This window comes from Coffea arabica, chromosome 10e (genome assembly GCF_036785885.1).
Source record: "Coffea arabica cultivar ET-39 chromosome 10e, Coffea Arabica ET-39 HiFi, whole genome shotgun sequence".
Classification (NCBI taxonomy): Eukaryota; Viridiplantae; Streptophyta; class Magnoliopsida; order Gentianales; family Rubiaceae; genus Coffea; species Coffea arabica.
The window spans coordinates 43,394,401-43,464,360 of record NC_092328.1 but is presented as its reverse complement, the minus strand read 5'-3'; the positions used below and the strand labels follow the sequence as shown (position 1 = coordinate 43,464,360).

At 33.7% G+C, this 69,960-nt stretch overlaps 3 protein-coding genes across 4 annotated transcripts; 2 read left to right on the top strand and 1 right to left on the bottom strand.

Annotated features, from left to right (window-relative positions):
- Positions 1-14,638: 14,638 nt before the first annotated feature.
- Positions 14,639-15,430, top strand: LOC140015253 (uncharacterized). Its single transcript, XM_072067178.1, has one exon. The coding sequence runs from the start codon at positions 14,639-14,641 to the stop codon at positions 15,428-15,430; it is 792 nt and encodes a 263-aa protein (XP_071923279.1).
- Positions 15,431-28,147: 12,717 nt separating this feature from the next.
- On the bottom strand, positions 28,148-31,632 carry LOC113710906 (amino acid permease 3). Of its 2 annotated transcripts, XM_027233978.2 has the most exons (7): positions 31,509-31,632; positions 30,358-30,484; positions 30,021-30,254; positions 29,805-29,898; positions 29,502-29,716; positions 29,237-29,376; positions 28,148-29,104 (listed from the first exon to the last, which is right to left on the bottom strand). In XM_027233978.2, exons 2-7 carry the CDS (start codon positions 30,482-30,484, stop codon positions 28,451-28,453), a joined length of 1,464 nt encoding a protein of 487 aa, XP_027089779.1. In that variant the 5' UTR covers positions 31,509-31,632; the 3' UTR covers positions 28,148-28,450. The 2 variants fall into 2 exon arrangements, with proteins under 2 accessions (XP_027089779.1, XP_027089778.1); XM_027233977.2 differs by lacking the exon at positions 31,509-31,632 and having other exon boundaries at positions 30,358-30,772.
- Positions 31,633-57,794: 26,162 nt separating this feature from the next.
- Positions 57,795-60,421, top strand: LOC113712594 (uncharacterized). Its single transcript, XM_027236077.2, has one exon. The coding sequence runs from the start codon at positions 58,078-58,080 to the stop codon at positions 60,265-60,267; it is 2,190 nt and encodes a 729-aa protein (XP_027091878.2). The 5' UTR covers positions 57,795-58,077; the 3' UTR covers positions 60,268-60,421.
- Positions 60,422-69,960: the final 9,539 nt, after the last annotated feature.

Genomic DNA, 69,960 nt, shown 5'->3' with positions numbered 1-69,960 from the left:
GACAGCAAACAAAGAGATTTGAGAAATCATCTTGTTTCTATCGGACGTCCGGTGGAGACATATTCAGCGTTCGATCGAGGTCAGTGATCATAGAATACTTGGCTTATTATCTTCGGACGTCCGAGTGTGAGTTCTTCATGCGTCCGAAGTTACTCAATGGTTGTCGGCCGTCCGATATGGTCCTTTTGTGCGTCCGACAGCTTCAGCGTACTTTGTCCCTTCCAAATGTGCTTAATCTCTGAACCTGATTTGTTTCATTTTTGAAAAAGCCTTTGAGAAGATATTAGTAACATCCATTTGTTTTGTAATCATAAAAAATTAGGGATCAAGGTCAACAGATATTAATTCTAAGATGATTTTAAGACCCAAAAGGATGATAGAATTTCCCTAAACTTTAATCGGAGGGAGAAGAATAGGAGTAATTAGTACTTGATGGACATATATAGAGTCGATTGATTGAGAATAATTTTGAGAGGAAAATTCACTCAAATATGAATATTATTCCTCTAGGAATATTGCCAATCATTGGCCAAACCCTAATTTTATACCTAGGTTAAGAAAGCTAATAAATGCAATAGATTGGTTTCGTTTGGATAAAAACTAGGAATCCCCAAAGTCGAACAAAACTTGTGCGTTAAGCAACCCCAAATCCAGTAACGGCCTTCAGAACATCGTTGAAGAAAGAATGGTAAACTACTTCTCTGTCAACTCACCCTGTTTTTCTTGTCTTCTCTTTGTTATTGAATTTTTCCTTCTGTTCTACTCTCTCTTTTTCTTGTTTTCCGGTTATTCTCCCAACTAAATTTGCTCGGATCTAAGGATTTTGAAGTTATTAAATTTGACCCTGGGTTTGGTGTAGGTCGAGGAGACGATGAGGCATAGGGATTGTGATTCAATTCCAAAATCCTAATCATTAAGCTAACCTGTATTTGGTTAATGTCAAGTATAGAATGTTAGGTCGATAATTATTGAACAGCTCCAATGTAATGCAGGTATATTGGCTACATGATCATCTAGTGAGACTTCTTTGGCATTAGTGCTAATTAGCCCTATAATGCTGATTCCAACTCAGATGATCCATTGCAAAGAACCCACCAAAAAACAAAAAAAAGAACGTCAGATATTGGGGATCGGATTGATGATAATATATAGAAGCCTAGGTCGTGAACAATTATTCTAGTAGCTTGATGATGAAGAAAGAGAGTTCATGGTTCAATTTTCCAACCTTAACTTGTTTTACCAAGTAAATGTCTACTGTGTCATGACATTGTTGTCGAAACTATATGTTGTGGATTATATTGTTGTCGAAAATGCATGTTGCACTCTAACGTTGCCAGAGCAAACGCATGAGATTACAAGGACATCTCACAGGGCATGGCCTCAGCTGGACCTTTATCAAAATTTGAATTAATTTACAGTTTGATCTGGGTCATGAATTGCCTTGTGCAATTGCAATTGCAAACTCCAAGGGCACTGGATTTTATAAATGACCTTGGGTGCACTGTAAAATTAGTTTAGTCCCCTCTTATTTTCTCATGTGTTGCTTATAACATATTCCTTTAGTTTAGTTACAGTATAAAGTATAAACATGCGTTTTATATCAAAGGTTTTGTTTTTTTTTGAGGGAAAGATCAATATAACAGGTGATTAAGAAAGCAAGATTTCAGTCAATTAACCCTTTGACCTTGCACTATAGTCAGGACAGACAAAATTGGCTAGAGACTGATGACTTTAGATTTTAATCTGGACTAATAGTTGGCTAGAATGTGATGACTTTTGCTGTTGTTTTTCAGGCTGAAGCTGTGGCAGAAAAGGATCATCCTGAGCTGTGGCAGCAGGAAAATTGCGAGCAGGTAATCAATCATGGGTGGTGTAAAAATTGCGAGCGCAGGAGACAATAAACATTGTTCCTTTATCTATTTTAACTCATAAATTATATTTTGCATATTATAAATCTTGCTAGCTTCCAAGAAAGTTCGCATTTTTTCACTATTAATATGAATTTCTTGAATTCAGTGGCTGGCTGATTCTCTAGATTGTCATATCAAGCGTTTGTCAGCAGGAAAAGAAGGCAACCTGTGCGCTTTGCTGTCATCATTGCAAGATGTATGCATTCAAATTCTTTCTCAACTTAACCTTGACTTTGATCTTACACTTTGAGCATGCAATTTTATAAGCATTCAAATTGTAATATCTAATTAAAGGCAGCAAATATTGTTGATGTCAGATTGCAGGATGGACTGAAGAGAATAAGTTAAATTGGACATGAGTTTAAACTATAAAAAGATGTCCAATATTGTAAAACAAGGTGGCCTTGTATGTGTTAAGTGTTCATCCCATACTTTTTAAAACTTTGCTAGTTCGAACTCAAGTAGTAACTGTGAAAACAAAAGAAAAAAAAGTAACAGTAGCATTTGATTTTGAGAGTTACAGACACATTAGTCTAGAAATTCACCTTGGGTGTCTATAAAATGGGGTTACATGTGATTAAATATAGGGATAAAGAAAGGAAATAAACGAGTAGTTTAGTTTTATTAAAGTACAATTAATGGGTATGAATGGTCCTCTGATTGTAATTTTGCAATTTATTTTTAAATTAAGCTAAACAGAATATTGGTGAATCTGCAAAACCAAATCCTCAAGTTAAAAGAACATTTGAATAGAATCTACATTTTGTGATCAATCACAACTTCAAGAAGAGCAGCATATCCCAGCTATGCTCCTCTCTCTTCATTCTTTCAATGCAATTCCATGGAAGTATGGTAGTATTATTTGAAAGATTATTTTTATTATTCTCTAAACCCATTTTCGAACCACCAATTTTTTTTTTTATTTCTAATGCATCATATTGAAAATGTGTTACAATGAATAGTATAAAGGAATTTGTTCAAATAATCTTCAATCCGAATGCACCAACTTGGATTTTATCCTCTTATTGTTTCTTTAGTTTCACTTAGTCTGGAGTCTTCTAGGTTTCAAGAAATCAGTGTTGAACTTATTTGTAGTTTTAGCTGATGTTCTGCAGGTGCTATGGCCTGAATGTAAGTGGGATCCTGTCTCCTTGGCTGGTTTAATCAGTCCTGCATCCGTTAAAAAGGTTTATGCAAGGGCAAGAATTCGTGTTCATGCGAACAGGATTCAAGCAATGGAAGCCACTCTGGAGCAGAAATATATTGCAGAGAGTGTTTGTGATATTCTAAAGGTACGTACTTGAAAGATAATCACTCACATTGAAGAATTAATATTGGTTATTCTGCACTCTCAACTCTCTCTGATGACTAATCAACCCAAGAGTTGGATATTTGTTGATTTCTTATAAGTAGAACTTAGTAGTCGTTCGGTAAAAATTCATCAATCACAATCACTATGACTATGATTTATTAGTTAATAGTAATAGAATTTTGTTAAAATCCATAGAGTGTTCGGTAACTGAAATTCAGGCAAGGATTTTTCATTTTTTTCCTTTTTTCTCCCCCTATTTCTTCTATTATTTCTCCACTCTCCCTTGTTCTTCTAATATTTTCTTAATGTTTAAATAAGTATTTAATTACAAAACTCATAGAATAGACTATCATACATATTAACTCATTCCAATTAACCTTAACTAAATTAAATGTATCACTATAATTAATTTTGAAACCCTATCCTTAGCATGAAATCCACTTACCAAACACCCCTTAGTTATGGAAGTTTGCTTGCTTAGGTTGTTGGAGCTATATATATATATTGCATTGGTGTTATTGTTGAATACCACAAAGAGATATGTAATCAGACTAATCCAAAAAATCACATTCAGGAGATAATTCATGCTGTAAAGATACGCCTACTAAAACAGGATCCATCTGAAATTAAAGGTTCTTGTTATGGTTAAAAGCCTAATATTGGTTCAACTAGATATTAAAGAAAATTGGTCTTGCTGTTTCACATGAATTCTCTCTACTATGGCATCATGCATTATTGTATGAGCTATACTTTTCTCTTCTTTTTTCTCTTTAATATATTTCAATTCTTTTCATTTTTAATCATTGTAATTTCTCGAGTCTGTAAATGATTCGACTGCTTATCCTCTCTTCATCTATTTCAAGAAAAATGTAAATCAATTCTTTACCCCTGGCTTAGCTGATTAAACTGCTTAATCAATCTTCATCTATGAATGGTTCTTCTATACATTACAAAACTCCAATATTATGATAGCATGCATTTTCTCATGGGACGTTGTATTGGGAAACAGGAAGCGTGGAAGAAGTATACTTCTGAGGAACTATACTAATCTTCCGTCCTCTTCAATGTGATACGGGATGAGCTCCTTCGTTTGCAGACAGATATCTCATAGTTCAATCTTCAATATTTGTTAGATAAGGATTCTTGTGTTCATTAATTCGATTTGATAATATTCTGTTTTACTATTGGATGACTACACAGTGAAGTTTCTTTAATCGAATTTGTTCATTCTCTCCTGGATTGTGTTAATTATCCAGTTTTACGAACCCCTTTTTTAAAGCTAAGAAGATATATTATATATAAAAAAAAAAAGCTAAGAAGATATTATTTTATGTCAAATTTTCGATTTCAGAGTTGATATTAACATCCCTTGGGAGCTCAATTCTCACCAGCAGACGTTATTTTGTTCTTTATGAGCAATTCCGAGTGTCTAATAGGTCCTCTTTTTGAACTTTATCTAGTTAACCTATACTCAAGTTGGAGCTTCTAGTCCAGTGATTAGGGTTGAAACTCCGAAATTTAAATTTGGATTCAGTTACCCTTGTTCTCCTTCTCATTTTTCAAATCTTACTCTTCTCTTTCTCTTGCTTAAAAAGAATTAAAAAATAAAAAGTATTATCTACGAGTTTTTATTCTCCAAAAACAATTATTTTAAAAGCTAGTGGCTATGAATTTTGATTTGTCGTAGAAAAATGTGATATTATAAAAAGAGATTTCTACACCACGTTAGTACTGCTAGTGGTCATAAGTTCCACCACTAATGGCTCTTGCATTGCCAGCTTCACCTGATTACTGGATGCATAACACTCAAAAGCAAATTGACTAATCAGGTAATCAGTCTTTTTCCTTTCTTTTCTATTGTGAGACCTTTATGCAAGGAATGAACATGATTCCTTAGATTTATTAAGGGTTAGTCTAACAATGCCCGTGTCGCAAAGCAACCTTCCATTCAAATAAAGGACTGGAAGGAAAAAAAAAAAAAAAAGCAAGAGCTCTAGAAAAAATAATGGGGAACTCGTTTTTTTAGGGTGCCGAGTCATTAGTATATTTAAATTACACTTAACTTACCAATATACATTTACATATACTACACTTTGTATTTAGATACTAACTTAAATTAACTTCATTTATGCAAAACAAATCACCACTCAAGTCCTCTCTTAACGTGTGTGTGTGTGTGTGTTCACCGGACACCCACTAACCAAAAGCCTTTATTGAAAACAACTAGGGATAATTTCAGAAACCTCCCTTGAGGTTTCTTACTATTGCATTTAGTTCCCTTGATGTTTTAAAAATTACACTTGTCTCTCTTGATTTGACACTTTGGTAACCAAACTTTAAAATAGAGTCAAAATTTAATGAATACCCTAAAATGTCCTTATCTTAGAAAGTTAAATTTGTTCTTCTAAACAAAAAGAGTGTCAAATTTTTCATGCCAATATTTGTTATTTGATAATCAACTATAACAATAAATCTTTTGCTGTAATATGGTATTTTTCATAGTGCTTTACTTGGAATATAAATTTTTTTTAAGATAGAGGAGAAAGTGCTATGTTAAAGTTTATAGACTATTTTTTCTCTTTATTTTGTTTCTTTTAAAGTTTATAGAATTCTTTTTAATAAAAATTTATGGACTAGTTTAGTGGTAAAACTATCATAATTTGGTAGTGATTTTGGGTCATTTGGTTTTAATCATTGTTTACTTATCCTTGATTTTGATACCAAATAAAAGAGCTACAAAAAAATTGGAGGATTTTAAAAGTTATCAAAAAAATATTACTAGTTTAACATTTAATTTGGATAGATATTAGGGACAACATTGACAACTCTTCTATACTTTTAATAAAATATAGGAGAAATCAATAAGAAGAAAAAAGGTAAAAAAAAATTATAAAATCCATCCTTTACATAAACATGGCAACAAAGAGTTTTATTAAAAATATTAAAGTTAGTGTTATCATTTTAAATGGGCAGGGGAGGTATGTGTAATTTTTGAAATCTTAGGAGAGCCAAGTAAAATTATTAGAAACCTCAGGAGAGGTTTCTAAAATTATCCCAAAAAATTAAGTGTGAATTAAAAGTACCAACTAGCGTGGAGCACCTGTTAGAAAAATCCATTTATTAAAACTTGGAAAAATTGCAGAAACCTCCCCTAAGGTTTCTAACACTTGCACTCACCTCTCTTGTGGTTTAAGAAATTGCACTGACCTCCCTTGAACTTAATGATTCTTTGCATATTCAATCCAGGAAATTAAAATATTGTTTTAGGGAGTGAAATGAGAAATTTGTGCCATATTTGCCCTTTGTGCAACATGCCAAGTAGTATTAGCAAAGGAATGACAAAATACTACAAATCAATTAATAATTAATAAACTTTAAGGGATGTAATTTATGGGTAAATAGGTATTACCTATTTAAAGTATCAGCTCTTTATGGGCATTTTACTCTCAAACATTTAATTTATGATAAATGCATCAATGTTTGTAAGTAAAATTCAAAAAGTGTTACAATAATTTCTTACAAAAGGGAAACTGGTAGGTTATATATTTAATATAAATTAAATATTTTTTAAAAAAGAAATGACCCACAAAATATTAATTCTTTATAGCTTTCCTCTATTACATGAACAGAGTATTGGCTCTTTATGGACATTTTATTTTGAATCATTTAATTTATGTTAAATACATAAATGTTTGTAACTAAATTGAAAAAGTGTTACACTAATAGTTTATGAAAAGGGAAACTGATAGGTTTTGTATTTAACATAAATTAAATATGTGAAAGTAAATACAAATTTAAATAGAGGTTTCAGATTTTGAGGCTATATCACGTGAATAGAGGTAAAATACAAATCTTTTTAAAATTTAAATTGCCTGATAGAGATTTTGAAGGCATATCACGTGAATAGAGGTAAAATACAAATCTTTTTTTTTTAAAATTTAAATTGCCTGATAAAGGTATCAAATTTAAATTTGTATTTACTTTCACATATTTAATTTTTATTAAATACAAAATGTACTAGTTTTTCTTTTGTAAAAATATTAGTGTAACACTTTTTCAACTTTAGTTACCAACATTTATGTATTTAATATAAATTAAATGATTCAGAATAAAATGCCCATAAAGAGCTGATACTTTGTTCATGTAATGGAGGAAAGCCATAAAGAATTAATACTTTATAGGCCATTTCTTTTTTTAAAAATATTTAATTTATCTTAGATAGATAACCTACCAATTTTCTTTTTATAAGAATATTACTATAATATTTTTTGAATTTTACTTACAAACATTGATGTATTTATCATAAATTAAATGTTTGAGAGTAAAATACCTATAAAGAGTTGGTACTTTGAATAGGTAATGCCTATTTGCCTATAAACGACACCCTTTAAAGTTTATTAATTATTAATTAATTTGTAGTACTTTGTCATTCCTTTACTACTACTACTTGGCATGTAGCACAAAGGGCAAATTTGGCGCAAATTTCTCATTTCATTCCCTAAAACAATATTTTAATCGCCTGGACTGAATATGCAAAGAATCAGTAAGTTCAAGGGAGATCTGTGCAATTTCTTAAACCACAGAAGAGGTGAGTGCAAGTGTCAGAAACTTCAAGGGAGGTTTCTGCAATTTCCCCTTAAAACTTTGAAGCTATTCTATTTTAATGGAGGAGCTTTTTTGAAGTTTACCTATTCCAGCAGTGCCTCCATAAAGAACAAGTTTTTTAATCCTCGAATGTTGGAGATTCTTTCATTCTCCATTAGCATGATTAACAAGTTTTTTTTTTATTTGCACACTTTTTGAGTAGTGGAGGGTTATCAAGATTTCTGCCATTTAAGGAACTTTCCTCGAAGTAATTTCCGGTTAACACCAACCCACTGCTGGTGATGGTGGTGGGCGACAAGTTAGGTTAAATGAATTTTTTTGGGTACATTGTATAAATCTAAATGGGCAAAAAGCTTCCTTCAAGGGATTGGGATGGCGGCTGCTGCCACTCTTTTTATGTCGAAAGTCCAACTGGGATCTTTTCTTGATCCTCTTTTGTGATCTTTTGTCCAGGACTATCTCGGAATGGTTTATGGGTAACGATATTTATACAATGTTTTTAAAAAATATTCTTAGTATACACTATTTTTACCCTTATGAAAAAAAAATTCTTAGCATACACTATTTTAAAAACAATATTCTTAGTTTATGGGTAATGAACGACGTGTATGTGTGGTAGGCAGTATAGAGTAAGGATATGGAAGAAGTTAAAAAGGGTGTGTGAATATCGACTAATAATTTATTCAGACCAGTATAGATTCATTTGTTAGCAATTGTTCATGCTAATTATAAGAGAGAAAAAAAAATTGTTCATGCTATTAATGCGGTGTTCATAAAATTAAGAGCAAATTATCTGGTTGGCCATTAAACTTTTGCCATCGTTCAGTTTTGGTCACTCAACTATTAAAAATCTGGTTTTGACCATTGAAATATATAAAGTTAAGATGTGAGGCCATTCTGTTATATTTGGCCGTTAAATTTACCAATATGTCTGTTTGCACGATTTTCAAGATAAAAGTTAGGGTCAATTTAGGAAGTTCAAAATCTTCTCGCGTATTGATGATCAGAACAGTGTCGTGTGGGACAGGGACGAAATTCGGATCTCTGAGTATTCTCAGCCAAGTGAAAGGTGTCCGCCACTGGCGGTGCTGCATACTGTTACTTCTTCTTCGTCAGACTCAGGCGGGCTTTGCTTCAAACTGGAGTTGAAAGACAAGTCTCAACAGAATTCGCCGCTTTCCATTTTGCACGCCACTTGTCTCAGGGAAAATAAGGTATTGAACAAAGAACCTGCCACCTGCCAGAAGCTGGCAATAATTACTCAATACTCAGGCAATAATTACTCAATACTCAGCTCAGCTTTCTGCTCTCTGCTCTCACCTCTGTCTCTCTCTTTAGTACACTGAGGACTAAAGGAACCATAAAATTTTAACATTTTTTTAGAAGACTAAATGAAAAGAAAAAAGAAGAAGAATCTGACTTGCTTTAAGTTGTTGGTAAAGAGGAGTGAATCTTAATTTGAAGGGTTAACGATGTTCCCTCAAGTTGAGAAATCGAAACCCTAATTTTCGGAGTAAAAAATGTGGAACCCTAATTTTGGATTTGAACCTGGACTTTGGACAGGATTGGACCTGGACCCTCAAATTTCTATCAGTGGTTTTGTTGAATAGGACTGAATGAACCCAGAACTGGCTTTCCATTTTACATGAATTGGAGTGTACCCTGAACTGATCTCTTTTGTTGTACTTCTGCAGACATGATTGGATGGATCGACTGAAATACATGTGCTCGGAAAATTCTGCATGAACAATTTCTTTTTCCTTAGAAATAAATTGGAACAAAAATGTACGGCTTGAAGCGGAGGTGCCGCTGGTGAAGGGACTGGAGGAAGGAAGTTTAGCGAATGGAGAATTTGGGGACGGGCAGCAGGGAGATTGGGTTGCTTGAGGGGAGGTTCTGGGTTTGGTCTTGATGCCTGCGGTGGATGAAAAGGGTCTGACGAAGATTTGAGGAGGGGAGGAGGAAGAGGAACAATTTTTGAGAGAAGATGTTGAACTTCCTAAATTGACCCTAACTTTTATCTTGAAAATCGTGCAAACAGACATATTGGTAAACTTAACGGCCAAATATAACAGAATGGCCTCGCGTCTTAACTTTATATATTTCAATGGTCAAAACCAGACTTTTAATAGTTGAGTGACCAAAATTGAACGATGGCAAAAGTTTAATGGCCAACCGGATAATTTGCCCTAAAATTAATTATATGAGTATCCAAAAAACAGAAGAAAAATATAGAACATTTCTGAAGCTTCGGGTGGGTAGAGATTTATATTCAACCTACCAATTTACAGTAAGGAGTTGAGTGGGGGTTATTAATGCAGTGTTCATAAGATTAATTATATGATATCCAAAAAAGAGAAGAAAAATATAGAACATTTCTGAAGCTTCGAGTGGGTAGAGATTCATATTCAACCTACCAATTTACAGTAAGGAGTTGAGTGGGGGTTGTTTTCAGTGTTCTGGAAGTGAGCAAGACTGTAGGCAAAAAGTGACGAAACAGGGAACTTCTCTACCCTTTTGGCTCTTGTATCAGTCTAAGTACTATGCATTTTTTTAATTACTACTTTATGGGGTAAGATATCAAGAATCTAAACTTAATGCACTAAGAATTAGTAATGGTTGGACAGAACAAAGAATTTGTGGAGCAAATTGCAAATTGTCTTATAACAATGTCACATCTTAGTTAGAAATGCCAATTTAATCTTGTTTTCCTTTTTGGCAAAATTATTGGTCATTTAAGTTAAAAGATTGGACCAGGTTTTACTCTTTTATTTTATTTTACTTTTTTGTCTTTGTTGGGGTTATTCTCATAAAGGTTCAAAACGAATAATTGCACTTATTAATAATTTAAGTCGCCCTGTGGGCATAGAATATGACCAGTTTTTGCAAAAGAGCATTATATTTGGTGCCCTTAGGGCACACCACAAGAAGTGGATCCGATACTGGTTCAAATTGGCTACATTTTTATTAGTATTGTTAATTGTTTATCACCCTAAGCATAGAGTTCCTTCTTTAGTGTGTTACATATTTGGTACACTATAACTTCTCAATTAGGCTTTCAAAAACAGTACCCATTGTCAATCCCATGAATCAGAGAAGACAGCGATTTGATATTAGGCAACAAACATAGCTGATCATGATGAAGGAGTTTCGCCGGATAATGATTATTTGAGGGAAGTTTTGAGGGTGAAATCTATAATTTTCAAAATCACTGTGTAATCATACTATACTCACATTAGTTGTTGTGAAATAGGACCATAAACAAATGTAGTTGAATCGAGTTTTAATCTAATCGAATTAAGTCTCAATTTAATTTTGTCAAGATCGAATTCTAACTCAAATTCGACGAATTCTCAGTGTAAAACTCGAACTCGACCTCAAATTCGAACCTAGTCGAACACAAGTTCAAGCATACTTGATCTTAAAAAAATAAAATACAAATTATTTTATTTTAAAAAATGATTAAAATAGTCATATTCCTTACTAAATAATAAAAAAATATTAGAATATATATGTAATTTTATTATTAAAATAATATATATACACACATATATTCTAGTCGACTCGTCAATTAACAAGTTAAGTTTCTCTATACTCAATTCGAGTTTGATAGCTCAACTTGGCAGGTTCGAACTCGATATTGATTTGTTTGCAATCCTAGTGCATTAACTTGGAGAAGCTATTGTTCCTGGGCTCTCTCCCATTTCTACAAAAATTGAGAAATAGTTTGATTTAGGTAGCACCATGCTCGAGCTCAAGTTGAATTCCTAATAAGTATATTTGAACTCATCGAGTTTTACACTTTCTTAACCTTCGCTTGAACTTGAGCCGAGCACTCCGAGTGTGGTTATAACCGTTCATGTATACATTATAAGATTTTGTGAGCAAACACATAAAATTGTTTTTTGTTGTCAAATAATGTATATAAACAAAAATGCATGTCATGCAGATTTTTCCCCTGAAATTGAACTAGGAATGGAAGTTACATGTACACTAAAGGCAACTGCTCTAAAATCTCCCTGGGCTGATTTTTCTAGGCATGGCGGGAAGTATTGATTCTATACAATTTCACAAAAGGGTTTAACTATATCTTGCTAAGTGATGACTGATAAGATAATAGAGGGAAAATAAAAAAGACAAGAGAAGTGGAACTTAGTTAAAAGAAGCGAAAAAAGAAATGAGCTTACTCTTTTGTGACCTCCTGATTATCACCTTGCTCCTTGGTCACTATGGAATTTTATAAGAAGGGTTTGAACTTTGAAACGATCATCAAAGTTCATTTTTTTTTCTTGTGATACCCCTCTTCTCTTTTTCCAATCATTTTTATTATTTATCTTCCATGCATACTTGGTTACTTTCTTTCTCAAACTTGCGTCATTGTAAGCAAATTGTTGAATTATAAAAAGTTGTTTTTCATGCGAATAAAAAGAAGTTCAGTAGTGCATTGCCAGCCCCAACTGTACGTTAGAACTATAATATGTAGGCTTGGGTACTGAATGATATTTAAACTGGTCTCATTTCGGCTTTTAAATATCAATTCTTTCATCACTTTAACTATTCCTTATAAGACTTATTTTAGCGCAGTTTGCTATAAAATATCTAACTCCGTTGAATCTCTGTGAAATTCTCCTCTTACATTTGTCAAAGCAATTCGCATTGAGAGATTTTTAGCAAAATTTAGCAATAAAATCTTCTTTATCATAAAAAAAAGATGTCTAATAGACACTGAATGGGATGAATAGTATTAATTACTTTTTGAAAAAAGTGAAGTTCAATTAGAAAAGTGTCTAATTAACTTCTTTGAACTATTTGTGTTTTAGAGAACATTGTAAACGTCTCTCTCTTTGAGAGTCCTTTCTCTCTCTAAAGAGAGCTCTCTCCCCCGTAATGGGTGGTTGTTACTTTCTAGTTCCTTTTACGAGAATTTCACTTGTCCCGATTTAGCTATTAGTCAATTTCATTCATGTTTCCATTTTCAGTAACCTTCTGGTTCAAGTATTTCCTATTATAGATTGGCGCCAGTTTAGATCTAATTTTGAAATTTCTATTTTGGGAGCCGGGGATGAACTCTGAGCTAGATCTAAAATTATGCAGGAATGAATGCTTTCTTAGCGTTCTTCAGTTTGAGCCAGGTTATTTCTTCAATTGTTGAGTCAGGTGTCTGTTTTCTTGTAGTTTTTCTGTTTGATTTGTGGTGTAGGTACTTGGTGGGGAAGCATAGAGTTGCAGCTCCTTCCTGCTCAATTGAGGTAAGTGCGGCTAGTTCGAAGTGGTAGGGGACTGTGTTTCTGCGCAGGATGGATACTCTGGAGGAGGTGATGAGGAGGTTCTCTCTCTCAAACTCAGAGAAAGAGGGGGTGTGGCTGGAAGAGGAGGAGTTTATAAAAGGTGTGGAGGAATGTAGTCTGAGTCTGATGGGGAAAGTTTGGGGGGAGAAGAAAGTGAATACGAATGCAGTTAGGAGCTTCGCGGAGAATATGTGGCTCCATCCAAAAAACCTGAAGGTAACGGAGATCCAGACAAACCTATTTCAATTTTCATTTGCTCAGAAATCAGATCTGGAACGAGCTTTGAATGGGAGACCGTGGATCTATGATGGACAGCCGTTAATACTTCTAAAATGGAGGGAGGGTATTGAGGATGATTTGGAAGCATTTGATAAGGGGAGGATATGGGTACAGGTATGGAACCTTCCCCTCCACTGGATGACTAAAGAGGTAGGCAGGAAGGTAGGGGGAATTTTTAGTGAACTTCTTGAGGTGATCATTCCTCCAGGAGGAGGTAAGGAGGGGAAACATATGAAAGTACTTATGGAATTTGATCTGACTAAGCCTCTCCCTAGAAGTACTACGGTTAAGTCTAATGGCAAGCTGAGATGGGTAGAGTTTCGTTATAAAAAATGTTCGAATTTTTGCTTTTGTTGTGGGATTATTATAGGTCACTCTGAGAAGAACTGTGGTTTGAAAGGCTTGGCTATGAAAGGGGAACAACAATATGGTAACTGGCTTAGGGCAAGTTTTCCTAGGAGCCCTAATAAGAAGGGTAGTAGTGAGAAAGACCGAAATCCAGGGAATAATACCTACAATGACTCCACTCCACGTCATAGTAATCATACTGGACGTCCAAATTTATTCCTGAAATATACTGAGGACTTCCATGAAGTGGAGGAGGTCACTGTAGGGACAATAGTAGGTACTATGGGATTGAGGAGGGGGAATAAGGGAAAGGAAAATGTGTAGGATACTGAGGATAGTGAAGGGAAGAAAGAGAAGGAGGTACAAGGAAGTGGTGATTTGGGGGTAAGGGAGCTAGTTAAGAGGGAAGTCATTACAGTAGAGAAGGTTCAGGGAATAGAGGAGGGGACGGCTGAAGAAAGAGGGTTAGAACAAAGTTCAGAGGGGGTGATGTATGACCAAGGGTGGATGGATAGTGAGACAGGGAAGGGGTTGGAACAACTTATAGCAGTTGAAGTGAAGGAAGTCAGTATGGAGGTAACAGACAAAGGGGAGATTAGGTGTGGGAGGCTGAGAGCAAATTATCAGGCAACAGAAAAGGGTAAGGAGAGGAACTGTAGGGGGTGGAAGAGGGTAGTGCAAGGTTCGGGGAGAAGGGAACCTCTGAGAGATGTGTCCAATAGGATATTAAGGGTGGAATCAGGAAAGAGGAAAGGTGATGAGAGTACTGGAGGCAGTGACAGTGTAAGTGAGGAGGGCAATGACTGGAAGAGGAACAGGAGGTCTGTTCAGGAGGAATGTTTTATGGAAATTTCTGAGATGGTGGAGCCCTCCCTAAATAGGGCTCCCAAGTTTCAATGAGAGCTCTGGTGTGGAACTGTCGAGGTGTGGGAAGCCCCTTGACAGTTCCCCTTCTCAAGGAGGCTGTATTACTCCACTTCCCTTCTTTAGTCTTTCTGTCAGAAATAAAAAACAAAAAAAGTGTCCTAAATTGTGTTAAGCAAAAAATTAAGTTTGATAACCTTTTTCTTGTGGATCCTGTGGGTATGGTTGGGGGTCTAGCAGTGACGTGGAAGGATGAGGTGACTGTTAGGAAGGTACTGTTCACCAGTTTCACTATAGAATTATTGATTGTTGATAGGGATACTAATTTGGAATGGTGGTGTGTGTGTATTTATGCTAGTCCAGATGATAGTGTTAGGAAGGCACAATGGGATGTGATCACAAGAAGGAGTCAGTTATGGGGTGGGGCTTGGGCCATTATGGGAGATATGAATGATATGGTTTCTAATGGTGAAAAGTGGGGTGGAAGAGAAAGAGCTGATATCAGTTTCAAAAGCTTCAGAGATTTCATTAATACTAATGAACTTGTGGACATTGGTTATGAGGGAAAACCTTGGACATGGAGTAACAGATGGGATAATGAAGGAGAGATCAGAGAACATTTAGATAAAGTACTAGGATCTGGGGGTTGGTGTAATAACTTTAGGAATGCAAGGTGTAGGCATCTAGAGACAGAAGCTTCTGACCATTCCATGTTGTTGGTAGACACAAAACCTGCAATGGGGAAGAGGTGGAAGAAGAGGTTTGTGTTTGATATGAATTGGCTTCAATATAAGGAGGTGGGGAATATAGTTAAGTCAGCTTGAAACAATAGCTGTATAGGATCCAGATTTTTTAGATTCCAATTTAAAATCAAGCAATGTAGAGTGGCCTTACTGAGATGGAACAAGTAGAAGGTGAGCAATTATGGGAAAATCATCTTGCAGATAAAAAAAAAGAGATGAATGAGATAAGGGAGAGTAATATGAGTGGAAAGGGGGTGAAATTGGCATTGCTGAAAAAGAAACTAGCTGCAGCTTATAAGGATGAAGAGGTCTATTGGAGTAAAAAAGTAAGACAGAAATGGTTAGTGGAAGGAGACAAGAATACCAAATTCTTTCATGCATGTGTGGCTGGAAGGAGGAAAAGGAATAGAATTGGTCTTCTCTAGAAAGGGATGGGAATTGGTGCAAGGATGAGGAGGAGACTGGCACAGAAATTGTCTAATACTTCAAAGGTATCCTCACTGCTGAGGATTCCCAGGGAATTGAAAACTTCTCAATGTAATCCCACAGTCCATAACCAGTATTCTGACGTGGCACTGTTCACTCGTTTTTCGATGAAATTTTCTAAAGACCTTTTAGTATGGTTTTGTGTTTGATTTGGGAAAATTCTTAGTTACTCATGTCTTTTAATCTAAATATACTCTTTTCATTCTAAAACTCATAGTTATATATTGCACTAGTACGTATTTGGATTCTCTTTGAATCACTTAGGTTTTTTATGGTTGAAAAATAATGTATTCTTTTGATTACTATTAGGGTTCATCGGTGATTGAGGGTTTTACCCGGAGGGTTACCTTGGACGTTATTTTGCGTAAATAGGTGAGTGTTCTTCGTACATTATGTTTTCCTATGTCTATGTGGGTTATTGTGACTTGTGACAATTTGTGAATATTTGATTAAATGTTGAATGTTTTTAATGATTGCCAAAATGAATTTTGCTAGGCGAGTGTGTACTTTATCGCACTCGACCTAAGTGAATATGAAGTTTTCAATGAATGAATGATTAAGTGCTACTTGCGCATGAATGTAAGACTTTTGGCTGAATTGGACCCTTGCCCTTCGTTGCCGGTCGACTCGAGCCAGAAGCGGATTCGGTCGGGCGATTTGGTGACCCTGGGTTAACGTTTGGTATACTCGAGTATGACCACGAAGTTTGGTGGAGACTGGCCAGTGTCCAGTAGAGGGTGAATAAAATGAATGAACGAATGAATGGCCGGAATAATAAAGGGATTTTCACTTACAAATGAAATTATTTTTAATGTTGAAAGAATAAGGGAATGATTGGTGAAATGAATGAATAAAGGGCTCCACGTGAACATGTATCCTTTTAATGAATGTGTTATCATTACTTTATATTGAGAATGTTTTCTGAATGACTTGTTATTATCTGATTAATGTCTTGTTTAATTACTTTGATTATGCGTACAAGACCTCACTGGGTTTTTAACTCATTTCATTAGTTTTGTTTTCCTTACAGGGGATGCGAGCAAGGGCGAGAGACTTGTATAGAATAGCATAGCCTAATCCTTTTGAAGTTATCTTTTGCAATTGTACTCGCTCTAGTGCTTGGTTAGGATTGGAAATATTGGGAACCTAAATCTTTTGTACATTTGGGATTGTATTACTTTTGAAATAGAAATGAATGTAAGTAAGCGTTTCAAGTTTGGGAATTGGTTTTGTTTTACTTTTCCTCGAGATTGTCTTATTTTATCTGAATAGAGTGATCGAGTCCTGGCGAGAGTTGGGCAGGCGGTCCGCCGAACCCTTTGGTTCGCCTTAGGGGAAGGTGGGACTGTCACATTTTGTACCTGGTAGACAAATTTTGGATAACATACTTGTGGCTCATGAATGTATTCATTTCCTGAATAACAAAAGATCTGGTAAGGAAAGATTTATGGTAATCAAATTAGATATGTCTAAAGCCTATGATAAGGTTGAGTGGATCTTTCTAGAAAAACTTATGTTGAGGATGGGGTTCTGTAAAAAGTGGGTGGGTTGGATTATGGAGTGTATTTCTAGTGTGTCCTATGCAGTCAATGTTAATGGAGAGAAGAAGGGGTTTATCAAGCCATCTAGGGGGCTAAGACAGGGAGATCCCTTGTCTCCTTTCTTGTTCCTTATTTGTGCTGAAGGTTTCTCAGCTTTGCTCAATCAAGCTGTCAAACAGGGACGGCTAACTGATCTCCAATTGTCTTCTGGTGGTCCTAGTCTTTGTCACCTCTTTTTTGCAGATGATTCATTAATATTCTGTAAGGCAAAGGAGGAGCAGGCAATGCAGTTGATGGAGGTTCTAAGGAAATATGGTGCTGCTTTAGGCCAACTCATTAATACTGAGAAATCATCAATTTTTTTCAGTAAGAATGTTCCAGTAGGGGAGAGGTTGAAGGTGCTTGAGAGAGTGAGAGGGATGAAGGAGGTCAGACAGAGCAGGTATTTGGGTCTACCTTTGGTTATTGGCAAATAAAAAACACAAGTGTTTAACTTTGTTAAGGAAAAGGTAGTTAGTAGAATATCAGGTTGGAAAGAGAAGTTGCTCAGTATGGCTGGCAAAGAAGTGCTACTGAAATCTGTGGTCATGGCTCTTCCAGCATATGTGATGTCATGTTGCAGGCTTCCAAAGCAACTTTGTAGGGGTATTGGGAGAGAGATGACAAAGTTTTTGTGGGGAAGTAGGGGTGAGGAGAGGAAGATGCATTGGTTAGGCTGGGACAAGCTATCTGAGGTTAAACAGAATGGGGGATTGGGTTTTAGAGATTTAGAAAATTTCAATCTGGCACTCCTGGCCAAGCAGTTATGGAGGATACTCACTCGTCCAAATTTTCTAGTCAGTAAGTTACTTAAAGCCAAATACTTCAAAGGCACCTCAATCTGGAAGAGAAAGGGAAGACATACTGATTCATGGTGTTGGAAAAGTATTTTGAGTGCAAGGTCACTGCTGGAAGAGGGGGTGTGGAAGAGAGTGGGAGATGGGAAGTCTATAGATATTTGGAAAGATAGATGGATCCCTGGGGTGGCTGGGGGGATGGTGAGTACACAGCGGGTTTTAGGTTTGGGATTGTGTAGAGTTAGTGAGTCGATAAAAAATAGGAGTTGGAATGAGGAGGTGCTGGAAAGGGTGTTTGTGAAGGAAGATAGGGAAAGGATCCAGCAGATTCCCTTGAGCCTGCAGGATACCAAGGATAGACTCTTCTGGGCATATTCTGCTAATGGGGAGTACACTGTCAAGTCTGGTTATAGGTTTGTCCAGGAGAGGAGGATAGAAAGAAAGGTGAGAAATAGTCATGAGGAATCTGGTAGTAGGAATGAGGTAAATGCAAGGGGTTGGAAGGTTTTATGGCAACTTAATATGAAGCATAAACTAAAACATTTTATCTGGAAATGCATGACGGGTATTCTGCCAGTCAATGCAAACATCAAGGCTAGGAGCATGCAAGGCGATCCATTATGTAAATGCTGTGAGGTCTCCTCAGAGTCGACTGAACATATGTTGTTCCTATGTAGTCATGCAGAAGCTATTTGGAAAATGGCTCCAATCCAGTGGAATGGTTTGGAAAGTTTGAGAGGGAAGTTTTGGTTGTGGTGGTCTGAGTTGGTGGAGGCAACAGTCAGGCAAAAGGGGGAGGAGCACATTACTTTCACAGTCAACCTGCTATGGCAAATCTGGAAGGATAGGAACGAGATAAATTTCAAAGGGAAGGGTAGAGGTCCAGGGGTAGTAGTACATAAAGCATTAACAGAATGGCTGGAGTATCAAGAGATCCAGGGCGTGGGAAGGGAGGATGAGAGGGAGCTAAGTGAAAAGGAAGGGAAGCAAGAAAGTTGGGCTACTCCTGGTGAAGGGTGGATCAAGCTGAATACTGATGCTGCCTTGAATCAGCAGAGAAGTAAAGCTGGTTGGGGTATTGTGGCTAGAGACTGGAAGGGGAAGCTGGTGGCTACATGGGCTTGTCCTTCCTTTACATGTTCAGTTCCAATACTCGAGGAGGCACTGGCAATCAGAACTGCAATGGTTAAAGCTGCTTTGGAAAGATGGGATAGAATCATTATAGAATCAGATTGTAAGGCTGTAATAGATAAAATACAGAAGGAGTCGAATGATGTGGTTATATCCACAATTCTGCAGGATATTAAGCTGCTAAAACATAACTTTGAGGAATGTTGTTTCTCCTTTGTTCGAAGGGAGTTCAACTTTGTTAGCCATAAGTTAGCAAAATTTACTCTAAATGTAGGGTCTGTTGTTGATTGGAAAGCTTGTTTTCCAGTTTGGTTGCTTGATAGTGCTCAAGCAGACGTTGAGGAGCAGTTGCTCCAGGATGTGTAACCTGGTTTGTTGAATGATATGTTGCCGTTTTTGACCAAAAAAAAAATTAGAGAAGTGTCTAAATTTGAGGAAGTGATTAATGTAAGTGTGTGAATTTAAACGGTACCTTAGGTCATTTGATTTAAGTATACTAATACCTCCCTCTTGGACACGAATTAGAAACATCCTTAGTTTTTTTTTTTTAAAGTTTGTCTAACAAGTGCCCATTAAGATGTGAAATGTTATTTGCACTCTTATTTTTGTTAATTACACTCCCATTATTATTTTAATTATGTACTTTTAATTTATTAGACCATATGATAAAATAAATGGTGGGAGTGCAAATAACAAAAAATGAAGTGCAAATAATATATCTCATTAGATTTTTGGAAAGGTAAGATTAATTAGGAAAAGTGTATATATACAAGAAATGATCTTAATTGTTAGTATATGTATATATATGATAAATTAGATGGAACTGATATGTATTAATGAGTGTCCAATTAATAGACACATTTAGAAAAACCCCTTTTTTTCAGAGCTAAACATCCTACCTCTTAAGTGCAATAAGATTGTAATCCAACACAGGTCTTCATCAAAGCTTACATGCATAATCTAGGAAAAGATTACACGCGATAGCCATAGAAATTCAATAATGATAGAACTTTTTGATTACAATGAGGATGGAACTTAAAAGCACAAGTTGATAATAAAATTAACGAAAGCTGCTATCCACTGAAATACTACAGTCAAAACTTTTGTAAAATTTAACTATTGCCATCATTCAAAACACTTAACTCAAAAATGTAATCTATTAGGCACTTTCGTTTTCCATTTCTCTGATTGGGTTATTTTCTTCTGTTACCAATCTTTCCTTCATCAGAAAATATTATTAAAACTTCAATTATATGTCCGATGTCGACTGAATTAGCGGAATTGTTTTCTAAATCGGACAGGACTAGAACTCAGAATCAACCAATTAGGGAGACAAATATATTATTTATAAATGAGTTTTGGGGAGTACTATTGGGATTTGGAAAAAGAGTTGTGGCTCCAAACTACCTTAATTTCTTGATTTTTTTTTTTAAAAATATATCTTACTTTCAGATCTCGATGAAAAAAGTCGTTGAATCTTTAAATCTTGGTGGAGCTTTTCTCCCCACTCTTCACTTTAGTTAATTTCGTAATAGCCATGAGGATAAATTATTACTTATCCCACTTAAACATCCACTTAACATCACAAATGTATCGTTTTATTCCTTCGGCTATGCCTCATTAATAATGATTACGAACAATGCAACTTATTCATCATGAAGTCAATATCACTATTGATTAAGACTCAGATATTACTTGTCACCCATAAAGGGTTGGTTTGTTAGGTGGTAGTTTATATTAACCTTTGGTGAAAACCATCACCTATTAAACTCAAAATCTTTATGACAATTATTAAGAAATAAATCAACAGCAAAATTGCAGAAGTGTACGTGAATTTATATTGACAAACTGGTACTTGAATCCCTAGAGATTTTGGAGTGACCTTCCAGGTCAACACGTATTTGTTATTCTCTTGAGAGAGCCCTCTAGGTCAACATGTATTTGCTATTCTCTCTGGTATGATGATGGGATATCAGAAAAGAGTTATTTTGTGGTACTAGAAAATACGATAATAAGAAAAAATACATGTGATCTGGGGACCATAACTCTATTTATAGATAATATTCCTGTTACCTTTTGGATTCCTATTTCAGTCCATCATAGAAGTAGAAATTACCCTTAAGTCTCTACACATTAAAGACTCACATCCTATTAGATACATTAAAACCCAAATCATAATTGATTACTTTAGTTGAACTTAACCTTATTTGACAGTTTGCAACACATAATTATTCACATATAAGTCCAAAGTTGGATTAAAGATCCAACATGATTAGCATTCAAGAAGGTTGGCTTGATGTCAAATGGATTTGTTGGTTAAGGTATGGCCATTCGAGATGAATGCTTATTTGTTAAAAAGAAAAAAGACTGAGTTGATTGAGCTAGTAATACATAAATTAATATTTCTTTTAGGTCCAAAAAAAAGTAAAAGTAAAAATGGCAGCCGAAGATGCGTACATAATGCTGCTTAACTAAAATCACGAAAGATAAACTAAGTTGATTGAGCTAGTAGTACATAAATTAATGGAATTAAGAAGTGTAATCAAACCTCAATTTTTTTGTTTTTGTTTTTGTGAACTTATTTTCGTTATAAATATTGATTTCAGTGAGATGCAGGATGCAAAGAGGGATATGAAATGGAACTAGAGAAGTCGATTTAGAAGACAAAGCTTAACGAATTTTATTTGGATTTAATCTTTCTTGACATTCTTATTGTCTTTCGACAATAAGTAATTCTAATGGGCGTTTATGTAGTTTTTTCAATTTCTTTTATGAGATTTTTTTCCAGATTTAATACTTAGATCTAAAATTCTTTAGGTCTACTCAATGGATCTCATTATAATGTCTCCAAACTTGAAGCAGTGAATGAGTATATCGAGCGATTAGAAGCATGCGCATATGTTCTTGAGGCCACAAGTATTTTATCTTTTCTAAAATATTTTTGGAATTCTACAGTGTAATCTTTATCTATTTTTCAAATCTGTAGTATCTATTCTTCATATTTTTGGTATCTATATATGTTTGATGATATAATCTCTGTCATTAGTGCAGGTTTTGAAGAAATTATAATGTTTTATCAAAAAAAAAGAGTAATTCTATATCGCATATGAGAGCTAATGATCAAGTACTATTTTCTTTTTCTTTTTTCTTCTGTTCTGTGCCATCCCTTTCCAAACGTTTCCTTCTTCTTCTTTTTTTTCCTTTTCGTTGTTTATGTTTTACGCTTTTTTACCTTAAATCATTTTAATAAAGCCCATTGGAAACAGGAACGTGGATTATATATTAAAGAAGAAGAGAGCAATATTTTTGCTTGCGCATATGATGGCCTACATATCTAATGGAACGACTTCTACCTCACCTTCAAACAGTTGCAAAAGTCACTTCGGCTATTGAATATACATTTTTCATCACAATTGCAGCTAAATATTTACCAACTTGTAACCAATAGGTCCAAATAAAGAAAAAGATCACACGTGATAAACATGCACCACTAAACTAGGATAACTGCTACAAATCTATCCAAACGACTAGTACAGCAATAACCTTTTCGTAAGCTTAACTGTTTGTGGATGCGAGATGAGATGGTCTCTTCGTATCATCACCTAACTGAAAAATGTGTAATCATTGGACACTTTCGTATTCCACTTAGCAAACGAGCTTCTTTTCTTGATAACAAATATTATCCAACCTTAACCAAAAAGAAAATTTTGTGTCACTCTCGATTTAGATAATGGACATTAGTTTCTTGTAACAATTTATAATCAAAGAAAGAAAGACATCATCTTTCGTGCAACACATGCACATTGTGCCAAACTTGGTGCTTAATCTTGTATATATATGGATTAAGTTGCAAGATTGAGATGTGGCCAAATGTATCCCAAATGGATCAATTTTGGTCCTAGATTTGACCCTTTTGAGTGTTGATAGGTCACGCAAAACGTGGGCTTGTTTGTAGAAAAAGGGGATCCGAATCCACTGCAATTGCACGCCATGTAGTTTATTTATTAATACAATTCAATGTAGAAATTAAGAGAATATATGATGTTAACCATAAAAACTTTATCGATTATTAAAAGTTTTGTCCTTCCATATATCTCGTCAATGCAATTCGAAATTCATTCCATATCGACTATTAATTGAATAGTATAGTTGCTCTGACAATTGAATAGAGTCATACCACAAAAATTACCATAATACAATGGATTAATCTTTTATGCACTTCTAGTGTAGAGATCTTATTACACAAATAGATTTACATGTATGTCATATATGTAAAAAGTAAATTTCAAATTTGAATAGTGATTATGGAGCATGCGTACGTCTACTTGTGCTTGTGTAATGAAATTCTTAAACTAACTGTGTATAAAAACATAAGCCTAACATGCTTATTGGATAAATATGAGATACATGGCTTTAAAGAGAATTACAAATATTGCTATCCTTAAAGTTTAATTCGTCCCCTACGATCAGTGTGCAAGAGGGTTATGAGAATTAACTTTTGGAATTAAATAAAGTCTTTATTTGACAATTTTTTGCACTAACAAAATCAAACCCTTGAACGCTCAATGTTTGTAGGACTCGTCAGACTACTAGTGTTTTGTGATATCTGAACTTTTTTGTTGTATTAATTTCAGAAACCTCCCCTAAGTTTTTTGACAATTTCACTCAGCTCCCTTAAGGTTTACATAATTACAGAGACCTCTCTTGGTATGATAAAAAGACAACAATGCCCTTCATTAATTGTCAACTCATTGAAAAACTCTATCAAATATTAAAACTCTCTCATCTATTATCAACCAATAATTCAAACTATAGTCTTTCTCATTTAACTATCTATCCTCTTCCTCTTATATTTATTTTCCTTTCAAACTCATTTATTTATTATTATCAACTAAATGTGTATTGTGTATTATTGCTACTAATAAAATCACCATACACACCAAACCACCAATTCTTACATATCTTGGTATCTTTTCCCAATTCTCGATTTTTTCATTATTATTAAATAGTTTCATTGCGCCCATTTTGTTTTCAATTTTTGATAGGCATTAGCAAATTGAAATTGTCAAATGACAAATTGAGTGCTAATTTCATTATCAAACTAGATGAAGATAAAGATAGTGACAGTGATAAAAAAAATAAAAATTAAGGATAGGAAGTGGAATAGGAACTAAATATAGGTTATATTATTATGATTGTCATAAAAAAAAAGTGGTCTTGGTATATATTTATAACTGCATTGTGTTTTTTTTTTATTTACAATTATTGATGTTATTCTTGTAGAGAGAATTTGATTGATTTCGCACTTTGTGTCAATAGAGCATATTGGATATTGATATTAGTAGTGATAGTTTAGATTATTTTGTATTGAAAAGGTGGCAGCCATGAAATTGAAATTTAGAGATATTGATGAATATTGTTGTGTATTAAGTAAAATCTGATATTGATATGAGATTGTAGGTAAGCTTTTGGGTATCTGATGTAGCATTTATAATTGATTCAATGGTCTGTATTAAAAATTTTTAAGTAAAAGCAGAACATTGGAACAAAGATAAGTGTTTGTTTAATGGTGATTTGGATGTTGATAGGTAGGTAATAGTGATAGCAAGTAAAGATAAATGAAATAAAACCGTAAACCATTTTTTTCCTTTACATTTTTGTTGTGAATTATAACTCAAGGACATTATGAAAATTTTGAGAAAAAGTATAACCTTTTACTTTTGGGTCTAGAATGTTACTTAAATAGTGAAAATAGGGGAGGTAAGTGTAATTTTTAGAACTTGAGGGGAGCTTTCTGCAATTGTCAAAAACCTCAGGCGAGCACGTGAAATTAACCCTTATGTCTTTGTAAGTTTGTTCGGACAATAAAGAACACATCATTGTCAAATTCAATTATCAAATCAAAAGTTACAAGAGTCGCACCTATTTAGATATCCGATAACCGTATATAACGTTACATAGGACAAAAGTCCTATTATTTTGAAACCTTCCCACAAAAGTAATGTTCTCCAACCTTAATTTTACCTGTTTAGAAGTCTAAGGATTGTTTGAATGTTTTACGACTCTTGTTTCAAGATGGTATATGTGAAGCCTAAAGTAAAGAGACTTTTACCATAATGTTTTCTTTTCCTGGAAGTGGCCAATAGGTAACTTTCTGGTACAATAATCCCTTCCATGAATAGAAAGCAAGTTTAAAGTTGAACCGCACGTGATGGGCACATCATTTGCAAGATACAACTATTTTCCAGGAGATTCTTCTCAACGAAATCCAACCCCTTCCATGCAAAATGATGCCTAACATGTTAGGGTTGGTCATGAATCTCCAACCTTAAGGTTGTACTTCTCCTCCTCCAACCCTTGGAATGGTGGTGGGACAACCAGTACTATTATACATGTTATGCAGGTGAATGCTGGCCGTTGCATGCCTTAGTGTCCTTCAAGACTTTGCTATTCAAATGTTGGACAATTTGTAGCATCCTTACAAAAAGATCTCCACAATTGTACCTAATTGTTCAACACTGCCCACACTCAAATGCCAAGATTCCAAAAAATCAATTTTGATGGGCTGGATAGTTCTTGTTGTCTGTCTTTTTCTTTTCCACCTGTGGCTTTCAAAAAAGAGCACTTTCGATGGTGCGTGTGGAGATACCAAGTCGCAATTTTTTAATTTCATCACAAAGCATCAAAGATTTGCTATTCATGTTGTTGACTCCTTTCTTGCTCAGTCCCATCTAGCTTTATGCTGCTGGAGCCAGAGCATAATGTGAAAGAATGGGGGAAAAGTTAGACAGATATATTGAGTACATCTTAATCAATCAAGTATGATAAGAAATGAGAGATGATTCAAGGAGTTTTGCTAGAGGTGAGGGAAACTTTCACCATTTTATTTTCCTTTGTTTTCTAGTGCCCATGAGTTGAAAACCGCATCCCACCCCCACAGAGACAGCAAATCTGATATGTCTAAATTGAAAATGAGGCAGGTGCAGTTGTTGTCATTCGATCCGATTGTGCTCAAACTGTTGCACTTCTTACAACTTTTAATGTATCTAAGTAAAATTTACACTTTCAACCAATTAAAAAAAATTCACACACACAACTAGAAAATGGAAGTGTGTACAAAAGCATAGATCAGACACGATAACTGTACACAGCCATACCTATTGCAATTTTATTTGCCTCGATTCCATCTAAAACAACCTTTGATTACCAGAAAAAAGAGGGAGAAAAGAAAAAGGAAAAAGTTCCATATGATGTAGGATAATGATAATCACATACTGTTTTTAGCTTCTTGAACATCCTTTGATATAGTAGCGAGGCACCAGGCAGAGTATATATGTAATACAACCGTGTAAGTAACCCTATAGGGTATAAATATCATTACCTTAAAAATACTAAAAGGAGTTGGAAGGAATTTTATCCAATATTTTATTTGTTTGGTTGGACAAAATTTCTTTCTAGTGTTAGCCTTTTAGAGCGCCCAATTAGTTGAAAATTGAGCACTACTTTACAAGATACACAAGTTTGGCACGTCTCAACAAAATGCTAAGGCCTTGTTTAGATTATAGATTTTTATGAAAAAATTTTTACGTTTTCCATAAATATAGGTGATGTGGTGCGTATAGAAGGAAGAAGAATTCACCGGGCAAAAAGTTTGGAATTTCTTTAGATCGCGTAGGCTGATTGTCACTTAGTACAGCACTGTTTGGTATCCAAAACCTATTCCCCGCCATTCCTTCATCCTTTTTTCCTCTTGTCCATTCACTTACAGATTACGGCGGTATTTATTGCAGAAATCCAATATCATATGGTTTGAAGGTAGTAGGTGGCAAGAGACTATTAGTTGGGCTACCATGACTGTGAAGGTCAAAAAGTTTCCAGAATTTGGTCCTTAAACTGGTGCTAGCTGCTGCAGTTTATTGTGTTTGGAATGAAAGAAATCAAAGGATATTCACAAACTCTTACATTGAAGCTATTAGACTACAAAACAAGTGTAATCCTTAGTGAAAAGTAGGTTGATGTGCTTGACACGGGTCACTAAGTCTCAACCCAATATGTGCGAATGGAATTTGTCTCAATCCATATTTCGGCCTTAACCACTGTTTGATTGTAATTTTGGTTGGATTTTGGTTGTTCACGTCTCATTGTTTATTTTACTGATTCCACCTTGTGGATCAGCTTTATTGTACTGATCGTAACGTACATTTTACTGCTTGGGAACAAATTCTAACTTACCCAAAAAAAAAATCACTTTATTTTTTTATCCTCGCATATATCACATTATTACAATACTTATTTCCACAAAATTTTCAAAAAATAGCAAATCAGATGGGACCTAAACTCATACTTTTTTATACCTAAACCCTGAGCTTGCTGGCTGGAAGATTAAATACCTAGAAACTGAATTTCTTAGTGGCAATATATGCCGCTGCCTCTGGCTGGAATTGTGTTTTGGTTTTGTACAAGTGGAGCAAGTTGTTAAGTGGCTGTGTCTTCTTTAATGGGTACGCACCAATAATGGACTGATCACAGGAGAAATGCAATAGCATTATCTCTTGATTTCAGTATCTAATTCCTTTTACAAGAACATGGAGAATTTGACAAGATTTCATTAATTTTATCAAAACATGGATTTTGGTGGTCAAGACAATGGTCAGACTAAAGAAGTGCGCTACTAGTAAAGAATTACTATCTGCTTCATTTCATTGCATCAAAATTATCTCAAGAGTTTGAACATATTTTGCATGTCTCTTACATTTAGATACTTTCTCGATAAGGTTGTGAAATTGCTATTAAAGGAGAAAAAATGGCTTTGAAGGCTTTGATTGAATTTGTATTCAAATGGAAACAGGTAAAGTTACATAGAGGGGACATGAAAGATGACTCATATTTTGACTTCCAAATACATACATACATTGGATCCACCATTTTGGGGAACCGTAAGAACAAAGTAAACTACAGAGGGTAATAATATTAGAGGTGTGTATTATCCATACCCCTTTATGATTGTTGTTATGGACATCAATGAGAATTGAAATCCTAATCTTCACTTCTGCCTCGTCAATTTCAGAAATCTGAACTATTTTTGATGTTGACGAAGCTGAACCGAATCAATAACTAGTCTTGAAGGCCTTGTAAACTTTGAGATCATTAACAACTCCAGCAAATGAACCAGCTGCAGCAGCCACAGAAATGATCAAGCAAGCCAAGCTCAGGATTTGTAGGCAGAGCCATCTGGTGCTCCACTTTGGTATCTTCTTTTGAACTATGTACATTTCCACGGGGAAGTAAACTGTGAGGGGCCAAAATCCAAATGCTCCAAGAATTCCAACCACATCATTGAAGAATGGCATGAGCATGGAAATGACCGTGGTGATAACAACAAAAATTGATCGCCAAACCAACCTGAAAAGGTTGAGCTTGTATGGCTTGAATCCAGGGATTGGTATTTCGATTTCCTTGGTGATGAATTTGCTTTCTGGGAACCAGTTTCTGGCAGTTTTTTCGATGAAGGCGAAAAGGGGTTGGCAGTAGACTTGGTATGCGCCAACTAGATGGATAACAATTGCAATATTTGCAATATCAAGAAGCCAGTATGGGTTGTAGAAGCCAAATCCAGTTAAAAGATTGCCAGGAGCAAGGTCTCCAAAAGCAGCATAGCCAAAGCAGCCACATGACATGTAGAAAATTGTGGTAACTGCCACACTTAATAGAGTTGCCTTCTTCATTGTCTTGTATTCTGATGGTGGGGCTTTGATTGTATCCTGCAATAAATACACACCAAAAAAAAAAAAAATTTTTAATCTCTTCTTTAAGATTGAGCCAAGAAAAGGGAAAAAAGAAAAAAGGAAAAAAATTAGTCCAATGGGGATGATGACTTGGGAATGAAAAATTACCTGAATTTCAATAAGGATGAGGGAGTAAGAGTAGGCAAAAGCAATTGCTCCAAGTGCTTGGAAGCTTCTCCATATCTTATCAGTTTGAGTAACAGTACCAATGCTTATTCCTGTGAGGCTTCCCTTGACTTTGCCAGTTTCTGCAAAGCATTAAACAGAAATACAGGGAAATAAGTACTTTATTATTTATTGCTAGAGCCCAATTCCACATTTAGTCAATAAACAATAGCATAACATAAAGCAAGATTCTTTGCACTTTATCTACCTGCAACTTTGCCAATTCCAAGGCCAAGACCAATTGTTGAGTAGGTGAAGGACATTACTGCAGCAACAAATGAAAGCCACCATATCTGATCAAAATCTGGAATCTGGGAAAACAGGATTTCCACAACCCCAAAAATGATCATGTAAGGAGTGCTTGATACTTTGCAAGGATCTTTTCCTCCACTTGAATGAAAGCAGTTGGATTTTTTGATAGCCCTGTTATCAGAAATCAAATTCGTCAACATCTATAAAAAGGAAAAATTAGAAGTAAAAAAAAAAAACCAATACTTGAGTTTGAACTCACGTCATGCTAATAGAAGCTGCAATGGTATAACCTATGGCAACTCCAAAAAGATTCATATACTGAATTGCCCCACAAACTTTTACCTGGAACCCACCTGAAATATGAAATTAGACGAGGTAAAGATTAGTCTAATACAACTTTTGCAAGACAAAAAGTTGGAACCATTCAAAAGCCTTAAATCAGCAAACGAAAGAAACAAAAAGGAAAGTAAATTACCAAGATTTGCTCTGACTGCATCCATGTAAGTGTAGTTTCTTTTGCCAGTATCAGGATGCCCTGACCGGTAACAGGCCGAGAGAAGAACAGAAGTATAGTATGTCACAAAGGCGAACAATAACAACACAGTTGGACCAGCAATCCATCCCAGCTGCGCAGTTGCCCAAGCCAAAGACAGAACTCCAGAGCCAATCACAGCTGTTATTATGTGAGCACTTGCAGTCCAAACACTCCCTAATAATAGCCAAAGGTGAAAGAACAGAACTGTCAGCAACAAGTTACACACAGTTCACACACTAAATTGCAGGAAAAAATTTCACTGATTTGGGGAAAGTACCAGTTCTTTTTAGCTTGCCATCATCATCAAAGCACTTGGAACCACCCTGTGGTAGCACATTGACTGAGACATCAAAGACTTGGTGATGGTTCTGAGGACCTTGTTTTGGGGCTGTGCTTTCCACCATCTTTTGTGTTCAAGAAACCGAAAACCAAATGAGTTTTGTGATAAATTGAGGGATGAAACGACAAAGAAAAGCAAAAGGTCCGCTCTGTATTAATTTCTTGCACAAAGTCTGGATATTTCTTCTATCTAAGGACCGTTCCTAACTGTATTGTTCAGTACTTAATACTACTGACAAAGGAGTGATACACTTCTCAAGAGTCAAAAGCAATGATGTGGGATTGGACTAAAAGTCTCAGCAGAGTAGACTAGAATTGGCCTAACTCAAAGACGAGAAAATTGGAGGAGCTGTTCTGGGATGGGAGGATGCATTTATGAAGATGCTAGATGAGGTTTATATAAGAGGGGAAGAAGGGGTGAAATTGTTAAAATCATGTCATAGTTGCCACAGGTAGGCCACGTGCTCAAAAAGAGCCAAGGAAATTTAATACGCGGTTGTCAAATCTCCACTTGAGTTTGAGCAACAAAGAGTTTTCCTTGGACCTTCCACCGTTCATAGATGGGAAGGACTCAAAAATTTTGGAAAGATTTTTTTTCCAACCATGACTTTAGAGAGGCCTAATATCTTCCACCACAGAAAATTAGAGGTCCCCTACCCCCTTCCCTGCACCCACCTTCCACTACTTTGGATGCCAAGTTTTAACTTGAAATGGTTAGTTAACAACAACTTGTACATAGTGGAGAACTAAAATTGGTGAAGAGTTTTTGTTTTGTGGAAAGAAATAAGAAATGGAAGCATGGATGTGATAAGCAGTTGACCTTAGTGGCCATGAGAAATATGCTATTATCATTATGGGGCTAGAGAAATGGCAAAGTGTTCTAGAGATTTTAATTTTGGAAAAAAAAAATGGTAAAATGATTGAAGCAATTAAGACTATATGAGATGTATGAATTACTAGCCATAACCTAACTGAACAAGTATCCAAATTGAGTGCCATACCTACTTTTAATGAACTCAATTTTTGTAGCATGTTAAAAACCTAACAAAATAAATTTTCAAGAAATGAATGTGCTAAATTAATATGTACCTTGACTAGAGACCTTTACAACTTCTTTATCTTCTTGTTTCCTTGAGCAAACAAATTAAAGGGCTTGCAATGTCAAAATATAAGAAGAAGAAGGTTGAGGGATTGCAGAGTGATGAGGAAATTAGGGTGTTATGATGTTGTATGATCAATCTCCTAAGCATATTTATAGTAGTACCCTTAAGGAACTCAAACAATATTTTAATCTGTCTCTTTAAAAGAGGACCTCTGAATCAATTAAAGAAAAAACAAAAATTTTCACTTGTATTGATTTAATCTCATCCATCCTTATTGTAACAGAATCAGGTTCTTTGATATTAATCATTCCCATGAAAAAGAAAATCTGAGTAGTGGCATGAATAAATGAATAAGCAGCAAATGATTTAATTTATCACTCAAATTTTATACTTTTATTGTTGAATGGACTTGGAATGGTCCAAAAAATAGGGTTTAGAAATTAGCCATTGATGATTAAAAAGCAAAAATCATTGCCACATTGGTAGATGGACAGTGGGCATCCTATTCCCATATTTGGTTCCCAAAGTCTGAGGAAAGAAAGGTTGTGAAAAACAGACGTTATTCATCTTTGGAGATTGATTAATTATCTCTTTGTTCTTTACTGATTTAGACACTATATTTCATTTAAAACATTGTCCAATTTTAAATGAAATTGTCCAAATGCCATCAAAGTCCAACACAAGCTTTACAACTACGAAAACTAGTACTATTAATTAAGTAAGGACAACGTTGGTTTGTTGCAAAATCTGCGAAGGATTATAGAAAATTAAAGAGAGTTACATTTTGGAAAAATTCTCGATAAGAAAAAATCTGTTACCTACTCAACATTTCAACTTTTGTGCAATTAAGTAATGTTATTTTAAAAAATAAAATTTATATTTACTCTCAAAGAAGATGCTATTTCTCTTCAATTCATGAAAATAGAACATTTACAAAAGGAAGTGCACTAATGCAAAAATTAGGTTGTTAATTACTTTCCAAGTATGCAGCTCAATGAAGACCATATTAAGATTTCGAAATTGGGTTTTTCTAAGAGCACTCATTAACACACCTAATATTCACCTAACATACCATATGTATACACATACTAACAATTATTATCCTCCCTTGTATTTATAATTTTACCTATTCTCTCATGTATTTATTTATTTTTCCTAATTAATCTTATATTTTCAAAAATATAACACCTAAAATATATCTTAACGAATGCCTTATGGGCACCCATTAGAAACATCATTCAAAATTTTCTCGAGTTATAATATTGTAAATATGGTCTATTTAACGAAGTTATTAAGATATATTTCAAATGTTAGATTTTTAGAAATATAAGATTAATTAGGGAAAGCGTATAAATGAAAGGGATTAATTAGAGAAAGTGTATAAATGCAAGAGAAAGTATAATTATTAGTGTGTGTGTGTATATAAGATTAATTAGGAAAAGTGTAAAAATGCAAAGGGATTAATTAGGAAAGTGTATAATTGCAAGAGAAAGTATAATTATCAGTGTGTATATATACGTGATAATTATTAGTGTCGTATAATTATTAGTGTGTGTAGGGCACTCATTAGAAAAAACCCTATATAAGGAACTAAGGAAGAATTTCCATTGACTTACCGCAAAAATAAATATCAATTTAGAAGGTAAGTTCTATGTCCTGCTCCATCATGTATTCATTTACAAATGATTTAATAGATATTAACTTCTATTTTTAAAAAATAACAAATTCCATTTTTCATTAAATAACGGCCAGTGGTTGCATAAACAGCAACTTGGCACAAGGAAACATTGCACACGTAGCTAATCTCTTTGTTTCATAAATATTTCTTTTTTGTAATGTAGTTATTAATACTCATATCAACACTATAGTCCAAAAAGTATTAATTTGATCATTACTTAGGGTATCCACAATGGACAACACTCTATTAAGTGTAATTCATATGCCACATTATCGATTTATTATTCCCTATTTTATTATATTATTTTTTACTATAAATTACACTCTACAGAGTATAATAGCATAAATCCACAATCAAATTACATATTTATTTTAATAATTCACAATACATATTCCATAAAATTTAAAACTTTAAAAATTGTCTAATGAAACCCACTACTATGACTATTATGTGTGTAAAGGTCGTAATATGCATCATGACTATTATACTCCCACTATACTCTCGTTATGGGAGACGGGTATAATTGTTGGATATAATCAAGGATATTACACTCTCTGTTACACCTCATCGCGGCAATACAACTTTTAGTTAAAAGTAGTAAAATGTTAGGTCAGTCTTGGCATAAATCAAAGGAATAACTACCATTATAATTGAGGTTTCTGAATATTTGACCACCCCACTATAGGTTTTGAGATCCTAAAAGGTTATGATTAAGAATTTGGTATGACCTAAGTAAAAGAGATTAAGAAAAATATCTTGTAGGCATATGATACGAATCTTAAATAATGCTACAAATTACAGCTGCTCTTACAACGACCGATGCTTTTAAACCAATACGCATTCTCTTAATGTCTTTCTGGATTCTTATCCTATTAAAATATCAGCTGGCAAAAGATGTTCGTTTTTGGAATAAGTGTGGCCCAATAAATTATTCACGCATGTCCGACTCTTTCATTTTTGGCACAAATATGACAGTATTGCATCGTCATAAACCAAGTTCATCTAAGTATTTTCTCTATCTATACTTTTTAACGTATGATGTATCTGAGACTCTTTAACAACTAGCCAATTCAAACAAGCAGATAATTATATATTGGATTAATTCCATTTTCACCCCTAAACTTATACTATTTTCTCATTTTGTATTCTAAATTTTAATTTTGGACACTTTACACACTAAACTCTCAATTTTAAATACTTTGTACTCTAAACTCGCAATCCATTTAATTCCAATTAATGATAATGTTAACAGTATAAAATAATAAATCAATGATAAGATGATGAAAGTGGTCCAAAGATGTCAAGGTATCATAACAAATACAAAATGATGCATTGTCATTAACTTGCATTGGCCTTTATCTAGTTCATTTTATTAATAATATTAATTATTAGGACCATACAAATCAATGACAGTATAGTAAAGTGGTCAAAAGGAATCAAAAGATTACAATTAGAATAAAATGATACATTGTTATTAATTTTAACATTCTTTATCTCATTAATTTTGCGAATATTGTTACTAATTGAACTCAAATGGAATAAACTGGAGACTTTAAAGTACAAAGTGTACAAAAATTGAAATTTAGGGTGCAAAGTGAAAAAGTAATGCAAGTTCAAAGGTACAAAGTAGAGTTAGTCCTTAATTATTGGAGAGAGAGAGAGACTTTGCACAATATATCAACCATGGTTCAAAGACTCGGCTTAGTCGTCATCGGAACAGAGCTTTCCGATCTGATACTGAAACGAGATAATTTCGAAATAATGAATAGTCGAGAACTTAATCGAGACGTCTCCAAGACAAATAGAAATGGCCGAGTTGCCGCGAGTCATCCCGAATCAATTAGAATTTTTATTATTTTGCTAATTTTTTAAAATTATTTTTATTTATTATATTTTTTACAATTTTTAGAATATTAAATATTTCAAAAATTTACGTCTCGTCGAAATCATAACCGCAACCGCGACCGTGATTTTGAACCATGATATCAATTGAAACCGAATTAAGGGTTACCCTGGCAAACAAGAATATGAGGCTAAGATTTTGCACACTTTATTGGGAGTTTCAGAAAAAAAAAAAAAGAAAAAAGAAAAGGATTAAATGTTGAATCTATTTCCTTTTTAACACAGAACCTGGGTCTTAGACCTGCAAATGGGACAAAACAAAAGTAAATCCCTTGTGGACTCTAATTTCAGAACATGACAAATTTAACTCTGCCTTCTAAAACTAAAACCTAAAATGACCAATTAATCAAATACTTGGCGGGTAAATTTTCTAATCCTAAATGTGATTGGTTATGCAACATATGTGTAAATGAAGATCTATTTCCTAAACAATCTAGAAATCGCATAAAACAGAAAACGTATCCAATAAATGTGCACGATCAATAGGCAACTCAAACATGCCAAAATTTGCATTTTGGGCTGAGACAAGTCTTACTATTTTCAGGTTTGTAATTGGGGATAAAATTGAAGGAGATTGTTGTAATTATATATATATATATATATGTATAAAATATATTTAGGAATCTCACTCTATTTATTAATTTGCCAACCCAGAAAAAAAAAAGAAAAATAACTACTTGAATTTCTTGAAAGGAGACAAAATTTGCATGATCTATCAATTTGGATAAGCTTTTTTAGTTGATTAACTGTCAACAAATAAATTTATTAATTGTAAGCAAATCAAATTATCAGATGCTTATGCGTAATCCAAAGATCTTTATAAGCAACTCAAAGCTGGTTTATAACAAAAGATATATTGTGAATGCGTATGTACAACCAAATTAGATAACTCATATGAGCTAAAATTGGCATATGGTGAAAATGACTAAAATAGAAATTTATAAACAGAAAAAGCCAAACCCATCTGAAAATCGAGCATGCCAGACAAGTCAGAGTATCAAAGGTTGGTTTAATTAATTTCATTTTTCCTGATTAGAAAAAAAGAAACAGAATTGAAAGTCTTTTGTTAATTTTTAAAGCACAATACGTAATATGGTCTGTTGGTATACGGGAACAAATTTATTAGGAACCCTTTTCCATCTTTATCCAAGATATTGTAAAATCGCCATCTAAAATTAGGCACCTAACAACACAACAAAGGATCAAAGAACACAAAATCAACAACCGCTTAGAAGAAATTGGGAGTGGCTAAAACGAACAACCAATTATCCCAGAACTTACATGAATGCGTAGAATATTTGTAATTGTAAGGATTATAAAGTAGAAACAGGTTTAAAAGATAATTTTTTGTAAAGAGGACCCAAGAACATACTTTTCCACACACGGTGCATGCACTCAATTTTCTTTTTCGTTACTTGTTTAGTCATTTATTTGTAATTTTATAACTACAGCCTTGTATTTGAACAATTTTCTGATTTAACTTAGTTTTTTTTTTTTTTTCAAAAAACTAGCACTTAAGATCTTGCTTAATGACAGCCGTAAATGCAGTACTTGTTAGAGAATTTCTTAAAACATCAGGCAATGCTTAAAAACAATGAGGAAATTAAATGCAAGCCTTTTGAAATGTATAACAATTACAATGGGTTCAACAATTGCAGGTAGTACCCTTTGGGAGGTCTTCTAATTTACCTAGAAAGCAAGCATCCATTATTATCTTCCTTTCAAAACAATATGACAATTACAATGGGTTTAACAATTGCAGGTAGTACCCTTTGGGAGGTCTTCTAATTTACCTAGAAAGCAAGCATCCATTATTATCTTCCTTTCAAAACAATTTTCCTAATTTTTCCAAGTGCTCTCTAAATTTGTGGGGCATCTGTGGATGAAGATTTAACATAAATTAAAAGAAATTAAAAGGATTAGGTTCAGGATTTAATTGGGTTGTATTTTCCGTCATAGCCACAATAACATGATCTATTATATGGATTAAGATAGAAGATTTTGACTGCAGGTCATTTTGTTTAATCGCATGAACTTCTATTATTGTTTTTATATGTTGTCTAATTTATGACCATAGGATCAAGTTTCACAAAATAATGAAAAACTTTTAGCCCTTGGATATTGATCAGTAGCTAACCAACTCTTATATTTAAATGGCTTCTTTATGTAATTGATTAAAGTCTCTTTTCTCATTCCTTTATAAATCATTTCTCAGAGTTACATGGAAAAAAATCAGCTTTCTTCTTTCTCAATTGTACTCAACCATACACTCACTGCATTGCCTTCCTTCATTAACCTCAAGATTAGTGATGAATTTGATAAATTCTATGTTTGTTGCCTCCTTAATTTAAAAGAGCTAATTTCATAAATGAAATTTCTCTTTGTAGTAAGTTTTAATTGTTCTGACATTCAATTGTTCTCTTATATTTCTCTTTATTATGTACCTAAAAGATTTGGTGCTAGATGTTCAACTAAACTACCAGAGGACCTAGGCCGTGCCTTGCACAACCAAATTACCTCTACTGGTTTGGTGTATGAAATTTGATTCCTCTTGGCAACTAGCTAGTGTCTTGGCAACTAGCTAGTGTGCCTGAGAGAGAATATTAGCCCCAATAATTGAACAACCAGGTACCATACCAAGCTCACTAGCTTATACCTTTACTGCGTGACAATGCAAAGGACAAAGGGTATAAATATATTGGAGGAGAATAATCCATGATTGAAAAGAAGTATTTCCAAATTAAAATAGTTGGTATGCACTAATTCTTGAATACATTTTTCTTCTGCATTGAGGTCGAGATGAATTATCCACGTGCTCCAAATTCCATTGAGATATGGGGTTTGCAGGCAAAAGATAAAACATAAATAAATAATCCAGCTTATCCCAACAACCCAATCCGTTTCCTTTTTTTTTCTTTTTCTTTTTTTTTTTTTTACCAGAGACATTACTGTTGTATAATCTAATTAATCCTATATTAGGGGAGGGGGCATATCTAAGGAGGCTCAGAAATAATTCAAAAGGGACTGAATCACCACCGGACCAAACATGTGCACTACGCATCAATCTGAATTTTTTAAACAAAATCACTTCAAATGTGATAATTGGTGGAAGGCAAACCCACCAAGGTTTAATGTTTTGGTGGTGGTTACCAATCCAAAAGCTAGCGGTTCCAATACATTTCCTTAACAAAGAGGAAACAGCATATAAAAACATATTTTTCGTCAACTAATTTCTTCAATAAATTAAAACTATTTTCCTAGAAAAAATTCTGGATTTTTTCTCATGTAGCTTCTAAAATTTATTATAATTTTATTTTCATTCATAAACTTGTCTCTTTCTAAATGCCTATAAACAGAAAAAAGAAAAGCAAAAAAAATTAAAGAAAAACAAAACAAAACGGGCAAATAAAGGTAACGGAAATAAAGTACACATACATTAAAGATACGGCCATTCATTAAAGATACGGTCACAAATGAAAAGAAAGCCCATAGGAGTCAAAAGGTACTGTAAGCGGAGCTGAAATGTTTGACCAGTCGGGATTTTTTCGGAGGAACCAAAGTGCTGTTTGGATGGCTTGTAATTAACATTTGCAAGTCAGGTGCTACTTTGGTGACCTGCCATCGTGATCGTGATCGTGACCGTGACCGGGCAATTAATAAATAGTTACTCGATTGGGAAAAGAGTTTCAGAATAAAAAAAAGAGTTGTTTGACCTGTTGCTATCTTTAATGTGATAAACCTGTCACTACCTGTGAGAAAATCTTATTGCTATATTGATAAGAATTATACTTAGTTTATGTACCTTGAACTCTGCTGTATTCCTCTCATCTCAAAGAATAGTTCTTCTTTTTTTGTTTACTTTTCTATTTTCTCAAGTTCATTAGTTTTCTTAATTTTTTTTAACATAGCACCCACTATATAAATAACACGAATCCTACATTATATTAGTATTAATTTCATAATACGTTATCAACACAAGTCTGTAATTCTGAACAAAAGTAAAACACGAGTCTCTATCTTGAACGAAAGTGAAGCATGAGTATGTACCTTTGAGCAAACACGAAACACAAGACTCTACTTTTGAATAATCAAATATAAGTTTTAATTTTGAATAATTGTTGAAAACATGTTTCAATTCTTAAACTCTCATTGAGGCAAGTTTTTTCTTCATAAATTTATTTCAATTTCATATGGCTAACCTTTGAATAATCGTAAAATACAAGTGCCTACTACTGAGTAATTGCTGAGTACAAACATATACTTTTTGGCATCTTTGAAGTAATATTTCTTTTTTACTCATTTATCTTATCGAAAGAATTATTTATTACGGATACTAGATGTTAAAATATATCCTAATGTAATAAATTTTGGAGACACTATTATAAAAAGTCAATTATAATTAAGGATCTATTTGTCCTTTGAAATAATCAAAAGAAAATTTTGACCACCTGAAAAAGATCGTTCTTTCAAAAGTCTAGTATAATAAATTTACCTATGGTTGCAAGATTTTAAACCAATTGATGAACATAATTATGTAATGTTCAGAATTAATTCTCATTTGAAATTATGTAGAGAATATATTACTCATGAGATATGCTACAAATAATATTCTTCACATTTGATTCCTTGAATATCCTCCTGTAATAGCAATATCGAAAGAAAAAAAATTTGAAAAGTATTGTGTGTTTATTGCATGCCTTCTTATAGATGAATACAATAATAAAATCCAACCAACTCTAATCCATTTCAAGAAGTGAATGTGACTAAAGTTCAACTTATTAGCTACAATTATAACCGAGACTATGATTTTGGTAGATATATCTTGTCATGTCAAGAACAAAAAATTACCACCTGAAGTGAGATAATAATGATAAGAGCAAGAAAATAAAGATCGTGAAAACAAATGCTATTGGTATAGTATGAAAGGCACTAGACCCGTATGTATCATATGACTAAATATCTTATTAGTATTTATTAATTATCACTGAAAAGAAATATCTTGAAGATCCATCAGAGTGATGTAAAAAGTTATTTTCATACCTAGAGTATGATTAAATACTTTTTAATGTTTATTATGTATTAATAGAAAAGAAAATAAATCTCCAAAATACATTTAACCAATCAAAATTATAACATCTTGACATGCTCAATTTCTTTAAGCATCCTGAAGGCATATGATGATCAGTTTAACCAATCAAAATTATAACATCATGACATGGTCAATTTCTTTAAACATCCTGAAGGCGTATGATGATCAATTTGAGTTATGATAGTAATAATTGTATTTTATTTTTGAAGAAAAATGGATGCCAAATATTTAGGATAAAAGAATTATGGTGATGATATTTATCTTATAAGAATTATGGCAATAATGATACCTGTCTCATTGATAGTGCTACTATGCACACTATATTTAAAAATAAAAAAGTACTTTCCTTATTGAAATTCATAAGTAGTAGTGCTAAAATTAATTAAAAACTCTGGAAGAACAAAAATTTGTTATCTAAGTTTTTTCAGAGTTCTTAATGATGTAGGAGAAAAATTTGTTATAAATGATATACTGCTCTCCAAATCTTCAAAATTTTATTGAAAATATCTTAATATGAATATGGTATGGAGACACTAAATAGATATTATACTTAGAGATCACAAGACAAAGGTTGATTATATTAGAAATATCATTTGATAGAGAAATGGTTATCGATATAGTTGTCTTTATTCTCATTTGGTTTATAATTACCATCCACAGTAAATCAAAAGTTTACTGATACCAATAGATTTATGATTTGACAAAAAGTAAAATTTTACATGATTTTAAGAATTGATAAGCACTCAATATAACCCTTTATATTATGGGTAGTTCTAATAGAAATTTAAAAATCTAGGTCAAGAATGTATCACCCTGAAATATTGGTGGGTGATCTATTTATTGAATAATTTATACATATTGTGATGAACTACAATTTTTCACATTAGGGGGAGAAAATGATCAACTAAAAAAAATTCATTTGAAAAATGCTGTTAGATTTCCTAGATCCTCATATGAAATAATGTGAATTGAAAGTTTATAAAATTACTCATTTTTTATGTAATTGATATCTAAGGGGAGTGTTATGAAATAATTAAATAATTATGGAAGTCTATAACATTTATGTCATCCACTAAATGATAACAAAGGCATATTCTTTGTGTAATAGATATCCAAGGGGGAATGTTATGAAAGAATTAAACAATTATGCATATTTGTCACATTTATCTCATTTATTAAATCATAACAAATCTATCACTATTTTTGAGGTGGTAAAGCTATTAACATTTTCGAGATGATAAATTTGTCATGACCTTTGAGAAGATTTTATCACTATCTTGATAAGAAATATAGTTAGTTTGTCTACTTATGGATGTCTATCACATTTATCTCATCCCATAAATGATAACAAACCTATTACTATTTTCGAGGTGACAAAGCTATCAAAATTTTCAAGGTAATAAAACTATCATGATTTTCAAGGTGATACCTGTTATAACCTTCAAGAAGATCTTATCACTATCTTGATAAGAATTCTAGTTAGTTAATGTAACTCTTATGTACTCCCCTATAAATAGAGGTCACCTTCTCTTGTATTAGTGATACAGAACTCAAGATCATTTGAGCAAATGAAAGAATAGTATTTCTTTCTCGTTTACTTTCCTCTTTTCTTAAGTTCATCAGTTTTTTTTTGTTTTTCTTAGCATAGTGCCGCTATATAAATAACATAAATCCTACACCATATTAGTGTTAGTTTCATAACAGCGTTAGAATAACTTGAGATTAATTTTATATATACTAACAATAGATACATGATTCCACCCTACTTCTACTATCCCAACTCTCCCCTTCTACAAAAAAAAATTAAGAAAAAAAGAGAATGCATTATGTTGGCACAAAAAAAAAAAAAGTACAGTGGAAGCAATTTTGAGATATAAAAAAATGTGAAAAGAGGAAGAGAATAAACACACAAACAGATCCTCAATAATTTCATTAATTCAAAATTTAACAATAACAATATCAAGTCGTAGCCTTTCATTAATTCAAAATTCCCAATAACAATATTTAGACTTTTCCTCAACTCAACTTTTCAAAATTCAACTCAATTTTCCAAGTAGATATGAAATAGTCACCACATGTATATAGGCAGTGGGTTGCCATATAATTAAACACAGGGACTTCCTAAACGAACACTGACTTGGAGGGCATAGACAAGTCAATAAACTTAAACGATTGAAAAGGAATCTAAGTGGGAACCGGTAACAATTCGGACTCGGACTTGCATACATATTAGAAACGATTTCATGGAAACTCCACTGACTTGAACCAAATGTACCAGGACCATGGAACTTGCCAATATAGCCCATGACTTAATATAACAATTATCTAAGCTTGGTTTAAAATATCCTAAAACATTATCAAGGTTGATAAGTTGTTGATGTTGCTTTAATCAACTAGAGAGACCAACTATCAAGGGAAAATTGAGGGGTTAATTAGCTCCATTGTAATCTCCCGACCCTTATGCTCAACCCCAAGCAGAGGGGTTAACTCTCATGTTTGACTTAATTACTAGTACATACTACATACAACTCTAAGTGTACTCTTTTGAAAAAAAAATTCTGAATGTACTTTTCCAAGAAAATGTAAGAATAGATGAGCTTGATCAAAGTTACTCGATTAGTGTAGTTAAGATCCAACTGAATTAGTAGGGATATTAGTCAACTGAGTTGTTAGAGAGTGTACCATACACATAGTATGAATTAACTTAAACGGGGCTTGAACTGCATTTATGACTAATTTTGTTGATTAGTATGAAATACATGCCGTAAGAGTCGAATTTATTAACTAATCTTTGAGATCTTGATGTGATTTTATGGATTATCTAAACCTTAGTTAAACCAAAAAGTAATTAGGCCGGTTACATTTACCGGTCTCCACCCGACTCCTTTGATTTGGTAACTTACCAACCCACCAAAAAATAGAGCAAATTAATTAGTACCAACGCTGCTTCCTCTAAGGGCTTCATGCATGTTTATTTATTAATTAAGATGTGATTTAGTCACTGATTGAGCCAAGATTCTTGAATTGAGATTGTCTTTCTTGATTATTTAATCATAGAAAGTTTGAAAATGATTGAACTCACTAATATCCAGTATTATTATGTTGAGATTAGGTTGAAAGTTTGGATCATTTGTGTTGCCAGAGTCATCCAAAAGCGGCTAAAACATTGACTGAAATCATTAATATATCAATATAAAGGGAACCGAAGAACAATGATATCTCCTATATCATAAGATTTATGAATAAATTGACCTTCTGCCAAGGTTTGCTCTTGGATTGATTCTTGGCAAAAGATATAAAGATCACACAAGAATAATATTTTAGTGCCGCCATTGCCTCATATGATGACTTTTAGCTACACTTCTACGGTTCTTGCATTCTAGAAGACTAGAACAAACTTGTACTCTAGATTTTTAAGTACTTTTTTCTTTTCTGAAATGCAGTAATTTTCTAATATAGGCTTTTACTTGTGTGCATTATGAAATATCTTTCTGAAATATATAACTTACAAGAATGTGATACAATGTTTTCAAGCATAATCTTGTACGAACCTATTCCCCATAAGCAATTTGCTTTCCATATACCCAATAAACATAATAATGAGCAATTTGCATTCTTCTAGTAGTACAAAGGCCTTGGACGCATAAAAAAATTGTTTTCTTTCCATGGTTTTTCTCACAAATTGGCACAACTTGGATTGTAAATCTTCTACGATAGAGCCATTCTCAATGTGCCAATTTCTTGGCCATCGATATCACATAGCGGGTTGTTTTATCACTCGTTGGTGCCACTTTTAACACCATCAAGGGTCGAACTTTAAAGTTGAGTGCATTGAACCTTAATGATAGGACTAATTTTCGTATCCATGCACTTTACCTTTCTTGAAACATGAGCAGTCCTTTTTATCTCATGATTCTCTTTTCTCCCCCAAGGACTCAAGAAATTATGCATCCTTATCATTTTATCTTCTTATCGACAAAAATGTTGAAGAATCCACTCAATTCGAATTGCCGTAAATGCCATATATGAGCAGATGCGCCAAATGCCAATGGGCATAACCAAGAATTAATGCATAAATCATAATAGTCAACTTGATATATATATATATATCTATTATCTAGCAATGGCCCACAATCATTGATGCCTAATCAAGATAGCATGGCCCAACCTCATATATATATATATATGTATGTATATATGTACGTGTATATGTGTGTGTGCGCGCACCAGTAAAATGCATGTAATTACACAAATTTCACTAGCATTACTAGTGAAATTCTCTTTAAGTTTGTAAATTTTTGCTAAACTATGTTGTTAATCGGTACATTGTTTTTGAGTTCCATTATGTGATGTTGTGTCATTCTAAAAAAGTTCTATGCTATTTATAAAGACAATTGAAAGATGACACATGTATTGAAGAAAATGTCCCTATTCAATTAAAGGGAGGTTCCATTTTACATGAAGAAGTACAAGTTCTTAACTGTAGCCATCAAATAATTACCTTGAAAAGTCAGGGGATGCTTATGAGATTAGCTTGATTTACAAGTTTGTACTATTGCTAACATTTGGTTAAAGTAAGTGACTGTTTTTTTTCAACTTAATCACATGAACTTCCACTTAGAAATTTGGAAAATCTCATACACAACAATTTTTTTTATATATTTTCTGCATTGTATTTGGTTTTCAACTTCCAATAAATTAATTTATCTTTATGTAACTTGTACATATATATCTTGACATGATGGTAAGTTTTTAGAGATTTTGATGCGATTCTTTGTACGAAGTTTATATCTGTAACAAATGGTCAAGCAAAAATCCAAACTTCTATATATGGGGAAACAATTGGTACATGTCAAAGCTCTTAAGGGCCTTCTCCAATCAAAAGAAAACACCATTAAGTGCGTCAAACAATAGACAAGAAAGCAAATTGTCATGTTCGAGCCAAACCAATTTGTAACAAATTAGCATAGAATGAATGGCAATGAATATTTTTCAGAAGAAATTTGTTATGGTTCAGAAATTTACTTCCTTTTTTGTGAAATTAAATTTGAAAGAATGAGGATGTCACTTGATGAGGAAAGGAAATGAAAATTCATGGACTTTACATTGAATTATTTAGTTCTATAGGACAAGACAGAAGAATTGAATTAATTGTAGTTGTTGAGGGACCAAGATAGCTCATTATTTCAAGGTGAAATCACACCTAGAGAACCCCTGGCTGGAACCTGTTGACTATTGAGACAAAAATGCGAGCAACTAATGTTGAAATTTTGACAATCACAAAAGAATGAACTTTGCATTCTTGGAGTTATATCATGTGATATGCCCTTAATTTTTTTTTTCCAGAATAACGTATAGGGCAACATTTAGCTTCTTGTAATAAATTTTATGGATTTGGAAATGAGGAATTTACATTAACTCAAATTTAATGAACACAATGGCTTAGCTCCATACAGTGCAAAGATGTCAGAAGTAAAAGAGAGAATGGAGAAGAAAAGGAAGAGACTAACAGATCCAGCAATTCTTAAAGCGAGAGGTTTCAACTTTCAAGAGTGAAAATTAATATTTTTAATTATAAAATACTTCAATTAAATTGAAAAAGTTACCCAAGACAACACTCCCACGGATAGTATTTTTCAACATTGTCTTAGGTCATGTATGAGATATCTATCAGACAAACAATTGGAAGTCATGTGGAGAAAGGATTTGTTTTGCACAAATCAACACCAACAAGTGTAAAGTCATGCTATTTGACAAACAAAGGTTTACCAACTTCAAAGCTTGTCAGATATTTGCCGGTCTAAAAGTATAAAAATATATAGAAAAATATGATTATTAATTTGGATGGAGATCATTTTCATGCATTTAGATCTGAGAGGGAAGAAAAATGTTTCCATTGTCACTGTAGGAAATGATCAATCCATTTTAATTGAAATTAAGAAGTATTCAACTTAATATCGCTGATAGTAACCCTAGCAGTACATATTCCATAAATCCATTAAGAAAAAAGAAAAGTGATTAAGATGTTAGGGTTATCTCCAAAGATGCCAAATATTTCAGGGTTCGTTCTATCATGCTTTCCATCAATTTTAGGTGCTTGCTGGAAACTGAAACTGAAATAGGAACTGATTCCTGCTAAAGGTGATTCATCCTTGCCCATCATAACTCCTTATCAAGTGCAAATTGGAGGGTGGAAAAAGAAAGAATGCGTTCTAAAGAAGATGACAAATTGAATAAGACAGTTGAATTGATCTATTTGCTAAATTTTAAAGACATGTTCTTGGAATTTGGGACCGATGACTACAACTTTCAGGTAATACAATTATAATTTGTCATCCTTATGCAATAAATTTTTCTTAGTGGTAAAATAAAGGCTGTCTAGATATACATTATATGAAACACAAGTTCAATAAATAAACTTACCAACGTAATTTCTAGAAAACTAAGCATCAAGAAACCTAAACTTGTAAAAGTTTTAGATCAACCCTTTACCCCTAATACTCAAAACAACATACAATAATTAAGAAAACCAATTTGGTTCGTAGAAATAGTCTTTTGGGAAAAAAATTACATTATAAATATGTTTTCAAATCAGTCTTTTTAATTTTTTTTTTCAATCATTTTTTACACGTCTTACATTACAATGCGAAAGTGTTACAACAATACCCTAATAAAAAATTTCACATAATTCTCTATCCATTGTTATTTCTCCTATTGCATCAAAAATGGCGGAAAGCTCCTATCAATCAATCAACTGGAGAATGAGAACCGTCCATATTCTTTGGCACCCTATCCGGTCACGGGGAAAAAGTGGGTCCCTCAGGAGGACCATAACGTTCATTTGATCAATGATCAAGACAGCGGTCAACTTTGGCAGTGGACTATAATTGCGCCCCATTTTCTCCGCATCGCATCTAATCACAACCCGTCCTTGTTCTTCAGTCATGCGTGTGGACTTGAATTTGCAAGTTGCAACTCACTGCAAGAGAAAATTGATGAGTTTTCGATTAATTCTTTCCTCTAATGAGTTGAAATTGAAGGTTGACTATTTGTAGTTCATGTCGGTTGACTTGTGTACCCGACTGCCAATGTTGCTCGAGAAATTGGGATAATGATGTAATGTATATAAGATAAAAAAGATGATTAAAAAATGCATTACAGAGAATTTTTCTACGAAAATTTGCAATTCAAATGAGGACTAAGTTTTGAAGTAAATTGCCGTGTGGGATTGGCCCGGCTGAAAAAAGTTCAGGAATCTCTTGTTAATATGTGATCTCTAAAAATCACTGTAAATCATTGAAAACATGCGTTTATAGTCTTATTTTAACGTTGGAATGGAGTAGCCTTTCCCTTAACCTAAACTTTTTTTTTTCTATCAAAACAAAAAAGATGTGTAATAATTTGCATCTTAGTGAATGCTTGTCTAATGAACTTAAATGTGTTTAGATAACTTCAGTTTCAATAGTGGTACTATATAAGCTCCATATTAATGGAAAAAAGGTCACACAAACAAGCTTTAGAATTTGAGCTACTCTATTGTAATGCATGATTTATGACAAATTACATGCAGGCTTAATGTTGAACTTAGCCCTCAACAACATTGGAATATAAGTATTGATCGAGTTTGATTCTCATTGTACCATATAAATCATGCTATTGTTAAGTTCCAACATATATGTGAGTGATAGTAAAAGTTTCAACAACAAAAGTAAATAAAAGGACTTCTAAAAGATGTAAAATTTTCGGATGAACTCAGTTGAAGGCTTTATTCATGGACTTTGTGGCCATCTTAGTATGCAAATCCCTATTGTGACATCTCTACTCTACACGACTGATCTCATTTAAACTGACAACATATTTGAAGCAATTTGATGGCCAAGAATTTCTCTCAAGATATTGGGGTACTCTTGTACCATACTTGCAAGTGGTAACTAGCATGATAAGATAGTGTAAACTATCTAGATATTTTATCAACGAAATCGAAAAAGTTGCAAGAAAATGGTTCATCAATTTTGCAAAAATTTCTTCTTTTGTCTCTCACGTGTAAAATGATGCAACTTGATCGATAATAAATACTAGCATTAAGGGCATATCCAATGTGTATGCATTTTTTGAAATAATTATTAATTTTTATAAATATATTAAATTTGTTTTTAAGAAATAAAATTTTATATAAATTCTCATGGTAAATTGCAATTTATTAGTAATTTTTTTTCTTTAATATAGTTATAATAATTAATTTAGTAGTTACAGTTATTTAAGAGAATTATGGGAGATTATTTCAGCAAACGTAATTAGATGGTTAGGGTAAAAAATTAAATTTTTTTAACTACAAAATTGGAAGTTCAAAAAATGACAAAATGTTCAGACCTCTCTTCCTTTATTAATGCATAGATATTTGAAATGTAACAATTTCAAACTTTTCATCATTTTTTCCCCTTCAAATATGGACCGAAACAGGAGCATCTGCAAATGTGAGGGACGTTTGTGCAATTCTCATTTCAATGAATAAAAAGGAATTCAAGATTGACTATTGGAAATGTTGGTTGACTTGTAAATTCCACCTGCTCCTTAACTGCAAGTGTCGTCCGGCAGAGAACGGGATTGGGATAGCGAGTGGAAGTGTTTCAGTGGGGAAGTCTTTGTTCGGTTTTCACGTGGCGGAGACTCGGCGCTGACTCGGGTTTCACGCGGCGAACCTGAGTTGAGTTGGGTGCGCCACTTGTACCGTGCGTTTTTAGTCAGCACACGTGTTTCCGAAACGTGTGTAGTCACGTTGGATCCTTTTGGTGTCAGTAGTGTATCCCCAAAGTTCGGGATTTTAAGCTAAACATTTTTTTGTCACTTTTTTGTATCAGTTTGGATAGAAGTGTTTTTAAAAAACTAATTTTTCAAATGCAATAAAAATTTTTAAAAAGTACTCTAAAAGATAATCTAAAAATTAATTTAAAATTTTTTAAAATTTTAAAAAATATCTCAAAATATATTGTAGAAACTCTTCTACTCTTAAATATCCCAAAATATTTTCTAAAAATATCCCAAAATATAATCTATAAATTCTGCTACAGCAAAATTTTTCAAAAACACTCCCAAAAGCAGCTAATTGATGTTAAAATAAGGTTCAAATTTTAGTGCAAAGTAATTTTTTTTTAAAGAATTGCATTTGAACTTATAAGAGATAATCTTGTCATTTTTGCAAAATTTGTTCTAGTGTTACTAAAATATAAAATTATAAATTGTGAAAATATCATATGACGTGCTTTTTAGACGCATAAAGAACTTCCCCTAACAACTTTTTCGACCTATGAGTCAAGGATTTTTGTACGAGTTTGGGATGTTTGTACTGAAAAGATGCCAAAAATGGTGCCATCTATATTTCTTACTAAATCCAATAACTTCAAAAAAATACAATTAGTTAATGTTTGCTCGCCTGAAGTTGATCCCGAGTAATATTTTGCCTGTCTTAACTTTCAATATATACACATTGCTCCGTTCATTAACTTGTTAAACATTAATGATGAATTTTCCATCCAAAGAGGAAGTGACATTGATGCCCATACATAAAGGTCATAGAATAATACTATACTTTAAATCAAAATATGGAGCATGTTATTAAAAAACACGAAGTCATGTGATATAACGAAAAAAAACTAAAAAAAAATGGTGGAATACAAAAGAGTTAAAATTTTGTGTTAAAATTGCCAAAACTTCTACACTAGTTTTTCACCGCTTTTCTTTCTTCCTTTAAATCATAAATGGATTAGTCTTTGATAATTTTCACTTACCTAGCAACTTTGATAAGATTCTCACGAGTCAATAAGATCCAAATTGGTGTTTTTATGCCACAATCATACCTTGCTTTTTATTTTGTTTGGATTCTAAATTATTTGAAAAAAATTTGAGATTCTCTAAGCACGTTTTCCATTGTACTTTTATTTTTTTATCACTTTTTTATCCCAAATAAATCAATTAAAAATAGTGCTAGAGTAAATAAAATTATCCAATAATCTTTATTCCAAATGCACTAATTAATTTTATTTCTTCTAAACTAAGGCTTCTACTAGTGTTAAGACAAACACATTCAATTACTTAGATTTTTTGTTTTTGCATATTTTCTAGCTTTTTGTATTACTAAAAGGTCGAAAACATAGTATAATGGTATTCAAATACATCTAGCTATTGTTGGAAAATAATCATTTATTAGGTTATAATTGTCATATGTGTTCAAAAATTAGTTAGGAATATTTTAAGCATGCAAAATATAATTTCTTCGTAACCCTATCAACAAATTAATCACTAGGGTGACCAAGGGAAGGCTCTTAAAGTCTTTCCTGCTATCAGATGCTAGATTTGAATCTTATGCCTGACGGTGGAGGGTACAAAGAGTATATAGACGGGTGGAAGGCTAAAAGAAATAAAATTTTTTTTAAAAAAAAACCACAAGGAGTAAAATATATATATTTGGAGTTCAGGAAGACAAATTATTACTTGGGACCAAGTTTAGAGGGAAAAATGTAATTAATCCAAAATATTAAGTAACCAAATCTTCTATTTTTTTTATTGACAAAAAAGGATAATGCACTATTTCTAGTTACTAAACAGACTTACTAACTAGCAATCTAACATGTACACAAAGCAACAGTTTCTTTATGGTAAAAAATTTCAATCGCCATATGCAATACTAAAATTCAACATATGTGATACTAAATATTCCCACTCGAGGGCGGGATAGGTTGGGTGATTCAAGGGAATGGAGTATCAGTAAGAGGTTTTGAATTCTATCCTTCCACTTGCAAAAAATAAAAAATAAAAAAATGCCCACTCAATTTAGTTTTAAGTTTATACATGGGCCTTTTCTTTTCCACAATCTTCAACATAGTAACTTCTCTTAAAGCCACTGGCCATTTGGTCCGGTGGTCATCACCTTAATGGTGATGCTGGAGGTCAGGGGTTCAACCCCCGCCTCCCACAAAAATTTGCCACAATTTGTGGCTGGTTTTAGTTGACCATTCCCCTTACCCCTTCCCTTAGATTAGGTCAGAGTAGGTTATAGGACATCTATCGTTGCGAAAAAAAAAAAAAACTTCTCTTAAAAACTGATAGATTGAGAATTAATGTACTAATTTTGATTAATGATTTTTCTAATGAGTTCCTAATACCTTCATCAGTACATTTAATTTATATTAAATTTATTATATAGATACATACACTCATATTTATTGCATCTTTCATATTTAGACACTTTTCTAAATTAATAAACTCTTGCCAAAAAATTAATACCTGAAACCCATGAGTGCCCACGAAATACACGTTAGTCAAATCCTTTGATAAAGAGCACACACATTAGGGTATGCCAAAACGCAATAATAGATTATACAAAGCTATAACTTGATATGATGTACTGAAATCATCAGCCTTCCAGCTAGACATGACCACAGTTTCACAACCATCGTTTCACGATTCTTTTAAAGGTGAAACCTAAATCAATCCAGATAAGAACAGTTACAGTTATGACTCTTAACATGATTACGGTTATGGTTCTTGCACCTCTAATTCTGATCCGATTTCAATTCTAGTTTTATTTTGGTTACGGTTCTGATTTCTTTTGGTATTTTTAGTCATGCTTAAATACTTTTATTTCAAAAAATGATAATGAATGTTAAAAAAAAAAACTTTATTGTATTGTCATATGCAAGGGAAAATGATGCAAATTTTATGAAAAAATACATCATTGATTAGATTGACTTGGTCTTGGATTTAGATTAGTTATGGAGTCCAGACATGCTAATGGAATGGATCAATGGATTGTTGGGTTAGGATTTGGACCGTTGGTCTTGGGTGCTGGACTACTGATACTAAACTCTAAACTGGCCAAATAGATATAGATAACAAGTATTTTTTTTTTTACATTGTTTGAACTGGTGCTAACCTGCCGATTCCGATTTCAATTGAAGTTTTTGATGAACCTAATTCTAAAACTTTAGTCATAGTTATTGTACGGGATCAGGTTCCAATTTTTAAAATCCGATTTTGATTTCAATTCAACAAACTGCTAGTCCTATTCCGATCCGATTTCGGTTCAAACCTGAATTGTGACCACTCCTGCTTCTAGTTGACATATAAGTGGTGCTTCTCACTGTTTGCTTTGGTTTGTTTTCTCGTTTAGTTTCGTTTGTTTGTGCATGGGAATAAGATAAATATTAGAGAAAACGGTCGAATAATTGTCTATATAAACAAGACGTGATCAAAGGAACTTTTGTGGTTTGATGCCTTTGCGAACAGGACTTAGAATTGGTACCGTACAAATATTCTGGTACCCATTTTTTCCCCCAAAAAAAAATATCTTATGAATAAGAGTTAATACGATAGAAGTTAATACACTAAAATTCCATCCAACTATTATGTATACATACATTAATAATTACTATCCTCGCATTTATACACTTTTCATAATTAATCTTATATTTTCAAAAATCTAACACGTGAAATATATTTTAACAAGTACTTGTGAATGATTAATCAACTCTAAGCATGCACAAGCTTGATAAGATCAACAAGCACAAAATCCAATCAAGCATTCGAACTTGTAGAAACATTATTCCGTTTATTTATTTTTTCAATCGACAACAATTACACTACTCCAATTTCAATCTATAGTAATTAAGGACCCAATTAGATGCAAAAGTTTGAACTATTAAGCTGTAGTCAGAATTGAATTTTATATTTTGTTTAGTGACCAACTCAGTCAATATGAATGAATTCACACTTCAAGACTCGAACATCTTGGCTAACTTGGGACGTAAACCTCAAATTTCATTTTTTATTTTGTTCATACATACAAGACAGTCCAATAACATCCTAACTGCCTGAAACAAAGAACTTGTTGTTTAGCTACACCTGAAAATTAGGCACCAAAGGCCCAATAGTGTGAAACCAATTTGGGCCAGAGTTCACTAGCTCAGCAATTAGAGAAGTCCAGCCATTGGCCTAGCATTGCGGTTGTATGCATTTTCTTTGCGCTTGGAGTTCTAAACCAAAGAAAATAAAATAAAAAATTTGGATCCTTGTTGTTAACAATTTTCTTTTTTTTTTTTAACAATGTTTTGATCCTTGGTGATAGGATTGCATTCAAGCAAAAAGAATATTATTAAGTTAATGTCAATTTGATTTAAGAGGATTCCAAATAGTCACTCTTAAGGTGCTCTCGCTGCTAAAATCAGGAGCTTGAATTCTTCCTTTAAAGATGATTTAGTATGTATCCTACTATTTTGTGTAGATTGTTATTCCTATCATTTGTGTGAATTACTTGTAGTGTAAATGAGTTCCCCCTTGTCTCCCTTTTACCTACCCATCCACCCTGCTGCCTATCATCAGTTCAAATATTGGAAGTATGGGGGTGTGGGGGTTGTGTTTGGTCCAAAGGAATAGTCGAGAAGTGAGGAAAAGGAGAGTATGAAAGGTCGCAGGATGGAGAAAGGAGAGAAGGGATAGACGGGGGAAGATGGTATCGAGTATTAGGGAAGAGTTGTGGGGGGGAGGGTGGTGGCCGTGGGTGGCAGTGTTTTTTTGTTGTTTTTTTTTTTTAATAAAATTTTTAGGTGTTTTAGAGTGTTTTTAACATATTATTATTATTGGTGGTGTATGGATAAAATTTTTGCTAATCTAAAACAGGCTAAGAAAACACCTTACATTTGTATTCAATTCTTTCTTAAAAGCAAAACAAATATTTTGTTTTACTTATAAAAGAAAAAATAAGTTGAAAGTCACAAATGTACAGCCTCTCAGAAAAGACTTAGATCCTATTTGATAACCAAATTCGGCACTTAAACTTAATAAAATCAGATCTTAACATATTTAGACCGTTTGATAACCAAAAATTGAATATTTGAATTAATTAAATGGCATTGAATTTTCTAAACAAAACTTGCTCTCAAAATTAAGTGACAAGCTATTCATTTATCACTGAATTATACTCAAATATATTAAATTTAATACTTAACAATTCAATAATTTAATATATTTAAATTTAAATTTTCTGACTTCAGTTTTATCAAACGTATAGAGTACGTTTCTTTAATTTTTGTGGGTGTATCGGTCGTACTCACAATTAAATTTTCGATACCGACTTGTTTCTAGTGACCCAATTGATAATGCTGCGGTGGAAGTCAGCCCAAAGAAATGGAAAGCTTTACTTGTAATTTCTTAGGTGGTGACAAGATAGCCCAACCTATTTCAATTACTACTAGGTCCTGCTCATTAATACTGGGATCTAAATCCATTAATTTAAGTGCTGAATTGAGTTATTAAATAGGACCTTATTAGAGTTGAACGCTTAATTAACACCCACCAGTTAAATAGGTGGAATTCTACCTATTTAAACCCAAACAAAATCAATTACACGGGAGAACCCAACAATAAATCGACAAACTATAACAGATCAAAACCTAATTAAACGTGAAATTGACAACTATAACTGAAGCATGAGTAAGGGGGCAAGATGAGTACATAAGAAAGGAATCAACAAACACGCATCACATCTCAATACATCATACAATTTCAAGATAGCCAAAATTAAAGTCATAAGGAAACTTTAATTGTTGATGACTTAGCTTGCAAATGAGGTCTGGAGAGGGGAGGCTGCCAATTTGGTGAAAATTGACCATCCATGACTAGATAATGAGAAGACAATAATGAGGGCTGAGATTTTAACTGTTCTATTTATCTCACTAGCTTTCTACATCAACATCACAGCAGTGTTTTATTAGTTAGTAGAAAAAAAGTAAGCAAACAAGTAAATATATGAATTTACTTGTTTGGGCAGTGCCAAATTCAAGCTGCTCAAACCCAAAGCTAGAGGAAGCAATGGCTTTAAGAGCTGCCATGCTAGTGGCAAAACATCAGGATTGGAGAAGAGTGGAGTTTGAAACAGATTGCAAGCAGGTAATTGATGGGATAAATAGAGAGGAAGATGATGTAATTAACCATTGCAACAGTGATTTCAGACATTAAAAAACTAAAGTCCAGTTTTGATGAATGTTGTTTCTCCTTCACTAGAAGGATTAACAACTCTGTTAGTCATTGCTTAGCAAAATTTGCTATAAAGGGATTGTAGAAAGTAGGCAAAATTTGCTTAGTCATTGGCTGCTTGAGTTGGTTCAAGCAGATTGTAAGGGCAGTTGCCCAAAGGGTTGTAATCCGGCTTAGTTTATTAATGAAAAAAAGAGTAAATATATGAATTTAATTTGCCTAACATATTAGTGAAAGCAAACAAACCACAACCATTAATAAAATAAGAGTAAGCAAACACATCAGCATACCAGCTGCAATCAACTAAAATGCATTGTAAAATCTGCTAAAAAAGGCATTTTCTATCAGATATCATAATAAGATCTATATCTTCAATCCTTGTTTCATGCCTTTTTTTGCCATTGTCTTCTACACTGAGTTAAGTTTCTTAAATTTGTTTTGAATGTATCAATTTTCCTTTTTTTTTTTTTTTTGTCCTGGCTAGAATTTCTTTTTCATTGCATTTTCTATGGTAGGTTTTCAGTAGCGAAGGATAATTTGAGGTGTCATTTTTTTAATGAGTGATTCTTTTTTCTTCTTGTTTATACGATGGTTAGGATTATGGTTTTTTTTTTTTATAAAATAAATTATGATTTCTTACGCATTATCTTAACCACGTGTTATAAGATCGAGTATAAGAAAATATGCAGGATTTTGTGAATGTTCTATCCTAGAATTTTCCAAATTAGGTGGGAATTACTCTAATTGATGTTGCATGGCAATTTTGAGAACCATATCTATTATAACAAACTCACCCACATCATGAAAATATTCTTAAAATAATCACTTAAAGAGAAAGATGTATTTTTATTCCAACTTTACCCTTTTGCCTTGGCCTATCTTCAATTTTTTACCAGTTGATTTCTAATATATTGCTGCACGGTAGAAGTAAAAAGATTGGAAGGGAGTATTAAGTCCAACAAATTGGTAGAATAGTATTTTTTTTTTTCTATTTTTTGAAATTTTCTAGATTTTTTCTTCTTACATAGTTGTTAGAATAACAAAAGAAACTTAATTAAAAAATTGGTGTATGAAGACCAAAAATGTGGCGAACAGAGACGTTTGCATGCAACAATTATTAGATTAATAATTTTTGTTTTATAGATTTAGATTTATTATCTTCCTTTTTTGCATATATAATAGTTAGAATAATGGGGATAATTTGATACGAAGTTACTATAGGAAGAATAAAAGTCTAGAGGGCTGTTTAGGGCAAAATAATAATTAGAATTCCCAAATCTTATAGATTTTTTTCCAAATTCATTTTTGCATAATTTTTTTTTTTAAAAAAAAATCAAGAGTAAATATAGGGTTGGCATAAAATGACAAAAGTAGAGCAACAGGGATGTTAAGCATTTTCGCTTCCAACTTTTCCCACATGTAAATGTTAGTTTTATTAAGAGTAAAATATAAGAGAAAATCATTCAAAACGTCTCTCACATTTCGTCGAATAAATTTTTTCGTCCTTAATTTTTAAAATATTAACTTTACATCCCTTATAAATTGAAATTAGTAAAATTTAGTCATCACTGAAATGTTTCATCATTCACTCTTTTCTAACCTCTTTTTAGCTAGAAACAGTTTTCTTTACAAATTCAAGTTAGCAAAAATAATAGTAGTTATTGAGTATGTGTGCACAGAAACAGTTTTACTAAACAAAGTATGTCAGGGTTTTTTTTTTTTTTTTTTTTCCTTTTGTCATTTCTATTACAGTAGTAGTCACATGTCAATCACTTACACGTACAGCAGCCTGCATGGGCACATATAGTTAGTCATCTTTTATATATAGAAAAAAAGTGAAATATAAGAAAAGGAAAGGATTGAAACCTAACGAAAGAGAGCAACATTAAAATAGAGAGTTTTGCATGTAGCGACATATTTATTGCTTTGATTTTTTTTTATTCTTGTTCAAAATTTAGTCTCGAAATTTCTTCGGCAATAAAATTCTCAACTTGAAGCCAGTCTGCTTAGGCTTGGTTTTAGGATTGCGATGACTTATAAAGAAATACTTTTGACAGAAGTGCTCTTAGGTTATCAAACGTTGAGTTCCTTAAGTTATGAAAAATTAGTTATCAAATCCAAGTTGGGCTCCATAAGTTATAAAAATTAGTTACCAAACACTCTAAAATTATCTTTACTGCTTAAAAGCGCTTACCTTAACCAACTTTCATGCTCAATGCATTAATTCCTAAATTTGTGAATTTTTAAAAAATTTTAACAGGAAAATATTGGAATTCAAGAAGTGATGAGGGGAAGGGAATTCGAACTCAGAACCTTTAAATCCTAAGATTGTGAATTAATCGTACGGTTTTCTCCCCCATTGTTTCTTTCGATTTCCCAAAATAAAGAGTTCCAATTTGAAGTTAACACAAAATAGTAATTTCCTTTCAATTTTACTGTATCAAAAGGTAATTTTTCCAATTCCCAACACACATATATCAAGTGCATATTTTGATTTTTGAATTCAAATCGTACACATATACATGTATCCACTATGTTCAATTAAACATAATATAATCATCTGTCTTCATAAAAATTTTTGTCGTTCAAGTTGCTGAAATGCCCAATAGGACAACAATAGAGTACATGACACTTAACTTTCAAAAAAAAAAAAAATGTAAATGAGAAGGGGCTAGAAAAAGTAAAGAAGAATAGACAAAAAACATCGTACAAAGCATACAAACGTTATCCGGATAAAAATCGACCTTTTCTTTACTACTCACCACTCAATTTCACCCTGTCATCTCATTCTCCAATTATTCATAACTCCTTCAATCCTCAGATCTTACCTTTACTTGAAACACAATCAGGCAGAAGAATATGTCGAAACCCACAAATCCCTTCAACCTCTTTTGTTTCCTCTTCATTTTTCTTGCATTTTGGAGATTCCCTGTATTGGCGAACCACGACGGACCATACAGTCGCAGTAGCAGCATAGTCTTCACCACTCTTGGAAGAGCAAGCTATTGTTTTGATATCTATTCGCTTCCACTCTGGGTCGCACCCGCTAGCTCCAACGAACTTCAGCTGACTGATGGAGTTTCCGTTAATTTCAACGGCTATTTTCCCTCGCCCTCATCAGTCTCCATGCTCTTCGGAGCACCTGATCGGACCCCGGCTGATGTCTCTTCTCCTCCTCCTCCTCTCCATCTCGTCTATGTTACGGAAAGAAATGGTTCTTCGCATGTATTTCTGGACTCCCTTAATTATCGTGGACGCGAGCACACTGGATCGAGAGCAATCCTCGAGGAAGACCCATCTGAGTCAACTCGGAGCGAGCTGACTCGTTTTCAGTTCCCTCTGGTGGGTTTGGAGCAGTCCGATGGCCGGGTTTCGATGAAGGACAAGCCGACTTTGGTGGATGAGTATTTGATTTACGTGTCGACTCATGAGAACACGGGTGTGCCTCGGACGAGCTGGGCTGCTGTGTACTCGACCCACTTGAAGACCGGGTCGACTCGGAGATTGACGCCGTACGGGGTGGCGGATTTCAGTCCTGCAGTTTCGCCTTCCGGGGTTTGGACTGCGGTGGCGTCGTACGGGGAGAAGGGGTGGGATGGTGAAGTTGAGGACCTCGGTACGGATATTTATTTGTTCATGACTCGGGACGGGGCAAGCCGAGTCAAGGTGGTTGAACACGGTGGATGGCCGAGTTGGGCTGATGATTCAACTTTCTACTTCCACCGGAGGTGCGAGGATGGTTGGTGGAGCGTTTTTAAGGCTAGTATTCTGAAGAACCGAAAGCTCGGTGTTGACTCGGTGGTGACTGAGCGAGTCACCCCACCGGGTTTCCACGTGTTCACGCCTGCAGCTTCGACGTCTAATAAGAGCTTTATTGCTGTAGCAACAAGAAGACCCGACTCGGACTTTCGCCACATTGAGCTGTTCGACGTCGTTTCGAAACAATTCGTCGAATTGACCCGACCCATATCGCCCAACGTCCACCACTTGAACCCCTTCATCTCTCCGGACTCAAGTCGGGTCGGGTACCATAGATGCAGGGGGACAAGCAACGGGCAAGAGAGAACCAACCTGATACTCGAGAACCTTAAGAACCCGTTGTCTGAAAAAATCCCCCTTTTCCGATTTGATGGATCTTTCCCTTCATTTTCGCCCGACGGATCACGGATCGCCTTTGTAGATTTTCCGGGTGTTTATGTGGTAAATAGTGATGGGTCGGGTTTACGGAAGGTTTTCGAAAGAAATGCATTCTCAACCGCGTGGGATTGGAAAAGAAAAGGGGTGGTTTACACCAGCGCAGGGCAAGAATTTTCAAGTGAAAGTACCGATGTGGACATAGTCTCTATTAACGTTGATGATGAAAATCTTAGCTACAAACAATTGACCAGAGGAGGAAAAAATGATGCATTCCCATCCGCTTCGCCCGATGGAAAATGGGTTGCGTTCCGATCGGGTCGATCCGGGCACAAGAACTTGTATATAATGGATGCCTTGGAAGGAGAAGCGGGTGGGCTTTATAGGTTGACAGAGGGTCCGTGGTCCGATACGATGTGTAATTGGTCTCCGGATGGTGAGTGGATACTCTTTGCATCTGACCGAGAAAATCCGGGTTCGGGTAGTTTTGAACTGTTTATGGTGCATCCGAATGGAACGGGGCTCCACAAGTTGGTCCAGAGTGGCTCGGGCGGGCGGGCGAACCACCCGTGTTTCAGCCCGGATAGTAAGTATGTTGTGTTCACCTCAGACTATGCTGGAGTGTCAGCTGAGCCAATATCAAATCCTCATCACTATCAGCCATATGGTGAAATATTTGTGATCAAATCGGACGGTTCTGGGATACGCAGATTAACTCACAATTCATATGAAGATGGGACTCCTGCCTGGGGCCCCAAATACATGAAGCATGATGATGTTGAATGGCCTAATGGTGGAACGACATGTTCTTTCGAGGACTGTCACTGGCTCAATATCAGTCCTGACACTGACAATGTTGCCAAATGTTCAAGCCTGTACTCTGCACCTGTTAAACCTCAGTGTTATACTAATTGAGTGGACAAAAACTGCTTGTCTTGTAACCATGCACTTACCACTTGTTCTAGAAAATCTAGTCAGTTTATGATGAGTACAATGATGTAAATGTTGTGATGAACTGCAATCACGCACTTCATGTAAATGATGAGTACAATAACGAACTTTATGTGAATGTTGTGAACTGCCCCTAACAAACAAATTTTTGGCTTTATGAGTTATGGACGTTTGTATGGGTTAGGGAAGTTTGTACTAAAAAGATGCCAAATATGGTGCCATCTATATTTCTTATCTAACCAACCAAATCTGATAAGTAGTTGGCTATCAAGAGAATTTTAAAATTCTTGGTTTGTATTCTAAAAAATTTAGGCTTTTCTGTGGAATGAAAAAAAATTGTTGAAAAATTGTGTTGTGGAATGCAAAATTTTAAAATTTCCATTCAAGCTTTCTTGGAAAAGTTTGCCAATGGTGTGGAGTCATATAATATTAAAGAAAACCAAAAAAAAAAAAAATTGTGTTGTGGAATGATAAAAATTTAAAATCCCCAAAACTTCTACGCTAGTTTTCCATCATCTTTCTTTTTTCCTTTAAATCATAAATAGATTAGTCTTCGATAATTTTTGCTTATTTTGCAACTTTCATAAGATTCTCACGCATAAATAAGATGCAACTTAGTGTTTTTATGCCATAATAGTACCTTACTTTATATTTTGTTTGGATTCTAAATTATTTGGAAAAAAAAATTAGTATTCTCTAAACACATTTTTCACTACACTTTTACTTTTTTATCCCATATAAATTTATAAAACTGTGCTATAGTAAAAAAAATTATCAAATAATCTTCATTCCAAATGCACTAATTAATTAATTTTACATCACTAAGGTTTTCTTAGGTGTTGAGATAAACACATTAAATTGTTTAGATTTTTTTTTGCAGATTTTCTAAATTTTTTTATTATTTTAAGGTCGAATACATGGTGTAATTGTATTCAAATGGATCTAACTATTATTGAAAATTAATCATTTATTAGGTTACAATTGTCATATGCGTTAAAAAATTAGTTAGGTGTATTTTGGTCAGGGAAGAGGGAGGGATAAAGTGTGATTAACTTGAAAAACTCAAATTTTCCATTTTCTTATTGACAAAAAAGGATAACGCTCTATTTTTTAGTTAGTAAACAAATTTACTAAATTGCAATCTAACTTATATACAAAGCAACAGTTTCTTTAAGGGAAAATTTTCAATCACCATATATGATACTAAAATTCAATAATTGTCATGCTAAATATGCCCATTCAATTTAGTTTTAAGTTTACACAGGGGCCTTTTCTTTTCCACAATCTTCAACATAATAACTTCTCTAAAAAAAAAGATAGATCGAGAACAAATATACTTATTTTGATAAATGATTTTTCTAATAGGTTTCTAGTACCTTCATTAGTGCACCTAATATACAGTAAATTTACTAATACATGCGCTCATATTTATTGCACTCTTGACATTTAAATATTTTTCTAAATTAATAAATTCTTACCAAGAAATTAATGTTTGAAACTCACTGAATACATATTAGTCAAATCCTTTGATAAAAAAGCACATATACTAAGGTGTGCTGAAAAATTAGCACGCTTCCAGTTGACATGGCAGTGGTGAACCTTTATCCTCACTATTTAGTTTTTTTCTTAATAAGTGTGAGATTTTGAAAACTTTCTACATACGATCCCTTCTATTGTATCACCTAACACAATCCTCTATCACTATTTAGTTTGGTTTGTCAAGTCGTTTAGTTACTTTGTTTGTGTGTAGACATAAGATAAATATTAGAGAAAATGGTCAAATAAATTATATGTGTTTATAAGCAAAATTAACCAAAAAAAAAAAAACGTTTATAAACAAGACGTGATCAAGGGCCCTTTCGTGGTTTGATGCGTTAACGAACAGGACTTAGGATTGTTGCTGGATAATTACACTGAAACCTCCCTTAAGATTTCTGACTATTTCACTGGCTTCCCTCTGGATTTCGAAAATTACACTAATCTACCTTGAGATTAATTATCTCATAACATTAGGCCCAATCGATAATTAAAAAGTAATATTATGAGAGAAAAAATAACATGATTCCATCATTGTCCCTCATCTATTACATTATTTAATTAATTTAATACCAACCCACATGTTAAAGAAAAATGCTAAAATTTTTTGTTTATCATTAGAAATCAAATCACCTATAGCATCAAAAAATAGTATACTATTTTATATTTTTCACTTAATACAAGTTTCAAATTACTCTTTTCAGTTACGTACCCATTGTTAAACATGATCAACAATAAATAATCAAAAAAATTGTAACTAAAATATTACATAGAATAAATTTTAATATTATAAATATTCTTGTCAATATATTAAGGTTAGTTGTTGAGATTTTTATGGTATTAAAATTTGCTCTTTCTAATATCTTGGTAATAGTTTTTTTATTATTTGTTGTTGATAATGTTTGACAATAGGTTTGTAATTGAAAAGAGTAATTTGGATATTATATTAAGTGAAAAATGTAGAATGATATACTATTTTTAATGTCATATGTGATTTAATTCCTAATGTTAAACAGTAAATTCTAATGTTTTCTTTAACATTTTTGCTAGTATTAAATTAATTAAAAATTTAGTAGATGATGGGTAATGGTAGAATCATATTATTATCTCTATCCTAATATCACTTTTTGATCATTGATTAGATCTAGATTTTATAAGATAATAAATCTCAAGGGAGATTAGTGTAATTTTAAAACTTGAAGGGAGGCCAGTGAAATTGTCAGAAACTTCAGGGGAGATTTCTGAAACTATCCCTATTTTTTAAGATAAATTGGGAAATAAGAAAAGGAATTAATAGTTTCCTTGGTTCATGATGTGGCTTTTACTTGTCTCAGCAGTTGCTTGATATTCGTTTTTGTTTCAACTTTTTTGATCATTCTTTCTGATGGTAGATGGCTACTATACCACATACATAAAAGGTATTTTTTTTCCTGGCAGAAAAGAATATGAATATAATTGCTGGTGTATGATTTGTTTGATCAAATGTATAAAAGGTTCCCATTGGCATGCGCGTATGCATATGACATTGCCAATATTTTGCAAGAAAACGAACAAATTTTTGGCCCATGCAATCAAATCTCAGGATTTCCATGCCTAACCTTCCATGATATAATGGTGGGTTTTCATATACAAAAGAATTTTGTTTTTTCATTTTACTGTTGACAACCTCAATTACTTCAGTTGCTGCTAATCTAGGACACAAATGGCTTCATCATTGTTGTTTTCCTTCATAAAATTTTAGATCTCCTTTGCTATATTTACCCAAAGTATGAGAAAAACTTGATACTGGTGTTTGCTGGTTTGATGATTTGACAATATAGGTGGATTTGTTTGAATATGCCAACATAGATGATCACCTTGATTTGGTAAGCTTGAAATTCACACTATGATACTATCACATTGTGTTCACCTCCTAGTTCTCCTCCTCAATGTGAAACTGAACAAGTTGTTTCATAGGATGACAATAAATATTGGAAAGGAAACGAGAATATGTTGGAGCATAAACAAAGGAAGGAAGATACTTAGAACTTATTCTATGTTGGGCGAACCACCTTATTCATAATTTCATTTTTTAAAACAAAATTTTGATCATTGATGATAGAATTGTGTCGCGCTCCATTTTTAAATGAAAAATAAATAATTACGAGTTTAGAAAAAATGAATTTTGGTCAATTCTTGAGTGAAAATGGGAGTTTGATTTTTAGAAAATAAATAAAGAAAATTAGCCTAAATGGGACTTAAGAGTGCGACGATTTTGACCCAAAAATAATAGTTTAAAAAGGGATTTTAATAAAAATTAGGAGTCGCCACTTGGTATTGAGTTAAGGTGTACCAAGTCACCTAAAATGAATTTTGAATAAAAAAAAGTAGAAAAACTCATTTTAAACAACTCCAAATCAGAGAAAATCAGAGAAAAGTGTTCGAGAGTCACATTTGAAGAAAGAGAATGCAAGGATGAAATCCGAGGCACCCTTCCAACCTAGCCAAGGCTAGTTGCGTGATTTAATCAAAGATTTTCTTATTTTTAACCTAAAATTTATCACATTTGGACGTATTATATGAATGCAAACCCTAGACCTAATGTATCGGGGTCAACATGTCTCTTCGAATTTTGATTAGCGCAAATCGCATTAATTACGATAGCCAAAAGTAATTATTTGAAGAGGTCACGAATGTGCAAAAATATGAGACTCTAAGAAAAGAAAAAAAAAATAATATACAAATATACATGATCTAAAGGAATGCATCATAACGGGTGCGGGAAGCTAAGATTTGTGACTTCAATTTTCCCTTTTATAGAGGGAATACGAGCGTGCTAAAGTTAGAAAGCCAAACTCGTCCATATCCGATATTCGAGGGGTATTTCTCCTATCTAATCATGCAAATGTACTAATCTAGTTCTAATTCTTAAGTAGAATGCAAGGCTAATGTCATGTCTCACACGTAGGGGGTAAGGGATATACATATAAGGGGAACATGGGATAAGGGATATACATATAGGGGGAATAAGGGATAAGAGATGTACATATAAGGAAAATGTCATGCAAAATGATAAAAATCCTAAAAGATAGAAAATATGCATGAAAATGTAATGATTTATCACACAAACATGATCTAGCGCGTGGATGGTCCATAAGGGTCTAGTGTTGGGTTAACCCATGTCTATATTTTCTCACTAGCATTGGACTAATGAGAGATCAAAAAAAGGAATCACGACTAGCGTTGGACTAGTGTGGAATAGGGAAAAGGGGCCACAACTAGCGTTGAACTAGTGTGGTGACGTCACACATTGATTCTAACTAAATTAAAACTTAATAAAGCAAGGAAACACATAAGATCACATAAACGCATAACACATAATCATGATATCTAGATGCAAGGCCCTAAGAAAGCGGATAACACGTAACACATAAGCATGCAAAAACACACAAGACAAATAAAGCAAATAAAGCCCTAACTATTACACTTGGGACCTTAACTACAATCTAAGAGGGGAGGAATAAAATAATAAAATAGATAGCTAACTATCACACATTTTATTTAAATACATATCTTGAGCCCCCAAACTATTACACTTTGGCATTTAAATGCCTTTCAAATAATCGAAATTGAACGAAATAAAAACAAATAAAATGAATAAATAAATAAATGAAATGAAAACATTTAAAAGGCATGCAATTACGCACATAAGATTACATAGGAGCACATAGGATTAAATAAAATCAAAATAAGGGATAGAGTGTACCTCCCTTGAATTGGTGACCTAATGAAGTGAAATTACTTATTTACTCTCCAAAACAATGAAAAGATCAAGGCATCACTTTAATTAACAAATAATCACAAGAAATGAAAATAAACATGAGAATGAATCAATCAAAGCATTCAAAATAAAAGTAAACAACCCCTAGTCAACAAATTAAAACAAACAAGGATTCAATTGAAAGAACTAAAAAAGGTTTAGGGGTCAAATCACTATTATTGCAAATATTAGGGGTCTAAATTAAAACAAAATAAAATTAATGGCTTAATATGAAACCTACCAAAATCAAATGCTAAAATTCCCAAAAATGAATGAAAAAACCATTTGTTATAATTAAACAACAAAAATACCTATAATTCCTAATTATTTACTAAACACCAACTCAAAACTATAAATCTATCAAACAATTATTAAACCTTCAAAATTTCATCCCAAAACTCGTGAATATTCTGTCCAAGAATCAAATTAAAGCATGCCAAAGGAGAACAACATGTTGAAGGGGTAAAATTGATTAGTTTTTTCAATTTATTTGGTCATAGTAGAATAAAGGGAAACTTTAAGGGTTAAAATGTAATGTCTCTGAAGTTTCCATGCAAACTCCATGCAAGCTATGAAGAAAATGAGCTTCTGCAACTTTTCTTATGCTTTTAAACCTCAGCAACCTCACGCGGCAGATTTTCACAAACATCTCAAATCAAAACCCAACCTCAAGTTCTTATTCTAGGGAACAGACTCCTAGCAGAATCACTAAAACATCAACAAGACTTCCTCATTTTAGTTGAAGACAATAGATTTCGGGAAACAAAAGAAAGAAATGAAAAGATAGATACAATACTGCAAACTTGCTCAACTAAAGGAAATCTAATGTTAGACAAATCATTCACATGCAAAGCCATGAGCAAAGTGCAAATTTTTTTTGGAAAATTCCATACAAAGTCACGAGGAAACTTTCTTTTTCAGCAACAATGTTTCTGCAATTCTGATGCAGAAATCCCATGCGAAACTTCAAACAAAACCAGCTAACCTATCACCCAAACACCCCTTAACAACTGAACACTTCAATTAACAAATGAACCCAGTATTGATTACAAAACTTGGATTGAGGGCATGACAAAAAGCAAGGGAAAGAACAAGGAAACTTTAAAGAGGGGGAAGCTATACGCATTCAAAATAGATACTATACCCAGAGCTATTGCCTATGAACACAAACTTCAGCAAATCACATCTTGCGGCCAAACAATGTTTCAAACAGAGCTGGAGTAAATAATGTTTCAAAGTTGCAAAACAATGTCAATGTCGCGGCCTGCCGTTATACCACATCTAACTGCAAGTTATTCATGATAACACATTCTAAAACCAGCAAACTAGAAGTTCATGCCAACCAAGACTTCTTGTGACTAAGCAACGCATCATTTACCACATGCTGCAACAAAGCTGAGAGCTTCAACCCTGTTGTAGCAACTCTCGGCCTCTCATAAGCATTCTAACATGCTCAAACAAGAAATGACTCGTTGTATCCAGGCCACGAAGTTTTCTTAACCATTCTTATGCGGTTTTGATTTTTCTTATTCAGCCTAAAAGTGTTCATGCAAAATGACTCAAACTCAACCTATTAATTTACCAACTGAAACCAAGTGCAATGATCTTCAACCCATTGTTACCATTACCCTAAGAATACAACTACCTATTTCCAACAGATTCGAAAGTGCAACAGGTATGAAAAGTGCAGCAAAGATGCCAAGGAAGAAGCTTGCGGTGAGCATGCACATGATATACCAATCGAATAACAAGCCAACCACAAACTTCAAGCAAACTAAAAACATGGAAATCTGGAAGAATTGCTGCAATTTCATTGGGTTTTTTAAACATAACAGGTCCATCAAAACAAGGAGGAACCCAGCGTATACACTGCTATTGTCATACCATGAAACGGGGGGAGTGAAGACATGGTTTGGGACGAAACTCATGCAGACGTCGTTCTTATTTTCACAACAAAAGACCCCAAAACATCAGACGGGTTCCTACATAGATTCTAAGAACAAAGTGATGACAGATAGGAAACCTCAGACACTGCTATACCTAAGAATGCAAGTAAACAAGAAAAAGGGAACAACTTTGGACTGTAAAACGCAAACCAAAACGCAAAGAAACCACAACTCGTTTGCAACCCAGCAAGCTTCTTCACCAAAGACAGAAATCACATCTCAACTTAAACGCATAAATACCAGGGAAAGGTTAGAAATTTTACCGAAAGAAAGGAGAAAAAATGTCAGCAGATAAACTTGCCACCAAACCAGTGCCTTTTCAGCACTGTTTCCTCTCTTGGCCTCTTCCTTCACTCAGTTTCTCTCTTTATCTTCCCCTCCAAAACCCTTGGTTTCTTCCTCACTTCCTCCTCGGCCGTAGCCTTTCTTTTTCTCCAGCCGAACCCCTCTTCTCCACCGCCAAGTCTTTGCTTTTTGTTTTCCTTGCTTGTTCCAGCTCTCCATTTTTTCCTCTCAATCTCCTTGCTGCTTCTAGATTCCCCCATCTTGGTTTTTCTTTCCCTTCTTGTCCCCCCCATAGGATTTTTCTTCCCTTCCTCCTTGCTGCCCGAGACCCTTTTTCCCCTGTTTTCTTTTTTTTTGTGTTCAGCCTTTTCTTTTCTTGCTCTCCATTTCTTCCTCTCTTCCCGTAGCCTTCCTTCAACCCTAGCCGCCAAACCCCCTTTTCTTCCCTTCTAACTCCTTACCCGAAGCCCTTTCTTTTCTTTCTCTCCTGGCCTTGTAGTTTTTTCTAGTTTTCCTCACTCTCCTTCTTTTGTTTTTCTTCCTTTCTCCCTCGCAAACCTCCGTTCTTTCTATCCCATAAACTCTTTTTTTTTTCTGTTTTCCCAGCCCCCGAAGCTCCTGGTTTTCTCCTTAGTTTCTGGTTTTGCCTTTGTTGCTTTCTAGTCGTCACCTTCCATCCCCTATCTCCTCCTTCCGTGGCTCTTTTTGAGGCTATTTATATGAGATAAGGGTTATCAAACCTTCATCTCAATAGTCCTCCTAAAATCTGTTTTTCTGAAAATCTTAGAGCCCTTAGATGATTCTTGCCACACAAGAAATTAGGGTTTCTGGATTAATGCCAAATGGCTTGTACTAGAGTGATCCAAGGGAGCCAAAAAAACGAGTGGAAAAAGAGCTGGAAATTTGCAACTGTATTTTGATACTGTAGCTTCGTTCGGCTCGTACAATGAAAAAGAAGCAGCGCGCGTGCAATCCTTTTTTTATTATTATTTTTGTCTTTTTTTTCTTCAAATATCAATTTAGGTAAACAAACAAAGTTAAAAAAACAACTTAAAGCAAATTGAAAATTTTCAAATGTCAATTATATATTTTTCTATTTTTCAAATTGAATCTAAGAGAATTAAAACAACATTTTTGTGAAAATTTTCTTTTTTTTTCAGAAATTTAATACAAAATATCTCAAAAATAAAATAATAAACCCAATAAAAAATGTAAAAATAAAACTATCACTTAATAAAAATGAAATAAGATAAAAAATAAAACTAATAATAAATTAAATAAATGAAATTTTTTGGTGTCTACAGCTTGCCCATCTTTGTCTGAGTTTCGAAGAGATTCGAGACAATGACGTAGACACCAAATACTTACTTGTATTATTCATATGGTGAACTAAATCAAATAACCCAAAGTAATTAGCTCAAAATGCTCCAAAATAAAAGATCGTAAGTGGGATAAAATCCAAATCTAGCGGAAGTAGTAAAACACGTTAGTGGGATGGATCCAATACTAACAGTGATCAAAAAATATGTTAGTGAGATAAATTCGATGCTAACGGTGGAGGAAAAACACAACACACGTTAGTGAGATAAACTCGATACTAACAGTGATAGCAAAACACACGTTAGTGAGATAAATTCGATGCTAACGGTGATAGCAAAACACAACACACATTAGTGAGATGAACTCGATGCTAACGGTGATAGAAAAATACGTTAGTGGGTTGGACCCAATGCTAACGGTGATAGAAAAACAGTTAGTGGGTTGGACCCGATGCTAACGGTGATAGAAGCCACGTTAGTGGGTTAAACCCGATGCTAATGGAGATAAAAGACACATTAGTGGGTTGGACCCGATACTAACGGATATAAAAAATACGTTAATGGATTGGACCCGATACTAACGGTTATAGAAAAACGCGTTAGTGAGAGAAACTCGATGCTAACAGTGATAGAAAAATACATTAGTGCATGAAAAAATTCTTAAATACTTACCTGAATAATCTTTTCAAAAATTGCCCCAGTTTGAATCAATTTTTGTACAGCCAATCATTTGCTTTGCATTATGGTATTATTGTTCCTCCTTAAGGCCTTG

Excerpts from the sequence above, each read along its gene's own strand:
- LOC140015253 (XM_072067178.1), top strand. The coding sequence starts at position 14,639 with ATGAGAGCTCTGGTGTGGAACTGTCGAGGTGTGGGAAGCCCCTTGACA.
- LOC113710906 (XM_027233978.2), bottom strand. The coding sequence starts at position 30,484 with ATGGTGGAAAGCACAGCCCCAAAACAAGGTCCTCAGAACCATCACCAA. Across the intron at positions 29,899-30,020 it reads TGCAGTCAGAGCAAATCTTG|GTGGGTTCCAGGTAAAAGTT; the intron begins GTAATTTACTTT and ends TTCATATTTCAG. Across the intron at positions 29,377-29,501 it reads TGGAATTGGCAAAGTTGCAG|AAACTGGCAAAGTCAAGGGA; the intron begins GTAGATAAAGTG and ends AATGCTTTGCAG.
- LOC113712594 (XM_027236077.2), top strand. The coding sequence starts at position 58,078 with ATGTCGAAACCCACAAATCCCTTCAACCTCTTTTGTTTCCTCTTCATT.